This window comes from Orbicella faveolata, unplaced genomic scaffold (assembly GCF_042242905.1).
Source record: "Orbicella faveolata isolate gen_17 unplaced genomic scaffold, um_ofav_v1 contig_14, whole genome shotgun sequence".
Lineage (NCBI taxonomy): Eukaryota > Metazoa > Cnidaria > Anthozoa > Scleractinia > Merulinidae > Orbicella > Orbicella faveolata.
In genome coordinates this window covers 4,983,986-5,052,500 of record NW_028301541.1, presented here as the reverse complement: position 1 = coordinate 5,052,500, position 68,515 = coordinate 4,983,986, and the positions used below count along the sequence as shown (strand labels likewise).

At 38.3% G+C, this 68,515-nt stretch overlaps 5 protein-coding genes, 1 long non-coding RNA gene and 1 other non-coding gene across 13 annotated transcripts in view; 5 read left to right on the top strand and 2 right to left on the bottom strand.

The window, feature by feature from the left end:
• LOC149113709 (uncharacterized) overlaps nt 1-1,415 on the bottom strand; it is an 18,988-nt gene extending 17,573 nt beyond the window's left edge. For both annotated transcript variants that reach the window (XR_016206328.1, XR_016206327.1), the window contains exon 1: nt 1,165-1,415. This is a non-coding gene — a long non-coding RNA (uncharacterized LOC149113709). The remainder of the gene's footprint in view (nt 1-1,164) is intronic.
• Nucleotides 1,416-9,129: 7,714 nt separating this feature from the next.
• LOC110068360 (nuclear receptor subfamily 2 group F member 5-like) lies at nt 9,130-12,193 on the top strand. Its single transcript, XM_020775730.2, has 3 exons — nt 9,130-9,397; nt 10,982-11,467; nt 11,892-12,193. Exons 1-3 carry the CDS (start codon nt 9,130-9,132, stop codon nt 12,182-12,184), a joined length of 1,047 nt encoding a protein of 348 aa, XP_020631389.1. The 3' UTR covers nt 12,185-12,193.
• Nucleotides 12,194-14,811: 2,618 nt separating this feature from the next.
• LOC110068645 (uncharacterized) lies at nt 14,812-18,224 on the top strand. The gene has a single exon (XM_020776054.2). The coding sequence runs from the start codon at nt 15,165-15,167 to the stop codon at nt 16,083-16,085; it is 921 nt and encodes a 306-aa protein (XP_020631713.1). The 5' UTR covers nt 14,812-15,164; the 3' UTR covers nt 16,086-18,224.
• Nucleotides 18,225-21,834: 3,610 nt separating this feature from the next.
• Nucleotides 21,835-21,920, top strand: Trnam-cau (transfer RNA methionine (anticodon CAU)). Its single transcript is given in 2 exon segments — nt 21,835-21,871; nt 21,885-21,920. It is a non-coding gene; the product is annotated as a tRNA-Met (tRNA).
• Nucleotides 21,921-25,148: 3,228 nt separating this feature from the next.
• LOC110068506 (mas-related G protein-coupled receptor member B4-like) lies at nt 25,149-27,193 on the top strand. Its single transcript, XM_020775884.2, has one exon. The coding sequence runs from the start codon at nt 25,477-25,479 to the stop codon at nt 26,425-26,427; it is 951 nt and encodes a 316-aa protein (XP_020631543.1). The 5' UTR covers nt 25,149-25,476; the 3' UTR covers nt 26,428-27,193.
• A 4,591-nt stretch (nt 27,194-31,784) lies between these two features.
• LOC110068490 (leucine-rich repeat-containing protein 42-like) lies at nt 31,785-38,459 on the top strand. The gene is made up of 4 exons (XM_020775870.2): nt 31,785-32,086; nt 33,433-33,808; nt 34,544-34,808; nt 36,262-38,459. The coding sequence occupies exons 1-4, from the start codon at nt 31,933-31,935 to the stop codon at nt 36,751-36,753; spliced, it is 1,287 nt and encodes a 428-aa protein (XP_020631529.1). The 5' UTR covers nt 31,785-31,932; the 3' UTR covers nt 36,754-38,459.
• A 710-nt stretch (nt 38,460-39,169) lies between these two features.
• LOC110068572 (uncharacterized) lies at nt 39,170-60,926 on the bottom strand. Of its 6 annotated transcripts, none has more exons than XM_020775965.2 (7): nt 60,757-60,926; nt 57,789-57,869; nt 54,173-54,370; nt 47,272-48,801; nt 42,976-43,137; nt 41,995-42,114; nt 39,170-41,354 (listed from the first exon to the last, which is right to left on the bottom strand). In XM_020775965.2, the coding sequence occupies exons 3-7, from the start codon at nt 54,224-54,226 to the stop codon at nt 40,971-40,973; spliced, it is 2,250 nt and encodes a 749-aa protein (XP_020631624.2). In that variant the 5' UTR covers nt 54,227-54,370; nt 57,789-57,869; nt 60,757-60,926; the 3' UTR covers nt 39,170-40,970. The 6 variants fall into 6 exon arrangements, with proteins under 6 accessions (XP_020631624.2, XP_020631622.2, XP_089142418.1 ...); XM_020775963.2 differs by lacking the exon at nt 60,757-60,926 and adding an exon at nt 58,165-58,332; XM_089286292.1 differs by lacking the exon at nt 60,757-60,926 and having other exon boundaries at nt 57,789-58,003.
• Between the last annotated feature and the right edge of the window lie 7,589 nt (nt 60,927-68,515).

The window sequence follows — 68,515 nt, the reverse complement described above, 5'->3', positions numbered from 1 at the left end:
GCACCGAATATAATGAAGACAGCACCGCATATAAAGACATAAGCACCGAGTATAATGGAATAAGCACCGAGTATAATGAGTTAATCACCGAATATAATAACATAACTACTCAATATAATGACATAACCACCCAATATAATAAAAAAAAGTATCATAAGACAGTCCTGGCGTTCCATAGTCTTCCTGTCTTGGTTTATACACAAAGCCATCTCCCAGTCAAGATTGACTTTTTGCAAAGCTAAGAAAGTCTTGAAATACTGATTTGTTTGTTTACTTCAATTCTTAGATTGTGCAACGTTAAGTAACTTTAATTGAACTCCTCGAAGACATCTTGATAGCAACCAAGATTGGATGCAACTGGCACATGCATAAATTACAGATGACTTAAATATATATGTACAATCGGGTACACACCACACAGAGTATGCACATGCACCAAATGTTAATTAACTATGCTAATAAATATTGACACAGATTGCAAAGAAGAATGCTAATCTCGCCTTCTCGTAGTCTTTGCATTCATTATTCGCAACCCCTAACCCCACACAGGATGTTGGGAGAACATGAAAAATAAAAAAGAATTCAGAAATCATGTTTGTCCTTTAGTTTTATAATACTTTTCATGTGTCACACATAAATCCTTTGCTACTATCAAAAATAAGCACTTTTTGAGAAAAAATGCTATTTTACAAAAACAGGCAGATAACAATAATAATTTAGAGCAGTTAGTTTGTATGGCATATTTGAAATTCGTAAAGGAATCCAAGAGTTTTACAAAACTTCAAGATACCACGTGCAAAAATGCAAATTAGATGGAAACCCTTTGTGTTTAAATCAAGAATTTTAGCACCTTTTATCCTTTTAGCATCTTTTAACACCTTAAGTATTGTGTGAGAGGATTTCTAAGAGGTTGGAATTTCGTTTTGTAAGCTATAAGCTCCAACAAAGATCAGTCTCGTAAATGTTTTGCACGGAACAACGGCTAGCACGTGCCAGGTGTAAGAACCGAAGAATTTGAATTCACCGCTGTATAAATTATAAAAGCGCAACACTTCTAACTGATGTAATTCAACCAACTTGAAAGCTTTCTCAGGCAATAACAAGAGCGAAACACTAGTAGAAAAACATATTTTCGTAAACAGCAGCTTTTGTGCCTAAACTTACCTTTGGTAGGAGTTTTGCGGAATTGCCAAGCTGTTGTCAGCGATCGCAATACGAAACGTGGTCTTCATTTCAGTGTTCTGTAGCCGCCAAAGCCATTTTCCTTGCCCTCAAAACCAACCAGACGAGGAAAAATATGTTTAAAAAGGCAACTCATACCACAGATGGCGGATTCGTCGTATCTTTGGCACCAAAATAAGTTTATAATCCTCTCAAAACTGCGAGTTTCCACGGCCATGTTGGAATTCTCTTTCGTTCCCAGTCTCTTTCGTGTCACGTCACGGATAGTTTTCGCGTGGGAGACGGTTTTACGCGGGAGTTTACGCGGGATCACGTTATTCATGTCCATTTCGCGTAAGGCCCTGTGTTTTATTTCTTTTTCCAGTTTAAATGCATTTTTCTTTTTCATTCCTTACAGAATGCTTGTGTCAGCAAACAATATTACAGGGATTGAACCAGCCCAAAGGCAAGAGTTGTGAACAGAACTCAGAAAGAGCGGGAAATTGAGACCAACAACAGGTTCGAACGTTCGTTATATGAATCCGCCGTGCCCGCACTTACATTACTCAGCGCATTCTTCCCACCCGAAAAACCTTAGAGCCCCTGCGGAGGAGAGAGGACGCCAACAAGATACAAGATAATGAGCACACTGCCGCCAAAAAGACTTATAACACTCAGGAAAACCTTATTCTCGAATGCGCTTAATGACGTCTCACCCAAGGAAGACAGTACAGAGCAACCGGCCTGAGTACAGACCTGCAAGGGCGGAAGTCGGAGTCACATTGCCGTATCATATCGCTAAAGGATGGCAGAAACTGTGATATACCGGTAAAAGACACAGTCAGGGACAAGTCAGAGACAACTCCTGACTCGTCCTTGGTCGCCTCAAAGTATCGTCTATTCAAAAGACCTCAAGAGACAACTAGGGAAGGGTCAAGGAGAGCTCTGTAAATGAGTTTTATACTAAGTAAGAAGACTAAAGAAAGAAAGTAACTGCCGGATAAATATTGAGAAAGTTACAAAGACGAAGACCTTTCAATTTTCAACATGTTTAACAAACTTCAAAGAGATCGCGATCTCCTGGGTTAACTGAATGTTCTGCAGAGCACGTTGAATTTAAAATGAAAACAGTTTGTCGAACAGATGCATAAATTTTACTCATAAACGTTATCGATCAAGAGAGCTGTTACTCAACAGTATCAATCAAGTAATTTATTTTATTGAAGCCTAATTAGAGGTGCAGCCGCTTGATTACAATATCGTCGATATTGTAACAAATTCAGCCATAAATCCAGTGGCGGATCCAGGATTTTTCAAGGGGAGTGGCTGGTACTTTGAGGTCGCAGAAATCAATGGGGCATGTTCTTAGAATGCTGAAATTTGATAACCGGAACTTGACTGAAAACCGTTTCAATAGAAATCCTAGCAATGCCACAAAGTAGAAACTACAATGAGGTACCTTTCCAGAGAGTTTGCCTTTACTTCTTCCATAATATTCACAACCTTTTCCAACTTTGTTATTTTTTGCTTCTCCAAAAGGGAGGTGGCTAGCCACCCAATCCACCCTTCCCCTCTTAATCCGCTCCTGAAATTTTAAATGTGACACAGCTTATGACCGTTTCCATAAAAACGGTCCGTTTGGTAGAGACAAAACATCAAATCTGCTCGTCATTATTTTATCTCATTAACTTTGACAAGAAAAGTGTACCAGTTGTTTTATAGGCACGCGTAAAGGCCGGGAACCGAGCCACGCTGCGCAACAATCAGTTCGATCAACTGTGAGAGGCTCGATGGCCTCGTGGTTATATGTGCCGGATCGAGCGGTCAGGTTTCGAGGACTGGCTGCGGACAATTGTGTCATGTTCTTGGGCAAGACACCTGCCTCTCTTCATCCAGGTTTATCAAAGCGTACCGACGAATTTAATGCTGGTGGTAACCCTACGATAGACTAGCATCCCATCCAGGGAGGGAAGTAGAAATACCCTACTCGATTTTGGCTTTCTACCTCTTAACATTTTTAAGTCTTCAGAAGACCAGTAAAGGTGCTGGTCGATTCAGCCGGAAGTTTAAAGCCACGTCCACTGATTACGCCGGAGGAATTTGAAAACGCAGCTTTTTTCTACGGTTAGGCCTATCCTTCACACTAATCCGTCACGATAACGGAACTTTTCGAAAACGCTCTTCAAATCGGAGAAATTTGAAAACGCCGGCTTTGCGTTTAAGTGTGGGCGGAAAACGTTTTGAAAACTGGGCTTTTCGAAAACTATGACGTCACGATAATCAAGTGATTTCCCTGTGCGATTGAGTTTTCCTCAAATGCAAATCCAAATTGACCGGTGATTGCTGCGTTTTTAAATTCCTCCGGCGTAGTGTGGACGGAAAACATTTGATGCGTTTTCAGAGTGAAACCTCCGTTTTCAAATTCCTCCAGCGTAGTGTGGACGGGGCCTAAAAGTTACAAGGAACAGAAGTAAGCACTGGTTGACAGCGCCTGCTAACGCAGATTGCCACAAGTACTTAGTTTGTTCATTGTGTTATTGCAAAACAGAAAAGACGGTCTTTATTTAGAACAATGAGTACTTCTGGTGGTGAATTAAAGATATGGTTACGTCTTGTATCCAGTAAGTAATATCTGGACAAAGCCTCTTTAGTGTTAGAAGCCGCACAAAACAATAAAAACCATTGTTTTACCCCAGTGAAACTGTAAAAATGCAAATAGCATAAAATACTCTGTTTAGGCGCGTGGCAAAGCTTCTAACTAGAAAACAAATCACATAAAGGAAAATTAAGCTTCCTTTCATTTCCGAAATAAAATGCCCTTCAAACTCGCTATCTGCTATCGTAAGAGATCATTAACTCTCCAGTTTTCAATACTAAATTGTTCAGTCAGCATCGATTTCAAGCGTCACGCAGGTTTACATATTAGCCGCATGTTTGTCAACACTTGTGCTAATAAGCCGCAGAGTAGCTTAGGAGCTGACATTTCCAACGGAAGCAAATTAGTCACTCGCAGATCGGAAAAGCAGGGAGTTAAGCTACAATAAAGCAACTTGCGATAATAAAGGTAAGAGTGGACATTTTTTGATTGCGTACTTTGATGAGTATCTCAAAATCGCCCGAAGACTTCGCTAGACAAGAATCTAAGTTGGGTAAAGTGAACTGTATTTCATATTTTGTGTGAAACGATTGTCTTCCTCCAGTTTGCTTTCCACGACTTGCAATTTTTTCTGAAAACAAGTTAATTTCCTAGCCAGCCAAAAATTCAAAAATTCTTGTTATCCGATTTCAACGCTAAGCTTACAGTGCTATTTGATGTTCCGATCATCGACAACCTCTCCCCAAGATGTCCGATGCAGAAGAGTAGACGATCATTTCTCTCTTCATTGTTCAAATCCGTTTATCTGTGTTAAAAAATGCTTAATAATCATTTATCATGAGATGACAGTGCAAAAAATGTAATTCTCCTGTAGCTTATCAGTCGCATGTGCCTTGTTTAAGCAAGAGGAATGGGAAAGGGCCTCGAAACTATTAAGACTTGAGTTAATAAGCGTAGCGCAAGTACCTGCAATTTTTCAGTTAGTCTTTCCTACAAAATATAATTAGCCGTGAAGTGAAAAGTTGTGTCAACTTGCTCAAAATTGCGTTAATTCCGTTTTTTAAACTTAAGTTCATATAGTTTAATTGATTTAACATATATATGTAAGTTATCCATACAAAGCGTTCATATTCTCCTTGTGAACAGCTCGGTTTTAAAAGCGACCACCTGTTCATTGCGAACAAAAGGTTAAATGTTCTAGCAGAGCGTAATAAACAAACTAAGTAATGCATGCAGTGGCAAGGAATTAAGCGACTCAAAATAGCCACGGCTTCAAAGAGCAACACAGATATAGAATCTTTGAGGACGACCCGTAGAATATCTACCGATATCTACTGACCTACGTGAATTGTGCTTCCAACAATTTATCTGGAATATTCTTTACGTCCCTTCGATTCAATAGGAATAACTTTAAAAACAATTGCACAGCATTATTCGAGAAAGGTCTGGTTGTTCTGACAATCAGAAAACCTTGCAAGTTCCGCATTGTTTTTAATAGTTACGATAAAAATGAAAACCTGAGGAAGTGGAAACTTCTGAATAGAAGGGTATGGTTCGTCATTAAGACAGAAGTTTAGCGAAAAATTGGCATGCATCCATTTGTTTTCGCCTCGACTGTCGTTGGCTTTGAGTGATTACCTCCATTGGGATAATTATAACGAAATTCAATGCTTTCACCCTGCACAAGTCTATTTCTGCTCCTTAACGAACAGACAGGTGTGAAGGCGTTAATTTTTCGTCCCACAAGAAAATTTGTACCTTTAGGAATGAATTTAAAAAACGATGAAAAAGGAACGGTCTCGAAGAGGGGTTTTTCAAGTCCTGTGTGCTAAAGATTTTAGCTCAGTAAAATTGAGCTCTATTGTTATCGGCACATGGCACTTGTAACAGTCAGAACACTTCTTGATTTTTGTATTCTACGACGGCAAATATGCGGTTTAGTTCTTCCTCACGTTAGAGTTCAGTTTAGGGCGTATGGCTTAAAACCTCTGTTGTGCTATTTGCTTGATATTTCCTAGCTTTGCCAAAGCAGAGTTGGTCTTGTCCAGGCCTGTGAGGAAACTTCTTTGAAAGTTTCCAAAGAGCTGTTACCATGTAAATGTGTGATTCATAAAAATTAATTAAAGCATTTATCCCTGCTTTCTTGTTTTACTCAATTGTTCTTCGTGTACCTTATTTTCTTCGAACCATTTTGATGCTATTTGGCAATAACATGTTTATCAGAATTATCCAGGAAATTTTTCTCCATGTTTCGGCGTTTTTGATCACTCAATTGCTTACCTGTTAAAAGTGGTGTAGCTTGCTGTTTGGTAAGGAATGTACAAGGTTTAATAATTAACCGGTTGGTTGTTCTTTCTAAAAGATCTCTTTGTAAAAGGACGTATAACGGTATGTATTTACTTCTTTTTCGTCCTGGGCGTTGTATTTTCATACCATATTTCCCTGTCGTGTGCCTTATCTCACTGATTAGTGAGGCCGTAATTTACTTCGCTTTTGAACGAATTCATTTTATGTTCGAGCAAATTAGCATTTTATTATAAATTATTAAACAGGAGTGTCGTAACAGGTTGAAAACTTGAGTACTCCTTACTCAGACTGCCTTAACTTTGAAGAAGCTTAAAGATAGATGATAGAATAAGCTAAAAAAACACACTCGACTAACGTACCGAATTTCCATACTTATTATAAGCTGAGCCATTAGTACAACTATGGCTCCCGGCTTGTTGAGGTAAGAAGAAAAATAGATTGAAACCTTAAAAGACAATGATAGAAAATTGTCTAACAGGCAATTTGGAAGAATGCCATCGTTAAACCTCATGTCCGCAGGGCTAATTGCCTTTTTTTCTATTTTGGGGGAACGAACATGCAAACCGAAAGCAAAGTGACTTTTCTTATCTTTGTATAACAATTTCTGTCACTCTTAATCCATTCCATGAAGCAAGTTTCTGTAAAGAGTTGAAGGAGCTTTAGTTCTTATCAAACGCTTACACTCTTGATCATCTGAGAGAAAAGACTGCACCAAAAGCTTATTTCTCCTTGGGTGGTTTATAGAAAATACATGAAAACTTAAAGGGAATTCTAATACTGTGGAGCACAAAGTAGTGTTCGATATAGGTAAGGAGAAGTTAGACCGAATCACTTAAACTGTTTTCAACTATAAGTGACTTTAGAAAGTGAACCACCTTAGTTGAAAGCCAAGATAGTTGACTTTTCAAGTGTCAGCGCTCCCTCAGAGCTTCAGTTAGTTGACTGATACGCCAAATACATTTTTGTTACTAACTAGGTTCTGAAGGCGCTGTGGTAAAAACTTCTAGCGAAACGACCAGACATTTTCATGCAACACGGTGTTTCGATGCTTCATCAAAATTTTTCAAGAAAGAACGGTGTCTGATAATTTAGGCGATACATTTAATTAAATTGTTTCACTTATCAGAAGCTAAAAGTCCTTCTACTATGGTTTTAAAGGGCGAATCTATTAGGTAATTTCGTTGCGTAGTGTTGTTGGGTAAGGCCTTAAGAGTGCGCCTCTCTGCACCCAGGTGTAAAAATAGTTACCAGCGTATTGTCGAGGTAGGCGAGGAAAGTTCTGGTGACAACCTGTCGTGGACTAGAATTCCGCCTAAAATAGAAACCAGCGCTAAATGCAGACCAATAACAGTGAAGCCGTTAGGTTTGGAAACTAGCAAGGAAACTATCTAGAAATGGACAGATGTTTTAGTGCACAATTTACAAAGTGCCTTGAAATGAAAGCTTATTGTTGTCGTTATAATCTCCTGATTGTTTAACTATTGTTGCATGTGATTTCTCTTTACTTGTTAAGACCTGTTCACATTAAGCCGTTTGTCAAAAGGATTTGGAAACACTTCAGCGGTTCAGTTACCTCCGAGCAGTGTTTTCGTCTTAAAACAAATACTGTAAATGAGAAAACAAACAACACTTTTAAAAAAACAGAAGTGCTAAGTTGTTAGCTTTTCTTACCCATCTAGCTGACTGATAAAAGAGAACATTTTCGACTATTTTCGCTAGAAGCACATCGATCCAATGTACTTTCGGCCAGTCAATCTTGAATGTATAGTTCACTCGCATGTTTCAATTAACAACGAGGGTACAGAAAGATTTACTTATGGCTTGTTAGTTTGACATTCAATGGTACTGTTTGGATAACAACCAATATTTCCCTCAACAACATTAAATATTAAACATATTTTGTGTAGGTTGACCTCGGCACCCGCACAAGAGTAGTAATAGACCTGACCAAAAGGCAGTAATTCTCATCGAAATAGCACACGTGTGATCGTTATCAGTTAAAAACAAAATTAGGCCACTTTTCTGGCAAACTTTTCTTGTGTATTTCTCCTTTAAAATGTCAGGAAAATTGGTTTAAACGTCGAGCACGTGTCTGGATGGACTACAAGTAGCACGTTCTTTGTTTAATGATTCTTCATTTAGAACAATGGATCTCCCTGGTGGTGAATAAGCTTGTGATACCCCCTTGTATGGCCCGTCACCAGTTGCTTAAGTGTTAAGCGGGCCTATTCTTTTCCATACAGCCGTTTAACAGCCTTTTATCGTAAAGAAACTGGACAAATGTTAATAGTGGTATCATTATCACCAAGACACGTGGACGATAATGAAAAGCTGCGTGGAAATTAGAAATCCAAAGACTTTGTCCAACGCTAATCCTTTCGTGCGTTTTACTTTTAAGCCTTAAGACAACAGCGCAATCTCTTACCGAACGTTACTGAAAATTCACGGCATGAGTTGCATCATACTGGAAGATAGTTGTTGCCAAATCATTACTTGACGTAGTCTTACGTGGGTTATCTAACAGAATCTTGTAGGTTAGTAAGTTACGATATTAACCACCGGGTTGATATTTATTCATATTTTACCTCTGCCCTTCCCAAACAAGAGAGGCCAGACAATGATTTTGTTTTGAAAGGCCGTTGCCGACCTTATGGATAGTGTCATTCACAAATTACATGAATTAATAATGTTCGATAGGTCACTTAGAATTACGTGTATTGAACGTTTGGGAAATAAGTAATTTACAAGCACGAAAAGCAAATAAATAACGAAAGTATCATCTGTGGAACGTGTCTTTAAGCTAAGTTTAACGGAATGCGAAGAACAATCGAGATTTTGTCGGAACAATGCCATATTTCACCTTTGAAAGCTCGGCAACCTTTGTCCTATACAGGTTAATTCCACACTCGAACTTCCAATAAAAACGCACAGAAGAAACACATTAAGAATTTATTAAGGTTTATGTCACACTTAACTCGCCTCCAGAATCAGGGTGGGTTATTCTAAACGGTCGTGCACTGAGAGAAATAGTTCTCAAACCTAGTTCTTAAACCTAGAAAATAAGAATGTCCTGGTCACAGCTTCATGAGGTTTATTGGTACGATAACCCAGAAAAGACGATCGATTGCGCCGTGTGTAACGCGCCGTCCTCTGGCCGTCACTATGGTGTTTTTACATGTGAGGGGTGTAAATGTTTCTTCAACCGTACGGTCCGCTACAAGTTGTCTTATACTTGTGAGTCCTCTGGAAACTGTCGGATCGACCGCCAGAACAGAACACAATGTCAGCACTGCAGGTTCGAGAAATGCGTCAAGGTTGGGATGAGAAGAGATGGTAAGCTATGTTTTTACTGCTGTGTATGAATTTCCTTATATCCTCTCAGTTAGGGAAACGACCCTTAATTTTTTCATTACGTATCAACGTAACATAGGCGCGACCGTTAGATGTCTTTGTTATATACCTTTATCTGTAAGCTGCTATTCTTTAACCCAGTTATAAAGACATAGCCGTTTATTAACAAATGTCAATGAGACTTAGAGCATTTTCCGGCGGTATGGGAATTTATCTTTTACTTGTCAGCATATAGCACAACAAGTTCATATCTCATGACCGCGGCGGGTATTTTTTTCTCTCTATAAGCTATGGTATCACCCTAGTTGTAATAGCGACCTTACTCTAATGCCACGTTTATTAGTTTAATTGAATTGGACAGTTTTTTTCCTCCAGCGCAAGAAATTAGATCTTTCTTTTCTTTCTTTGAAAACGCCAATGGATTCATCTATTAGATGTCGTCATGACATGTTAAGCACGACCGTTTGATATCATTGAGATATCTTTTTCTCTTCAACCTGTGAAACTTATCTACAATAGCGACCTAACTTTTTTAAAAGTAGGGTTTATTTTTACTGTGAAGTTTACTTTCGAGTTGGCTTTTTCTCAGTCTCGTTTTTTCATCACACAGGGAAAAAAACTACTGCGTGACCGTCATGCTTTCCTCTCAGCACATTCTTTCCTACAGAAGACGTTTTGAAGCTTATTTTGTTCCTTTTTCAAATAATGACTTCTCGTACTTGAACTGAAAGTCAAAAATTATATCTTATAACTTTCTATTTTTTTTGCGTTTGGATATTTACGTGAACCGTGAATAAATGTATCGCAAGTTTTCCCCGAACGTTTTGAAAGCGTAATGATTTTTCTGGTTTACTTTGTGTTAAGGATATTCAAGAATTTACCAAGTATTATCGCTAGTCAAACTACAAACTCTTTAAAGGAATAGAACCGGCCATTCGTTGCCCATGAACATGTTTCTTTTCGAACGGAATCAGACCAAATGATTCCTTATACAGACTGATTTTGACGAAGAAACGGTTGTAGTCGATATAACCATTATAACTGACTTAGCCTGTATATATACAATTTAAATTACTGGACAGAAATTTGATAAATACGATGCACAATTTATTGCCAGGATTGAATAAATACTAGTGAATAGCCTTTTCAGAAACCAATTAACTCGATCCCAACTCTTAAAATATTTAATGGCCAAAACTTGGAGTGAAGTGTACTCATAAATTTTTAATGTCATTAATTTCAATGGACAAAATACCACGGAATATAACTCAGTTTCTTTCAGTAGAATATCTTTATTTTAAACTGCAACTATTACCCAAAAGCTTGGCTGTGTTCAACTGTTAAGGTAAATTTTTGTGGAATTTTCTTAACAGATTATCTTGGCAGTCAGAAGTTTACCTTATTTTGCCCTTTCCACTTTCCTTGCACTGCACTTATTTTTAACAACACTGTATTCTTATCATCAAGAGGAGAAATAAAAAAAAAGGCAAAATACAAATTTTAAAAGTAAGTTTCTGTTATTTTTTGTCAAGCAAACACGTTCACGAATTTTCGTATTTATTTCAGCAATCAGAAGAGGACGACCCACAAAGTACTCATATCTGTCAAGGTCCTCCAAGTCGTTCACCTCTCAGTACGACCTTATAACGCTCCTGACCCAGTTAGAAAGAAGTGCCAGAGCGTCCATAACTGATGCTCTAAGCTCCACGACCTTGAAGTCTAGTCCATGCCATAAAGTCTGGACCTTATTTTCGGCCACCTTGGAATGGGCTAAGCAGGTGCCTATGTTTTCTAACCTTGATATCTGCGAAAAGTACGCCATGTTACGATGTTGTTGGAGTGATTTATTCATTCTAGTCGCAGCCCAGTATGATCTACAAATTGATTCGGTGGCCCTCGCGTACGAGATCGAGACATGCGCAGGAATGTGCAACGAACGAAAGCTTCGATTGAAGCAGACGCTGGCCAATTTTCATGAGTGCTTGCTGCGCCTGCGTGGTTTAGAGGAAGCTGAATACGCATGTCTGAAAGTTATGGTACTATTTTCTTCAGGTGAGACAAAATATATTAATTGTATACCAGTGTAATAAAGTAAAATACTCAGCTTGGTAGGACGCTTAAAGGAGCTTACGGTATATTGAGTTATTTTGGCTAAGTACAAAATTACCTTTAAATTGAAGGAAACCTGAAAACAATACTTCAGTAAGATGGAAAAACACCAAAGAGATAATAATAAACCATAAAGAAACAAGGATGTTAAGGATGGAGAAGATTAACATGCATTAAAAACGACGAAATTGAGAAATTTATGCTAAACTTTTCAAGACGCGAAAATTGTGACGCAGCTCTTTAAATTAAAGCACAGAACGAGCCGCATTAGGAGTTTTGCTAAACGTTCGTTGATTCAGGTTTACGTTATCTGTGATAAAAGTAAACTCAATTACATGTAAACACTGTTTTTCGTTTTGTTTCCTAGACAGCGTCGAAGCTCGTTGTCTGCAAGACGCTGAAACAAGTCAAGAGGTTGTTTTATCTGCCATGGAACGCTACTGCAAGAACCGTTTTCCCACGGAAACGTTCAGATTTGGCAAAATACTCCTCAAGCTGATGGGACTTCGAGCAGTGAACGCGACCGATTTGGAATTCTTGTTCTTCTCCAAAATCCTACATCACACATCTATCGCTGGCGTCATTGGAAACCAGCTTGTTAGCGAATTACCCTCTCCTGACTCGTCTTTTAAAGAGACAAGCTTCAAAAGCCACAAGTAAAAAACAAAACCAGCAAACAGAAAAGCAAACTACATAAGTTATTAAAATCTTACTTATATAGCGGCTTTCAATCGGGTGTCGTAAAGCCTAAACTACAGAAATCAGTCTAGCCAATCACAAAGGACACAGACAATCCAGTGAACCAATCAAAACTCGAAGTAATTACATGTAGCTGACGCAAAGCGCGGGAAAACGTGTGCGAGCGAGTAGTGATTGGTTTTGGTTTAACATCTGATTGGATAAGAAAGTGGCGCGAGTTTTTCCAGTCGTGTAGCGTGCATGATAATGCAAAACCAATTGCTTTTCGACACTCAAGTGAAAAACCGCTCTACAAATAGCATTGAGTCGCATCGAAAAGCAATTCTAGTAACAAAAATTTCGTTTATATTACTCAGTTCGATTGTACTGCAATAAACCAAGTTGCAGGTTAACAAATTGCAAGTTGATTAGTTAATTTGAGGCATCAAATGAAAAAGGTTTGATGTTAGAAATAATGAAGGGCATCTTGAAAAGATAACTGTGCAAAACTGAAAATAAAAATAATACCACATGTCTAGTACTACGTTATAATATCGATAAGAACTAATTACTTCTACCTCAGTTGTATTTGTGTGGTAGTTGCACTGATTTAAACTGATATTAGCAAGTTTTCTGCGGGTGGAAATACCCCCGCCGCAGCTGAAATGCGACATATGTATATTAAGTCTTGGTCAAATGACTTATTACGATCGTCCTTTGTATAAAAACAGCGTGATATTCAACACAAGTACCCTACCAAGGTATAGTGCATTAAATATAAATATATATTGCAGGGCTCTCAGTAAACAATCAAACCTCAAAACAATGAGACTTTCTTGTTAAAAACACAGTGGAAAAACTATATAGTAAATTGTAAATAGTTTGAAAATTGAAATGATATTCTTCAGTTTAATTTGTTTCACTGAGGTCTCGATGTATTTAGCGTTTCATAAATTAGTATTAAAACACATTTGCTCTCTTCATGAAATGACAAAATAATGATTTTTAGAGGAAGAACTTTGGTGTAAAATAATGTTTCGATAATAAAAAGAAGACGTATCTTAACCGTGAAGTAATATTTTCTGGCTCTCTAACTCTATGTAGTGGTTGACATTAAAAATTCCTCCTTATGAAATCGACACAAAGTAACTCCTTCAGCCAATGAAAATAAAGAAAATTCTCACTGAAGAGAAATGCTATAAATCTTTAAAGAACTGTGGGGAGAATCTGGTGTTCAAACTGATGTTTTTGAAATATGATCTCCGCCAAACATTCGAGCAAGAATAGCAAAAATAAAGTTACCTAAAAATCTCATAGCATGGTAAATATTTGAATACAGTTAATAAGAACTTATCGAGGGAAAATTGAATCTGAAGTTATCCGTATTTTAATTTAAACGGACGTTCCACATCAGTTCAAAACACTAACACATACTGCATTCTTACGAGGTTTGATATTAACTTTCTCGAGAATGCTTGAGAAATTAATTGCGAGGTCACTTAGAAAAATGAATTAAACTGAGATATCTCAAAAAGTCTTCGAAACGTTTCCTTGCTATGAATGGATTTTGAGAAAATAATTTTTGCACTTATATTGAATCCGTCCGTAATCTTCCTGTTCTCAGTATTCAGATTTTTTATAGACTGTGTCGTAATAAAGCGAAAATGTACTTCACAGTTAGGTAGGCCGCTAAAAACCCTGTTGTTTCTTCAAAAAGTAAGGTTGAAACAATTAATAAAAGTCGTCTACAAAGATCATGACCCAGGTTTAATTACAGCCTGTTTCAATCTGAAACCAGGTAATGCCCGTTTAAATTTCTGAAGAACGTTGTTCCTAATATTAAGAATCAGTTTTAGACTCATAACTTTTCTTTTCGTTCTCTTGGTTTGTCTGCTTCGGGATCACCTATTCAGATCACCAGTAAACTAGCTGGGAGTGGGAACAGGGGTCTATGACCTTTCTACTTCCTTTATCTGTTACTCCGTCGGTTTTCCCCCTTCCTCCGTCCCCTCCCCCGCCCCTCCCCCCCCCCCCCCCATCACTCCCCTCTTCTCCTTTTCCTAACAATCTAGCACTAAGACAGGTAGCCTGGATTACAGCCATTTCTTTTGGTAGTTTACTCCCGAGAGAGTGCGACCGAGGGAAGACGGCTGAAATTCAAACTTGTTCCCAGGTCTTTTTTTCACATCTTACGAGAAATGAAAAGCGCCGTGAGGACTACGGACTAGAGGACTAGGCTGGGTTGAAATTTATGCAAACAGAACTCGAAGACAAAATGAATAAGTAAAATATCCTGCCGTTTAAGCGTTACAAGATCGAAAAGTAAAGAGATAGCAAATGACACCAATTTAAAATTGTAAAATCTCAGCGGCCACTTATATTAACTGCTCTCTGTTTTAATATACTTTGTTCTAAATTGAAACGCCGCATAAATAACTAAAATAACGCGCACCTCATTTAAAGCGACTAATTTTCTCTGTAGATGGCCAGCAAAGATATTTTCCTTCAATATCTTGTCAGCTGTCAGCTTGTATTTAATAGACCTTGACAGACCGCGGCAGATGGTACAAACCTAGGCCGGATCACCCATTGTCCCAGAAAACAATTTCCTCGCAGAGGATAAAAATTAATTATCGTGGAGCAGTAATCTTTTCGACTGAGAAAATCGTTTAGTTTCAAGCTCATACTGTGAACTATTGTCTGCGATTGTTTCCTCAGATTTTCAATAGATTTCCACTCCTGACAACCAAAGAAAAATTCTCATTTTACACTATTTGGCGTTCTTATTCCACTTTATTTGCATAAAGCTGACAGCGTTAAAATAGCCTGTAGTTCACAGCAATAGGCAGAGAAAAGTAAGCTGGAAAAACAATACTGAGTACCTTATTGACTTGACATATCTTTTTCATCTATTTCCCAGTCATCCGTGAGTTGAAACTGAGCAAAATGACCGTCGTGTGAGATGGCCGATCCAAGTGGCAACTTAGCAGATACGACCAGGGGTATTCGCACGACATTTGGAATTATTTTTCTAGTGATTGGACTCGTTGCCTCGGCAGGAAATACTTTTATACTTTACGTTGTCAAAAGAGATCCCTTAAAATGCTTCAACAAACCTACAAATGTTTTCAACATCGCATTAACCGTGGCGCACCTCTTCGCTGGAGTGGTCGTCCTGCCATTTACTGGCGTTTTAAATATTCTCAGAGGACAACGCTCGACAGAGAGGTCGCTTTCATCAGCAGTGATTGACCTAGACGCGTTTTTGGTGAATTTCATTATAGCTACTGCGACGGTGTTATTGTTTACTATATCAACTGAAAGATGTGTCGCTGTTCTTCACCCGCGATTTAGCACAAAATGGTTGACGCTTAAGCGGGCAAAAGTCGTGAGCATTACAGCCGCTGTTACGTGTTTCTTGTTTTGCGCTGTTATGTTTCTTCCCATCTCAAAGACTTCCTTTTACATGGTTTACCTTCATATATTTATTTTGCTTCCAGTTTGTGGCATCCTCGCATCATGTGCGGCGAGATTAAGAAATTTTAAGAAGCACGCTCGCGTCTCGGCAATCAACAGTGGTCTGCCAATCGCTCAGTTGTTTGCCCGTGAAACAAGGAAAAGAAATTCTCAGCTGGTTTACAAACTGTTGGTCACTTTATTTAGCATTCTACTGCCAGTGTTGCTCTCCCTGTTTCTGTTTTACGCCATAAGACTCGTGGAAATAACGTGCGATGATGGCTGTGTCAACGAAAGATGGTTCGTGGTTCTTAGCAACGTCGTTTTAATGCTGTTGTTTTTGAGTGCTGCTCTTAACCCTCATGTACTTGTTTTAAGAATTCCTGAATACTCGCGATCGATAAAGCACATCCTTAGGTTACGGTAATTTACTAACTTTGAAGATTTCTGTATTGCATGCTCTCGACAAACCGCGTTTTGTAGCCATTTTAAAAATTTCTTTCCATGGTTTGTACATAGTTTTATCCGGCTAGTACTTAAAGTTCACTGAAACGTTCATTTTTCAAGATAAATACATAGCACTTTCATTAATTTACAAAAAGAACGCGTAATGAAAGATAAAGAAAGAAAGAATACAAGAGTACGCGGTAATGTTTATCATACAGGTCTACATTACTCAGTAGCTTAATTTGTAGCATTTCATAAAAAATTAATAATGATTTCAAACTTTGCTGTGCATCAGTCTGATTGGCTTCGACCCACCTTCAGGATTATGCCCTGATAGTAAAACGCTCACGCGCGCATTTTTGTCAAAAAGTAAAATTACATTTTGTTTTCGGTACAGTAAATACGCCAGTCTGAAAGTAATAGTTGCTGTCATTATTTTTCGCTGCTTGAGCAAACCGTTCAGTTTGTATTCACAGAGTAAGCACCGGGCGTGAGGTGGGGGGGGGGGAGGGGGGGAGGGGGGCACTCCCATATAAAAAGGACGAGGGTGAACGTCGGAAGTTGTGAAAGCTCCCGCTGTGGACATTATGAGGCTAAACACGCTAAGAAGTACCAAATCGCTTTTTTAACCCCTAAAAGGTACGATGAGCACCCCCGTCCTTTTTAAAACGGAGTCCTCCTCTCCCCCCCCCCCCCCCTCCCCACGGGAGTAAGCAGTCAGATCGTGGGATTTCAAGGAGTGGGTGTGACAAGTTGTTTTAGCCATAGCAGCTCTTCTAACATTTTATTTAACTATTTACTATCTAAAATTTTATATTATGCGATTAAAAAACATATTCCTGTGTACGAATGCTTAAATTTTGGTAATGGAGGAAAAATTTGCTAAAATATCACTTTGTATTTTTTGCCGTAAATATTAGTTAGCCATTTTCCGAAGTTTTGTTTTTTTTTTTAGTCCTCCGAGAAATTATTTAATGATGTATGGTAAATTTAGTATGGCCTCTGCCATTTGTTCTGTTAGAGAGACTAGTGACCCAGATGCCTTATAAACGCTGGAAATGTCCACTTAACCCCCGTCTTAATCAAGCCAGGGAAGCCTTGCAAACAATGATAGTAAGATGTAGGCCGCCTGTAATTTGTTTACATCTTTCTATCATTTTTCAGTATTCTTGATACAGAATAATGGTACGATAATAATGACGTTGTAAGAATAAATTTACTACAGTTCAACCCTATTAAACAGCCACCCTCGAGGAAATGGATAGTGGTCGCTTAAAGGACCCTAGTCAGCTTCTGCCATTTTCGATGCCATCGAAATTAGTGATATTGCATGGTGAACTGAAATCTTATTACTTTACAGACCTTTACAGTAAGTTGTGTTCCTAAAAGTATGTTTAATTATCTTCAGTAGTTTCATAGTGATTTCCTTCGTTTCGACACGCTCCGAATAAAATATAATAGATTAAGGTAGTAATAATAGATTAAGTTTGGTGTTCAATCAAGATGACATTCGTTCATACAATGTTAGTCTGTCCTAAGTACCGTGGTACCAATACTGTTACACGTTGTTCTTGTTACCTTTTTTTCTTTTTTTTTTTTTGAATTTCTTTTCTTTTGGTTTTTATGATTATTTATATTGGGGTTCTAGGGAATGAGTTACAGCGTTTTTAAGGGGATGGGGGTGGGTTTACCTAGTAGGGGACCTAGCGTTCGTTTGTATGCTCACCTGCCTCATGGCGAATCTGTAACATAATAGCCAAACTCTCGCAAAAAACCAAAACAAAAGTGTGGCTGACAAGAGCCCTTTAAGCGGGCTGACTGCTTAATTTCGGTAAACAACATTAGAAAGCCCTCATCGGGACTTAGATTACTGGCCGCCTTATAGGGGTGGCCGTTTAATACGTGGCCACTTAATTCGACTGTATTGCAGTCGCCCTAGGGTGGTTTTTCGCCTGGGAAACTATATCTGCTATAACGAGTTAAAAGTTATAATTAGTAAGACTTAAAATACAATGGAAGGACTAATAAAAACTTAAAGGAGCAGGCAATAGAGTGAAATAATAAAATTGATCATAAAACAGAAGTGAAAAATAAAATAAAATAAATAAAGTACAAATCAGCAACATTGACCCACGCCGCTGGCGTAAACCTGACATAGTTCGAGAGCGCATTTTTATGCGAGATAGATAGATAGATAGATAGCTTTATTAAGTAAAATCATTGCAGCCCCCGAAGCGGCCGAATTGTGACATACTTTACAACTCGTTAAAATTACAAATATATAGGATAAAACCTAAGAACATAATACTATGAAAACTGATACACGAGTAAATAAAACACTTCTTTTCGTTTGGAAAGAGAAGTCGACGGTAGCAATTAAATTCTCGCGCGCCTCAGTGAATTACAATAGGCCATTTCGGAGTTGTCTTTTGCTTCTGTGTGAAAACGAGTCTTCGGGTGAAAGCATTCATATGAAAATGCGCTCCGCCTTCATGTTCATACTCATGCAAATCAAACTTATTTTCATGATAAGAAAGGTTTTGGACGAAGATTCGTCTTGAAACAGAGTCACAAAGTAACTCGGAAATGGCCTATTGAATCCTAATTTCTCGAAATCTCGATTCCTCTAGCCTTCCGATAACTTGAACCAAAAGTCGTTTCTCTTCGATGTGTTTCACTGTAGTTTTATCCCAGATACCTCGAACTCACAATTTCTACGACTAATTTATCGTTTCCCTTAGAGATTCGAGAAATCGCGATTCGGCTGTATTATACAGCTGGGCTGTCCACAGACCCTCTATTTTGTCTTGAGTTCGTCGAGATCCCAAGCTAAGCGAATTAACTCGATGGGGCTGGGGAAAGATCAAATTAATTTTTTTGTGCACGCTTGGCGGCCGCCCTCGCGCACTCGAAGAAAAATAACTCTTAGCAAAAAAAGACTAGAATATATATGGGTTATTGACCAAGTGTGAGGTCAAGATGGCTGGATATTGGCCAAGTTCTTTTTTTGCGTGTTTATGGACCGAGACGGAGTCAAGGTCCATAAACACGCAAAAAAAGAACGAGGCCAATATCCAGCCATCTTGGCCGAACAAGCTTGGTCAATAAAGGATTTATTATATGGCTTTCGGGAAAATTTTTCTTGCGGGACATGGCGGGTAGTCCCGAGCGGGCAAGATAGCTCCATCTTGCCCGCTCGGGTAGCCAATCACAGCGCAGGATTTGATTCATCTTGCCCGCTCACGGAGCTAGCCATATAATAAAGCCACTTCTCATTACTGTGTACTTACCTCTGCTTTCCGCCTGTAAAATCCAAGCGGCCGGCTGGGAGCTGACTTCAAGTGCCCACACAAGAGCCAGGAGAGGTACGGGACCTACAAGTTTATTTGAAATGATAGATCAAACCTTTTCGTACTGGCCGACGGAGAGAGAGGTTAAAGAAGAGAGCGAAAGGCAATTGAAATGCGAAAATTGTGAAGTTATTGTGAGTCTCTTCCAGAAGAAATAGAAACTGAATGAGTCCCGCCCTAGAGTTCAAGCATTTTTGCCTGTGTGGTTTGAATAAGCGCCGCGTTCCTGTCCTGGTTTGCAGTGCGCCGCTATTTGTTCCCTTACACGGCCCCAGGAAAGAATAACAGGTAAGATTACCCTTCACCTTCTCCCGGCAGATCGAAATTACGAACTATCTAATGAAGACAAAAAGCGGTGAGGCCATTTGGAATAAGATTGGATTGAAGGTAGAATTTCAGTTTTAAGTGATAGTAATAGTAATAATATTGCACCGATTAACGGTTGGCTGCCGTTTTGTGGAGTTCTTTTACAACCGAGTATTCGGTGGGGTTGAGTTGATGCCGTGGGTACATTTACAACAACAACAACCATCTATTTTATTTTGCCACATTTACATGTAAAAAACTAGCATAAAAACGATAAACTAAATTCGGCAGAGAAAAAAACCTACTCAGAATAGTAAGAAAACTAAACTAGCTGAGTAGATAGAAAAAATAGTAATATGCTTTATTATATCTCTCAGTTGGTACCCGCGCCGTGTTTGGTCAACTTGGCGGGCCAAATTTTACTGTACGGTCGGCTAAAATTTAAAGCTGTTTTTGTTGCCAAAGTGTTTCGTGATTTATCACCAAGCCGTTTTCAACTCAGTTTATAGCAAGTAAAAGTTTAAAACTTTTTTTTTACTTCTAAATTTGTGTATTTTAATACGCTTACGTCAAGAGTCACTTGACAACAATTTCAAATTGACTCGTTTTGCTTTTGACGTGCGTCATAAATTTGAAGCCGTTCCACGTGAATACAAATCGTTCCCGAACCCGTCAGACACACAGTAAAGGTATAATAAATATCTTACTAACCTCGTCTTCTCGGTCCCTACTGTAAGCTACGGATCCTCGTTTTTTTTCCCGTCGATTTATGGCCGCCCGCTCGCTTTGCGCCTAGGCCATTGGGGTAAAAAGCTCGGTCCGTAGCTTACAGTACGGCTCTCGAACTTGGTTAGTAAGAGGTATTTACCTTGGTTGCAACATGCATAATAAAGTAGGTGTTCTGAGGACATGCTAGCCCACGAAAACTTAATAAATTTTCAGAACCTCACGAACACTATTTTAGACATTCTGGTAGAGCTTTTTGCCACTTTTATAGATTCCATTCAATACACTTAAATGGTAATCATTATGAGTAAAACTCCTTTACACACCATATTCTCTCCGGCCCCCACCCCGCTTGAAGCCTTGTTTTGCTATGATCCCCTAAATCTCACCCCTCCCCCACTAATTTCACAAAATATGAAAACGGTCCCTCACTTCGGTTACAATGTTTGTTCAGCCGGATGCTCGGAGGACAATAACTGACAATACGTTAACCGATGAAATCGCCTGGAATATCCCCTATATAGATTTGTCGACTAATTAATTCATTTTTTGGTTGAATGATTGATTGACTGACTGACTGACTGACTGATTGATTGATTGATTGATTGATTGATTGATTGATTGATTGATTGATTGATTGTCATCAAGTGGTTGGACGGAATCTACTCTTCGTCTAACATCTTTCCCAGCGGAGGGACCTCTCATATGACAAGAACGGGCTTGTTCGTCGAAACTTTACAAGGAACTCTTAAGAGGTACCAAGATACCTACCGTTTAGTGGACTTGGCTTGAAATGTTTTCACCCCTGTAAGAGGTATCAATTCTAAAACAACCAAGATCTCCTGTCATATTTTTTTCTGCTCAATACCCTAAAACGTACCGCAACAAAGGTACCAAAACCGCTTTTTTTAACCGACGAGCACCCAGTCCTTTTTATATGGGTGTTATCCCCGGGGGACTGGACACTACTGATCAAATCTTGTATTTGTACCCTGGATCCTCTTTTAATACGTTCATGAAATAGATTCCGTCATCCGTTTTCATGTCATTTTAATTTTTTATTTTAATAAGTCTGAGAGCTCCGAGCAATTAACAATTTTCCGATTTGCAATCTGTTGCCGTTCTTGTCCATATAGGCCATGGTATTGGTTGCACAATGACTTCAACAGAACAAAGGCGTAAAAATGCGACCAAGGGATTTTAATATTTTTTCTTAACTTCACCTACGGTCTGGACGCCTCCTTTTCACGTTCAACTGATAACGCGAGCAATTTTAATCTTGTAATTGGCCTGTGGATTTTACTTCCGTTGTTTAAAACTATAAATTTAGACCAAGGTTCATAGCCGGCCTCGTTAGCGCAGTAGGCAGCGCGTCAGTCTCATAATCCATGTAAGATATCTGAAGGTCGTGAGTTCGATCCTCACACGGGGCACGGGAATTTTTTTTTCTTTCGTTTTCCCTCCTTTTCTGACAATATTTCTTCTTTTACTCTTTTTTATTATCTCTTTCCTCCGAAGAAAATATTTTTTGTTTGGCCTTGCGTATAGCATCAAACGTTTCTCTCCGACACTCATGAAGCTAATTTATGCAAAAACTACAGCGCATATTAAATGTCTCGTAGCTTCTTTATAATCAATATTTTCCCTTTGGTTCAAATACAGGTGGTAACGATGTCAAGAATAATTGAAATGTAGAATTCTACTTCTTAGATGTCAATTAAGTTTTTTTCAATTTCAGCCGACGAGTTCGCCTCGATTAGTCGATCACCGATCTCAAAAATTTCAAGTGTCGGCCTGGTATTAATCTCCAGCTTTTATGTTTTAACACAGTGTTGATACTTGGTTGGAATTTTCCTTCAAGATATAGCCTTATTTTAGTATCCTTGAACAATGGTGGAAGAGTAATATTTAACAATAATTATTATTCACTGAAGTGGAGATAAAATATCTATCACTTTCACCGACACTGAGGTGAATAATTGTTTTAGTATATACCATACACTGCTGAAAAATTAGCGGACCAAAACGTTATTTTATGTGTGACAAGCGGTCGGAAATTTTAAAATCTCTCACGCCGGCTGCTCGGAGGTGAATAGTACTTGCTAATCACCTCCGAGCTAACCAATCAGAGGGCGCGAAAAGCACTATTCACTTGTGCTGTATATACTAATTAAATTTACTGCTTAAGTTAAGTTTTATCATTTTTATTTTGAGACTCATTAATAATTCATCAAGTATCATGTCGACCTTGACTTTGTTTATTGAGCCGCGTACGCGTACCTCGGATCTTTATAAAGATATATTTTACGATTTTATTTCTCCGTTTTCTACTAAATTTTAGCTTCCATTTAGAAGATTCATCAAACACTCAAAAACTGTGTTTCACCGCATTTTCAAACAAACGTTTGTCAAAAATACTCCACTACACGTCGTTTGTTTCAACCTGGTTTCAACTCTTTTCTTGGTGTTTGGAAATGTGGCAACGGGGTCTGATTGATGTTACCTCAGGGCTCGGAAAAAATACTACGCAATTCGCAAGATATCCGCAGTTATTATATAGGTTAATTGATAAACCATCGAATAAAGTGTATGTATTTTTCAGCGCTTCTTCTTTGATGAATCAATGCTACATTTATTCAGTTGATGCCGGTATAATGGTGTCGAAAGGTATTAGACAAATGCTGCTAAATGCTCAATTACTATTGCGGTCTATGACATTTGCAGACGGCAAATGCAGATATGGTATTCCCATCTCCATTACCGGAAGCTAACCGTAAACAGGCTAACCTCGAGCGCTATTCAGGCCAGGCTAACCGGAGCGCTGTTTAAAGCCTAAATGTAGTCCACAGTCTGCAAATGTCACACACCGTAATCCGCCGTAAGTAAAAAGATGGCGGCTGTACATTTTACCACAATACCATGCGAACCTTACACAGCCCATAAAAAACCAGGAAAGCCATATTTTCGCGATATTTGCCTCCGTGCTAACATTGTCTATGCTAGGTTTGAAGATTTCAGAACTTTTCTGTACGTTTTTATGAGCATTGTTACAGTTTTCGTGGGCTAAGAATTATGGGTAAATGTACCAGTCGCCATCTTTTTTCTTACGGAGGATTGGCCACAATTTGTTTTATAAACTTTGCCAAACGTTGCGTCTTGTCCTGCTTATGAAAATTCGATGATAAAAAATGCGCTTTGCCGGGCCCTTTTTAAATTATAAGCACTTAAAACTAAAATTAAGGGTGTTTTTGGCAGGGCAGACTGTTGCTATGGTAACATAATGTGTCACGAAAATGATAACAGCGTGTTCACCAACGATTGGGCAGTGTTTTAATCTCATAATTGTAGTATCATATGATAAAGAGTAGTTATAATGGTCCATCAAAATCTAAGCCTTGGAAAGTGTTGGAAACTGTTTTGAGCCACCTTAACCCTTAATTACATACTTCTCAAACCTTGCATTAGTAAGTTATCGTGCTTATAATGAACAACTTTTCAAAACTAAGCTTACATTAGCAAGTTATCGTGCTTATAACGAACAACTTTCCAAAACTTAGGGAGAAGTTATTTATTAACTATTGTGTCATGTGACATCGAAAAGCTCATTTTTGAAGTCAGACTGCGAAGTTCCGTGGTGAGTAACTGTCCCACAGAGTTGTTTTATTAATAAAAATCATTTGGGAGGGGGGTGGGGGGTATACTGAGACCACCAACAAAGTTTTACACAATTAGTGGAAGCTGCAGGTGGTGGGATCGGAATCAGAACCAACTTGAAGTTTCTCTGAACCCCTTCCCACAAATTTTTATTTTATTCTTGGTAAAAAGATGTATTTCAATATGCTAACCACAATTGCTAAAAAGATTCGGATCTCTGGACTCGCATTTGAGTTATGAACTTGTAAAGCAGTTAAATTAATCAAGGCTGTTCTTAATGGTTATGCTGTTGCTATGGTCACCTTTTTGCCTCACGCAAATGAACATAACATGTTTACCAATCGTTGGGTATACTGTGATATCCTATTTATAACATCAATTGAAATTAAAAAAAAAAGTGTTAGAATTGATTCATCAAGAAAAGCAGTGCTGTAAACGTTTTTAACTGCTTTACTACCTGATTGACGTTTATTTTGCTAGAATTGATTCATCAAACGGAGAAGCGCTAAACTGGAAATGATTTAAAAGCTTTGCTAATTGGGTTCCAAAGGATAACTCTTTATACGAGAAAAAGAAAATATTTTAATCTGCAACTAAAGATTTTGCATTTTGATTTAGAATTAAGGATTATGTGATGCGATCTAGCTTATTATTTGCTGGGAGAAAAACCAGTCACTGTTCATGAGGCAAGCAGAACTTGTGGCTCAGTTAAAATATTTAAACCAGTGCACCGGGTCTCCTAATGTTACCTTTATCAGGGTTACAAAATATATCGGCGATTTGCAGATAGCTCCTTGCTGTTCTTTGGCTCTGTTTTTGATGCAAGGCTTTATGTAGAAATAAGTTTCTCAGTGTTCTAAACAGCCGGCGGGCGACAAACAATTGTGCAGCTGATTGTTGGTAATCGTTTTATGCCAAATACTGACGTCCCGGTGACAAGCATTTTCTTTTTTTTGCAATTGTAATGCAAAACTTTGAGTAAATATTAAAATGAAATGTTTAACTAGAGAACAAGAAAATTTCAATTCTCTCGGCGGTATAGTAAGAAGAGGGAGGCAATTGAATTGTGAAATAAAAATCAGTTATCAATTATCAGGTATAATACGAAAATAATAATTGCGCTATTCATGTAGACCCGACCGGCCCTAATCATCGGGTCTGTACTGTTACAGAAAACTTCTATTTAACTTGCAAATACAGGTCGGTGACTCGTTAACACATTTGGCACAATTCCCGAGTTGATTAATTCATTTGTATAAATGAAACTCTAAGCTTCCTGTGGTATCACTTTTTGTCAATGTTTCTGAAAAGTTGGACGACCTATGAGCGACCGTTATGGAAGAAGAGAGCGAAATCCCGGATAAGTTGCGAGTCGGTGTATGTTCTACAGTTGGAGCGCTTTATTTACTCGCCTCGATTATCACACTAACAATAAACGGACTGTTATTGTTCGTGATATTCAAAGATCCTTTGAAATGCTTCAGACGACCGTTCGCGGTTTTAATAACTGGATTGGCCACAACCGACTTTCTTGTTGGAGCTATCGGAGACACAACGTCTGCTAAGAATGAGTTTTACTGCGTTAAAAATGAAGACGGTGAGACTTACTTCGATTGGATTATGGATTATTTTATCGATAACTCCGCTACAGTACTGGTCGTGGCTTTGTCTGTTGACCGGCTAATGGCCGTGGCTTTCCCCATTTACTACCGCTGCTCCGTCAAAAAAACTCATTCTGCCATTGCGGTCCTCGTCATCTGGGTATACTGTTTAGCGTTTAGTTTACTCCAACTTGCTGATATTCCAGAGGAAATCTACGATGCTATCGATGTACATATACACATAACGTTGGCGTTGTCAGCCACTGGAGTCATATATTTCATGATATACTGGATCATCCGAAAAAGAAGAAACCTTTTTCCAGGCGAGGAAGTTTCAGGTCAGAAAGCCGAAAAGCACTTGCGAAATCTAAAACGCGAGAAAGAATTCGCTTACACTGCCTTTCTGATACTTCTAGCGTTAGTTTTTACGCAGATTCCGTTTTTGGTTATGACGAAAATTGAGTCAAACTGTGAAAGTTGTGTCGAAACTTCGTGGTTTTTCGTATGCAAGAAATTTGCTGATTTCCTATTGTGCGTCAGCTCTATTGCCAATCCGTTTTTGTATGGGTGGCGCGTCAAGCAATTTCGAAACTCCTTCATGGCAATTTTCTGTAGGTCTCGTCTTGATCAAGCAGACCTCGAAATATCGCAAACTACTCAACCGGCAAACGAAATCAGAAACTGAAGAAAAGAATGTTCTTAACTTTGTTTTAAAGACCATCAGCGATGGCTCATTTTCAGTAATTTTATGGGCTTGATTTTACTCCGTCATTAAATTGTTTGTACATAACCCCCCGAGTTCAATTTGAGCCATCCTTGTCCCATTTTGATTCAGTTATCGAATATCACCGCTAAGGCTAAATACTTTGACACTAGGGCTTAATACTTAAAGATTCTTAACTTATCTTATCATATATTTAGCGTTTTTCTGCCTCAGCAAATGTTATTCATACGAAGTTTTCTTTTTAATTTTAAGATACGCTATACCTTAGCACCCTTCAGTTGAAAGGTATAGACAATAACAACTCAACCTTATTTGTATCTCTTTAAAAAAACTTGTAATTGAAGAAAAGAGGGTAATATTTTGTTTTCGATTTTTATTTGCGATATATGTTATTTATTTAATAGCCTACTGCTGTTCGGTACGAAATTATTCGCAGCTTTAATCGTGTTAATTAAATTTTAATACCACCAGCTTCCTTAATGTTTTAGCCGTCTAAAGTCACGAGAATATTTACAGATAAAAAATGACTTTAACTTAAATATTGTAAATCGGCTACTTGTTTTCAAATGTTCCAACTCACTTCTCTTAGCAAAGAACTTGAAGAGACTTCTTGAAAGAGAGATTAGATATGTGTTTTGCAGATATAGCATGTCTCTTGCTGAATTATGTATGATAATGCATTGTGATAAATATGTTAATAAAATTGGCTTTCCGCACAAGTAAATTATTTATGGACGCATGTTGTTCTAACAGTTTGTCGTTTCACCGGGCCTGCCTTTTCTCAGTTCCTCTAGCCCACTGCCACTCCTCTGGTAGTCCCAGTATACATAAACATAAGCGTTTTTTTACAACTTGGGATGTCGTTGCGCCATGTTGCTTGTCTTTGCTTTAAGAGCCAGTTGCTCGCCTAGATCGAAGAGGTTCTAGGTGACTCTGTTTGTACTCATCGCGACTCTTAAAAATCTTAAGACTTTTCGAAAATAGCATGAGGTTCATTCTTAGAATCATTCCGGCTCTCATTTTGGTTTCATTAATGTTCAAACCTCTCAGTAAATACGTGCCTATAAAACCCATATAGTTCACAGCTTACGATTTATTCGATCTCAGCTTGGTTTCATCGATGTTCAAATCTCTTTTAAAAGAACGTGTTTATCAAAGCCATATCTTGAATTTATTCAGTTTACTTTGTGAGAACTCGGCCCCTGAGAAATGACTCAATATATCTTGATCCTTGTTAATTTTTTTCACTGTTACTACTACCTCTTTTAAGTGTTTTTCCATCTAAGAAAGCAAAACATCATTTTACGGTGTTCTTTGAGTAAAAGTAATCTTGTCCTTGAAAAAAATTGCTGACTATATCATGACATGTCACAATTAATAATTAAAGTTACAGGTATTAATCGTGCGAAACGGCGCCTCGGGAATCTTAGCGGTTAATTCTTGTAGTTTTATCGCAACGCTGAAATGGATTCCCTTTAAGGTTACCGTATACCTTCAGGGGTGTCTCGCGTCCAAGCGATGTAGCGCGTCCGGTTTAAGCTGTAGATACCTAAGCCCCTATATCAAATTAAAGCTTATAGAGCTGGCTATCAAACCATACCAAAAATTTTGAAATAAAATGAATTGCCAATTTTTTCACGGTCACCAAATGCAAGCGTCCTAATCACCTTTTGGAAGCTACAAGTCAAAGCGAATTTTGTTTTTCGCCAATTTATTTTTTCCTCGGTTTCAGGACAAAAAGCGCTAAAAAAGCGTGTCTGCGTTTTTCCATATTCAATTGTAGTAAAAAGTTACAGAACATTTTCGAAATAGGATTTAAAAAATGTGAAGTGATCGTACAAAAATCGCTCTCGGAGAAGAAATATTTCGAAATAAACAATTCGCAGACACGTTTTTGTTTTTTATATGTTAATCTAGCTACTGTCCAAATTTGAGGGCAAACAAACAAATTCCGTTTGAGTTGTAACTCTTTAAAGTGTCTGCTTCAAGTGAAAAAATTTATCCGAGAAAACAGCGCTAAGAAAAATATCTTACTTCGCAAACAAACTCCGCCCACAAACGCCTTCAACTGGGTTCTCAGATCACTGAGCCAATCAGCGCTTGGAAAATTTACTACCATTAACTCGCGGTGAAATTTACGCGTGAATCTGCAAAAAAAAACCTTGCGTTTCGCAATGCGCTCAAGGCGGAGAGATAATTTTTCTGCAGCTGGGTTTTTCTTGAAGCTGGTTTGGCAAAATGGGGAAGACGAAAAAGGATACGAACGTTAGAGTAGCCGGGCGACGAGAACAAACAAAAGAAAGCGCGGCAGAGCAAATGTGCATGGATAATATTACAATGGATCTCAATGAGTTGGACGATTCATCGGTATCGAACTCAACAAAAGAGTCACTGTAAACATCGCTGTTATCGCTGTCGAGTTCCCAAATTTTACACAACCTTTCTCTTCTCTTGACTCGATCTTTTTGCCTGCTTGATACGTCCGTAGCTTCATCCGCGAGGCCAACTTTCGCTTCTTCACTCATTGATCTATTTTTATTCATTCTTCGCTCTTTCGAACTGGTAAACGGAGTTTTCCGTGGTCCATGTTTACTTATAACTTAATAGAATTACATCTAACACGAAAAATGCTTGGATTAACAATGCTGATTAACTGAGTAGCCAGCCAATTCGTGGTATCAATATCGGTAATATTCCCGCGAAAGTAGTCTCGGTTGATTGCATACACGTTATAGGGCTGTCAATCAGGAGGGAACTTTTACTTCCGGCCATAACGTAAAACATCCATTTCTCCGCCAATATTAGGTTTTTCTCAATTTTGTTTTCAGAAATTAAAGATTACTCTTCGACCATTAATTTGAACCAAAAATCCAAATTTGAAGAAAATTGCCGATCTGAAGGTATACTGTAACCTTAAGTCACGCGGAAAACTGTTCCAAAGAATAGCGCCACTATAGCTAAAGCTATTTTTATAATGGTTTGTAGGCGGTAAGGGAACATTTAGTTTATTCTCAGTCTCTTAGATTATATGCGGTTTCTTACCTCTCGAATTTAGAATTTAGATATTCTGGAGCCAACGCGTGTAGAGACTTATAAACCATAGTAGCTCTTTGAATTTGTTGCTGACTTGTTACTTTTGTAGATTTTTCCACCCGACAAGTTTGAACAGGTGATCAGCAGGTCAAAACACAGGCTGCTCTATTTCTGCGTCTTTTTTCTTGAAGCACCAAGAGGAAAAAAAATGACCAGGAAGGCTATAACGGTGTCTTCTCTTTAATTTTGTCAAAGTGTTTCAAAGTGTTGTCGTTGTTCATTAAGGTTACAGTATACCTTCAGATCGGCAATTTTCTTCAAATTTGGATTTTTGGTTCAAAGTAATGGTCGAAGAGTAATCTCTAATTTCTGAAAACAAAATTGAAAAAAACTCAATATTGGCGGAGAAATGGAGGTTTTACGTTACGGCCGGAAGTAAAAGTTCCCTCTTGATTGACAGCCCTATAACGTGTACGCAATCAACCGAGATTACTTTCGCGGGAATATATGGATACCACGAATTGGCTGGCTACTCAGATCCAAGCATTTTTCGTATTAGATGTAATTCTATTAAGTTATAAGTAAACATGGGCCACGGAAAACATTGTTTACCAGTTCGAAAAAGCGAAGAACGAATGAAAACACATCAATGAGTGAAGAAGCGAAAGTTGGCCTCGCGGATGAAGCTATAGCTATCGTATCAAGCGGGCAAAAAGATCGAGTCAAGAGTAGAGAAAGATTCTGTAAAAATTTGGGAACTCGACAGCTATAACAGCGATGTTTACATTGACTCTTTTGTTGAGTCCGATACTGATGAATCGCCCCACTCATTGAGATCCATTGGAATATTATCCATGCACATTTGCTCCGCCGCGCTTTCTTTTGTTCAGTTTGTTCTCGTCGCCCAGCCACTCTAGCGTTCGTATCCTTTTTCGTCTTCCCCATTTTGCCAGACCAGCTTCCAGAAAAACCGAGCTACAGAAAAATTATCTCTCCGCCTTGAGCGCATTGCGAAACACAAGGGTTTTTTCGAGATTCACGCGTAAATTTCACCGCGAGTTAATGGTAGTAAATTTTCCAAGCGCTGATTGGCTCAGTGATCTGAGAACCCAGTTGAAGGCGTTTGGGGGCGGAGTTTGTTTGCGAAGCAAGAGATTTTTCTTAGCGTTGTTTTCTCGAATAAATTTTTTCGCTTGAAGCAGACACTTTAAAGAGTTACAACTCAAAGGGGATTTGTTTGATTGCCCTCAAATTTGGACAGTAGCTAGATTAACATATAAAAAACAAAAACATGTCTGCAAATTGTTTATTTCGAAATATTTCTTCTCCGAGAGCAATTTTTGTACGATCACTTCACATTTTTTAAATCCTATTTTGAAAATGTTCTGTAACTTTTTACTGCAATTGAATGTGGAAAAACGCAGACACGCTTTTTTAGCGCTTTTTGTCCTGAAACCTAGGAAAAAAATAAATTGGCGAAAAACAAAATTCGCTTTGACTTGTAGCTTCCAAAAGGTGATTAGGACGCTCGCATTTAGTGGCCGTGAAAAAATCGGCACTTCATTTTATTTCAAAATTTTTGGTATGGTTTGATAGCCAGCTCTATAAGCTTTAATTTGATATAGGGGCTTAGGTATCTACATCTTAAACCGGACGCGCTACATCGCTTGGACGTGAGACACCCCTGAAGGTATACGGTAACCTTAATTTGTGAACACCGCGTCACAAACTTTCCCGCCTTTTCAAACCATTACTTCGTTTAGATCACACTGAAATGTCCACGTCATCCAATCGATTGAAGACTTTTAAAACAGTTATTCCATGTGCTCTTCTTGGAAACGAAATGTTTAAGAAATTGTTAGTACTGGGAGAAATATTTTTGTACTGGGATAAAAATTTTTGAACTGGGATAATTGCTTTTGTACTGGGATAAATATTTTTTTTTTATTGGGGTAATTATTTTTGTACTGGGATAATTATTTTTGTACTGGGATAAATGTTTTGTATTGGGAGAAATATTTTTGTACTGCCCCTGTGGGCCACCGTAGTTTTCTTGCGGCTGGTACGCTCTGCTCCAGATCTCCGACAGGAGCCCATGATTGCCCATGATGGGCTCCTGTCTCCGATTATTACTGCCTCTCCCCCCTCCCTCGCCCACCCCCTCCCCCACTCCCCCATAAACTAATTATATCGAGGAAAAAAATTTGAAGAAGTTTCTTCTTTCGCAAATAACTAATTCCCAATCCCCTTTCGACAGGGCAACACGCTTAGCATGGCGGGAAAATACAAATCGCAGCAGAGTTTCTCAGAGGGGTTCAGCTGTTCATTAGCTTTGATTTGATCGTTTCTCTTTTAATTTTGGTTTTTATTGTCAACGTTGCTTTGGAGGAAACCCTTGTTTTACGGATAAATACAACTTGCGTGCTGGATTAAATGTCGTTCGAAGATTTTCCCAGGGAAGCTTGTGAAAGCTGGAACGAAGTTGGTTTGGTTTACACGCGAAACAAATATGGCCGTATGCGTTCGCCTCCAGGATACACATTAAGTCGCAAAAACGATGGTTCTTTCAAAGACAGTCTCTTCAGAGGTATGTCTTAATATTACTAACGATAAGATGTGCTATCAATAGTTGAAAAGCTTTTTAAGTTTATAAGCTCATAAAATTTGAAGTCCTCTCCTAGAGAAGTCTAATATAGGCTTTGATCAAGCTTTATTTGGCCCCGAAAAGAAAATATTGAAATAAAAATTTATACCGAATCAGTCTTGACTACTGACGTGGATGTCAGTGTTTTCATCTTTCTTCTTATGCAATCCTGAGTAATAGCTTGACTGCTATAAAAATATATACTATTTTCCTCCCTGAACACCCTAAATAATGCCAATCTGCAATGGTGACCGCAGCAAGATGTGACATTAGTTTAAGGTGACAAGCATCCCGACCCTCTCACAGGAGAGTTCCCCTCAGTGGGTACTCAATGTGGTTTTGGTGCCCAGGGGATGGATAGGAAGAGGGAGGACGCAGATTTCTTCCTGATTCTCATACCTATTGCTTTCAATTCCTGCTTCCTACTCTGTGGCTTCGGTATTTTTTGTGCATTTATGTCTCAAACTACTGTACATTTGAACCTCCACTAACGGCCACCTCTCGACAACGGCCACTTTGTTTGGTCCCAGTGGACAGTCCATACATTCACTCTCATTTTAACCTGTCTACAATGTCCACCTTTCCACAACAGCAATGGAAAACTCATCTCAACCAGCCAAAAAAACCGCTACTGAGCAGCCAGTTAATCAACGACTGATGAAAGGTGTATACAAAATCCCATTTTTTTATTGTAAATGGACACCAAACTTTATCTGTACCACACATCACTAGTCTCTGTTTCTGTTAAGTGTCTGTCGCATTGACACATTTTTATCTTTATATGCTAAAATGGGCATCTTTTAACAAAACATGTAGCACCCCCCTTAAGAAACAGGTGTCATATTACACCCCTACCTCCTCATGATAGCCATTTCTTTACAGCAGCCACTTTCCTCTGTCACCAAGGTGGTCTTTGTGGAGAGGCTCAACTGTGTTATGTTGTGTTTGAATATTTGTTTTTATTTTTCTCAGTTCCTTCAACCTTTAGAATTCCATTTTCTACTCTGTTGCCTCACCTCCCACAGATGTTTTGCCACATCAACCAGGTTCCCCTTACTCCTCAGCCCCACTTAGGAACCCTCTTATGATTATGAATTGTCAGTTACTGCAGTGTAAAAACCTGGTTATTGAATTTCTAGGTCAGGGTTACAGTATACAGAGGGCAGATTTTTGATGTGGAACCATTGTGACCTATGTGGAAGGCTTTTCCCTCTGACCTTTCTTTATCTGCCAACTAAAAGGTTAAAAAAATTGTTACTTAGCTCTTAATATGTTTTTTTTTTCCACAGGAGCAAACTGTTCAGTCAACACGGATAACAACACCTACAATCCTCAACTCCTCTTTCGTATCTGTCTGGATTATGTTGCTAAGAACATATCTATGGTAGAATCTTTAGATGGATTTCCAGACATTGTTGGAGAGGAGCTTTTCAAAAAAGTCCAACAGAATGGTGGATTTGGATCCGACCCCAAGAATTTGAAGTTGTTCTGTGAAGCGTATGGTATTCTTGTGTTGTCAAAACTGTCCCTTACCTCAGCACACATTCTAACAAGCAATTATTTGGAATATCTTCAACTGTTTGTATATCTGACAGAGCTTGATGTCAGTCAATGTCGTCTTGGAGATAGTCATGAGCTGTTGTCATACATTGCTCATTTACATGGGTAGGGGTTGTACATAATTTTGTATTTTTGTGTTTTGACACACCTTAGGATCTCAGGAAAACACTAACAATGTAGAAATGCTAGGTCATCTCTAGAATGTTTTCTTTTAGGCTGCTTGAGTAGTTGAAGACTCTTGTTGGTCATTTGAAGCAACCTTGAAGCATGTTTACTGTAGGCAGTGTCAATCAACATTATCAACCAATTTATCGGCCAACACTTGATACATCAGCCAAGTATCCGCCTTGTATTGCCTGAGTGTCAACTGATACACGGCTGATATATGGGCCGACAGTCGGTCATGTGTTGGTTGGGTATGCATGTCAGTCAAGTGTCAGTCTAGTAACTGCCGAAATGTTGATCGGCATTTGACCAAAACTGGACCAATGCTCTACCGACACTGCAATGACTGTCAGCCAATATATGAACTATGTATCGCCCAAGTGTCAACTGATACTCTGCCGATGTGTCGACCGAGTGTTGGTCAATATATTGGTCCATAGTGTCGGCTGACACTACCTACAGTAAACATGATCTGTGGCCTTTACACTTCAGTGTCTTCTGAATTGTGGTTAATGTGTTAGGTATTGCAAAACTGTTAAACAAGGTTGATTTGCTGCTTGTCATTGAACATGATTCTAATAACATATTGTACACAAGTCTAGCAACTTGTTGGTCATGTAGAATCTAGCAAACCATTTTTCAATCTCTTTATTCTCTCCCTGATTTTTATTGCAGTTTAACAAAGCTCAGCCTCAAAGAGAACTGCCTTTCTGACACTGGCATAAGAAAACTGACAATACCACAGCGTCTTTTGAGAGGTGGACTTGGGAACCTATCAATTCTGGATTTATCCTTAAATCCTAGTATCACAGATGATAGCATCAAGCATGTCATAAAGCTTAATTCTTTGACTGCCTTAAATCTGTCTGGTACTAAAGTAACTTTTGGATATGGAGTCCCACAGCTTATGAACCACACAAACTTGTGTTTAGCAGTGGATGTAAGTAACAGAAATATACATAGCTTAATGACGAAGGAACTCAGAGATATACAGTACCTTTAGGTCCTTACAAACAAAAAACTGTTGTTTCAGAGACGCTGTTGCAGAGATACCCCTGGATCATGTGTACTAAAGGCATCTGCAGATGAGTGTCGATCAACACCTGGATCAACACTCGATCAACATCTTGATCGATACTCAGTCTACACTTACCAACATCAGTCGACAGTCAGTTGTGAGTCAACTAATTTCCGCAGACACACAATCAAGTGTCAATTGATACATATGAGTCAGTCAACATTTAGCCAGCTTTCAACCCACTGTTGATCAGGTGTTGATTAAGTATCGATCAAGATGTCCATCAAATTTTGATTGAGGGTCCATCAAGGGTAAAATTGATACCCGACCACGGATGCCTTAAGTACATATGATCTGTCATGATCCATTCTACTTTTACATGTAAAACAGCACAAGGGACCAAATGTTTGAAAAAATTAAATTGCATAAACGAGGCCTGGGGGATAGATTTTGAGCATGTGACATGACATCATACAATTACAATCTATTTTTTGCAGAGAACTAAAAATGTGAATCAAGGTGTATAAAATATAATGCACACCTGAGGCATTGCTGGCCTGCAGAGCAAGAGTTCTCCTATGAACAAATAGCTTTTTCCACATTCTGGCCATGCAAAAATTGTGGCAAGAGCAAAACAAATCGACAAAGGGTAAGGTGGCCACACCCCAACTCCTTTGATTTTTTGCTTTCACCCCAATTTTCACATGACCAGACTTTGCTTGTTCAACGTTGAAAACACTTGCTACACAGGCTAAGGCATTGTACTATGTAGTTCATTTCACTCAGTTATATTCTTATTGTTTCTACCATTTCTTTGTGCTTATAATAAGCTCTATGTACTGTATAATATAATGTTCAGTGGGTTTGGTATACACTGTGGGAGGTATAGACTTGGTGGCCTAATAATAATATTAGCATGCTGGACTCTAGATCCAGTGGTCTGGGTTTGAAGCCTGGAAACCGAAATGGGCTGTTTTGGTATGTTCTTCAGCAAGACACTTTATTTTCACACTTCTCTTCATCCAGGTGTAGAAATGGGTAGCAGCAAATTAATGTTAATGTTAGGGGTAACCCTGTGACAGACTAGCATCCCGTCCCATTGGGAACACTCTTTGTTGCTTAATGCTTTTGAAACCAGAGATATACGGGGCTTGCCTGATAGGCCACTGGGCTCAAACTCAGACTTATCCTTAGTATGCACTATTCTAAAATCTGGTATTTATTTTATTTTATTTTATTCATAAAAATGTATGAAAAATGCATGAAATTTATTTCTGAATTTATGAAAATGTATATAAATTTATGATTAATTATTTTATGAAAATGTATGAAAAATCTGGTATTTATTTTATTTTATTTATCTATATTTACACAGATTGATCATTTCAAGTCAGGTCAAGTTTTTACAGTCACTGAAGGATGGGCTGTTGGTGTGATTGATGACTGGACAGAAAAGTCCAAGACTTGCACTGCAAGAGGCAAAGCAAATGCACAACTTGAAAAGAAAAGTGTTAAGTTCTACAAATCATCACGATCAGGCTTAATGCAAAAGACTGCTGACAAAAACAACACCATCAGTGAACTTCCAACAATCATGCTGAGTTCAAAGACAACTAGACTTGCTTGTTCAAGCTCTACAGAAAAGCGGCAACCTGAAAGAAAATGTATGAAAGACAACAAGGAGAATTCTGCAAGGAATGATCAACCCAAAAAGAAGTTAAAGATGAGTGCAGATGCTTTAGTAACATTGAACAATGTGGAAACTTTAGAAGATGACTTCATTGAACAGTATTTAAACTACAACAAGCAGTGGAAGCCTGCGCAGAGAAAATGTTCACTATTAGAGTCATTAGATCAGGTCAGATAGGTAAGTAAAATAGAGATTAGATAGGTTAAGTGAAATAGTTAGTCTATAATGTTCTATAAATAGACCTCCGATGATCAACTGCCTAGTTGATTTAGCCATCTGGTTATTACCAGGGCTATCATTAAGGGCCGTGACCCCTAATCAAGTATGCTTGATTGGCCATTGATGCTACAGGTGAAATTGCCTGTTGGTAATAGAATTCACTGTCCCATAAAATGTGAAGGACAGGGCTACGGGTGACTCAAAACTTAATGACAGCCCTGATTACCAGGGGTTCCATTGACATTTTCAGTAGGAGGACAACTGGTTTTCACAAGTGGACAAAACTTTCTGAACTGTCATCTAGATGGTCAAACTAGGTGGGCAAAATCATCCTTACAGCTAGTAAATTTACCAGGTGCCTGGCCCTTAATGAAACCCCTGTTATACTGTCCTGTTCTGTTGTCCCCAAGGAAACTGATTCATGATCAGATCATGGTGGCCTATTTCTGGTCACATTTATGGAGTGGGTTCTATTGTATACATTTTAGTACCTAGTTACCAATAAGTTCTCCCCTCTGTACTTAAAACCCTGCTTAGCATTGTGCTCCTCAAATCTTCTGTGCGTGGAACTCAGTTAATATCATACAAAGTAGGTCCGCGCTTCTCATGGCTTCACCCTTTGCCGCTCGATCGCAGAAACCTAACTTCTTGCTGGCTAGGAAAAGAAAGAGACTGCTTGCAGTCTTTGGCAAACATATTGTTCATAAGGAAAGATTTGATTGTATTATCAAATGCTGCTAGTCCTCAAACACAGCTCATCTAACACTAAACAGGTACACAAAAATATTGAGCATGAGTTGCAGAAGAAATGAGTGAGGAAAAGTCTCTAAACATGATTTTAAGTGCAAAGAAAGCCTTGTTCAAACTGAACCATGTTATTTATCCAATTTTTAGGGAATAGCCCTCTTTCTCTGCAAAGCATTCACCTCTAAATCCTGACTAAATTGTACAAGCATCGGGCTGCGGGCAGTAAACTGCATTCCACAAAATGATATTGTACACATAATGTACCCATGCAAAAACTATTCTGTGTTTTCTTGATTAAATGTCAGGGGTAGTATGCACTGTGCACAGTATGCTAATACGTCTGAGCATGAGAATAAAGTGAAACCTGTATTAAGCGGGACCCCTTGGGACCCTCACAGTGTAACACTTTGTGAGATCAAAGACCAGCTAAGACTGCTTGTAGTACAATATCCAGTCGATCAATACATCAATCTGGAATAATCACTTAGCTTTAAAACGTTATTGCTGAACAATGTTAAGGAGTCTCAGCTGAACCTTCAGAAGTAAACTGAGCCCTTGAAGTGTCTGCTTATTGCAGGTTTTGTGCAACAAAATGGCTTAATATTGGTGCCTGCATCCATTTAATAGAGGTGTCTGCTGAATGCAGGTTTATTTCACAGTAAATGTGTGAAAAAAAGTTCGTGGCTTAAGCTGGTGTCATACAGGTTTCACTGTAAAATTATATGCTAATCATACGGAAAGGTGTCATTAAACAGGAGTAGATCATCCATGCACATCATAGACCCAGCATTTATTCAGGGGCTGGTGTTTCAGTTTTTTCTTCCCATCAATTTTGTTATCTATTAATCTTGTCATAAATTCCCTGTTTACCTGAATTACAGCAAAGTTTTTCTTAAAATTCCAATAAACACGTAAATGATGTCCCAAACTGCAGTCAATAATATTAAAACATAGAAAACAAAAATTTAGATATAGTTGAATATGAAGTATGAGAGACAACATTCGTTAGTATTCGTAAAGAATGTTTTCAGCCCCTCTAAGTTCATGGAACGATCAGCACACCTTTTGATTTGTATGACAATTGGATACAAAATTTACAGAGACTTTTCTAAAATAATATTTTGTCCACCAAGTTAACATAATTATGCAATGCTTTCAAAAATACCTGGCACCTGGTGGAGTTCTGGAGGTGTTTTGTTGTGAAAAGCCAGTGGTAATGTTAGAAGTTTTCAAAAATTAGCCCTCTAGAGGAACTTGATATAAAGGTTAAGTCTGCATACAAGCTAAGAGGCCCATCAGGCCAGAGTTTATCCCAGTTTCTGTAGGTGCTAGTCCATTGCAGGGTTACCCCCAGCCTTATATTCGCCGGTACCCATTTATAAACCTGGGTGGAGAGAGGCAATGTGAGAGTTAAGTGTCTTGTTCAAGAATACAACACAATGTCCCCAGCCAGGGCTCGAACCCGGACCACTTGATCCGGAGACAATTGCACTAACCATGAGGTGACCGCACCTCCAATAGAGGAAATTGTCATAGTCCACTCTTGTTGCTCTCTGATGGGTACAGCACCCAACTCAGCTACCTAATTGAAATAATTTTTAAAACATGGATTTTATGACACCTAACGTTATTGCCAGTAATAATTGTTTTATTAATTAAAAAAGATAAACCATGCTATCAACAATGCGCATGTTCTTTCACATGAATCCCGTAAGCATAACAAAACTCTTAAGCAAAACAAATACTGTAAATTTTCTATGACACTATGAAAGAAAAAGAGGTGCATGACGTGAAATGTTACAAAACCATGGCAAAATATGATCTATTATTAACACTATATGGAAAGAAGAGTTTGAAATAACAAGATTGAGATTATTGTAACACTTGTGTATTTTATGTGATATGTACATTCGGGAACAGCATATGAATTCTACATTTCCCGATACAAAAGGAACCAATATTAATGCCTAATGTGAACATTTAGGCATAAATATTGTTCTCATACACCTGTTTGTCTAACAACATCTTCGCCCTAAAGAGGGCTGGTCAAAATTTTGCATCTAAAATATTACTAACCCACAAAATTATCAATGATTATGGTTAACACAATGCATGAGTCACTACATACAAATTCAAAACTGTTTCTGATGCTTTGATTTATTAATGGAGCTCGGTCATGGTATTTTTGAGTTGTTTTGGTGATGTTCAAAATCACCTGCAAAATGAAGGAAACCTGAAAAAAGTTGTTCTCATAAAAGAGATAATAAGCCATAAAGGAAAAAGGATGGTTAAGGTTGGCGAAGATTAACACAGATTAAAATGGCAAACTTGAAATATTGAGCCTGAACTTTTCAAGTTGCACAAACCGTGACATAGCTCCTTTAAAGAGTGAAGTTACGTTACCGGTAATTTTACAAATGATGTGGCTGCTACACCTAACAGTTTTTAAGTTCAGACACTGACAATCTATAGAGGTTTAGTCTGTCCTTGTTTGTTAAACATTTTGATCATGCAAGCTAACTAAACTGCACTTACAACAGCAAACCATGTACGGATTGAACTGAAATGTTTATAAATGTGTGATAGCACTGGTGGGTATGGAAGTAACTCACTCTCGAAAAGTCCTTTGATATTGAAACTAGTTCAAATGTATAATACAATAAATTACTATAATTTTCTTCACTTCACAATGCCGCAAGACTACTAGTAATTGTACAAGATACCTAAACTTTTAAACAATAATCTAATTTGGCATTTACCCAATAGAGTTATCATTAATTTTATATCCCGTACGCCCTTGAACATATTTGTGGTAACTTCTCAAAGAATCTGTACCACTCAGATTCTTATTTATCAAAATAGAACTCTTCATCACATCATGCCTTTAATTTAATTTTAACTTTACTTGAATCTTGTTAGCAGCAGCAGCAGCAGCAACATTGCGAAAAATAAATTGAATTTGGCTCTGTAAACTTGAATGTAGTTAAGCTGGAAATTAGCAATGACTTCACCTAACTGTCAAAATGCTTTCTCAAGTTTACTGTTACACTGTATAAACAATTTGAAAATCTATGAACCTGTCTTTCATTCAATAACCACATAATTTTAAAACTCCCTTTGATCCCCTTCAAGATGGTAAATAACTTTTGTCCTACTACTTTGTCCAACTTGTACATAACGTACTAGTTTTGATCTTACAAAAAGTGCATTTTTGTAATTTTAGTAGTGCTTATGTGCAGTTACGCTTCAGCAGAAATACACCACATTTCTACAGAGTAGTAATCTGACAGCACTGAGCAGGGAAAATTCTCCACAAAAAGGAAGCACTGTTTTCTTAATGTTGTGTTGATCTGTAATCCTGGGAAATTTTCCTCAAAATGAAGCTGTATATTATTTAAAGTTCATTGTCTCTCTTCAGACCACATTAGCTATGAATATGCACTTGACAATGGTTTTAGTGTGTCTTCGAATGTGGGTATGTCCATACTGCTTAACATTTGAGTATAACAAAAGGATCCTGCTTCCTCTTCTGGTGTGGGTGTACTAGCCCTTGCAACAGGCTGTAATGGTGGTGGGTTGTAGCCATATAGACTATCTGTGCCATACCATGCCCTCTGAACATCAAGAGCTTGCGTGAAACCATTTTCGAGAGCAATTTTTTTCTCTGTTGTCTGGCGTAAGGTATCCAGTGTTTTTTGACGTTTTCTTGCTTGATACTCATCTACAAAGCTGAAATCGGACAAAGGTCTTGTCACTCCAGCACAGAGTAGGTCCCTTTTTGATGATCGGTTTCCTCTGGGCTTCTGTTTAGACTAAATAGATAAAATAAACATTACAAACTGTCCCAAGACAAAACATTCCTAAGGAATTCAGTCCTCCTTCAGTTTTCTTGCAAAACAACACAAACTAAAATAGAGACTAAAACTATAAATCACACCTCAAATGCTATAACTGTCAATATTAACTCACATGTGAGAGATAAACAGGAAACAACAAACTCCAAAATATATCTTCTAAGATATCATGGACTATATTATAAGCACGTAGTATCTTTTCTCAGGCCACGTCCATGACACTACACCCAAGAAATTTGAAAATGCAGCTTTAGTTATGGCTAGGCCTACCACCCACTTTAATCTGTCAAAAAACAGCTTTTCGAAAATGCTTTTCAAACTGGAGGAATTTAAAAAACACCGACTTTGCAGAAGAACATTTTGAAAATAGAGCTTTTTAAAAGCAATGACATCATGATAACCATATGATTTCCCTGTGTGAGTTTTCCTCAAACATAAATCCAAATTGACCAATGATTGTTGTGTTTTCAAATTTTCTTTCGTGTATTGAGGAGGGACAACATTTGATGCATTTTCAGGGTGAAAATGCTGTTTTACGATCTCTCCAGCATAGTGCAGACGAGGCCTCAGTCATCAGATTTCTTCTTGTGATTCTCACCTTTCCACTTGAGTTCTGTTGAGGCATCTTGCCATTTGCATGTTGTTTGAAGTGTTTCCTCAGTGAACTAGGGTCTGTGTACCTCTTGGGGCAGCCAGGGACTTGACAAGCATATGGTTTCTACAAACAGAACAAAACTAATAAGATTGCTGTTTTCCTTTCACATTGTAACAAGCATGAGAACAGAAATTCAAAATTTGACAGAGTCCTAAATGCTATTACAAGTTCCCATAGATTATTCAAACTCTTCTATTGAAAGGGCAAAGGTTACATGTATTTTAATGTAGCAAACTAGTGATGGCAGTTCTTCTGTTCATTTCTGTTTGCAAAAGTTGAATAAAAGATAATTTAGAGGAATGAAAAAAAAAATAGATTCAACTAAAACAATGATTTGTGTTTCTAAAATCATAGGTCAGCCCAGCTAATCTTGTTGACTGTTTTTTGGTTTTTCACTGGTGCAAACCTTGAATTCCTCTGAAACAATGCATCATTGAAGAAACTTTCACAAGTCATCACAGAAGAAACTCGAGGAAAAAAAAAGAAAAGTGCCAAGAAGGTGTAAATTAATTCCCAGGGACCCCCAAGAGTCCATCAAAAATTCATACCCCCTACCCTGAAAAAACAAATCACTGATTTTACAGCCATGTCATTGTGAAAGGAGATTGGGGAGATATAGATTTTTCACAGCATTATTAGGGCAAGTTGCACTGTAAGAGTAGAATTTTCTAGAAGTGTAAATTAACATCTGAAATTTTTTATGACATTTCAAAGGATGAATTATCTTACGACTGAAAACAATCCATCATGCATATTACTGGTTGGGTAAAATTATGGCTTTGTTATTTTTCTACTCTGTCTCTTTTTTCCCTCATGTTCCCTGCCTTGGTAGGCAATTCTGTCTCTGTGACATGTTTTTACTCTGATAACTTGTACACCGGATATACTAAAACATTAGGAAGAAATTTTTTCCATTAGACATACCGTATCTTGATGTGTTCTTTGATGCTTGGCTCTGTCTGATGAGTTGGAAAATGATTTTGGACAACCAAGATGTTGACACAAGTATGGCTTTTCCCCAGTGTGTGACCGCATGTGTATTTTCAGATTTTCTAGTCTTGAAAATGCTTTATTACATCCTGGAAACTGCAAGACAAAGAAGATCATCTCAAGGTCATTTGATATACTTTTTGTATAAGCTCAGCCTAAGCTAGGAAAGCCCAGGTGCCTGAGTACTAATGCTACTCATTCACCACAAGACTGGATCACATTTGCTTTTTCTGACAATATTACAACTTAAAAATAGGAGACAAAAAGGAATGTTCAGCTGTTTTGAAAGTCAAATCTCTTCTAATATGCCCCACTTGATGCTAAAATATCGACAAGAAATATTGTAGAAGAAGAGGTTTTTTTCACCACATCAGCACAATACAACAGATTTAATGTAACATTATATTATACCTCTTTTTTAACAAAACAAGGATCGACATAAACATATAAGATGTTTACCATTCATTCATAACGCTTATTAGTTGCTACATGTAGCTACATTGGACAGTATATTTTGGGTATTCTTCCACATTCTGCTTTAGCAGAGGTTATTCCAACGAAAGTTGGATAAATTAATAGGGCTGGGTGTTTGAAGACTCTGCATTTATTTGCGAGCCTTTTGTTGTCAACATCCTTTCCCCAAATCTCGGTGCTTTTTTTTTGTCTTTCAAAGTATAAGGTGAAGTTTACTAAGTCAGTATAAATATAGCTTTGAATTAACTGACAAAAAAATAACTGTCGACCAACTGTTAACCGCAACAGTCACCCAAAAGACGGCAGACAAACAGCTCAAGTCTGCTGACAGACGACTGACAATATCTTTTGGGGGCTGTTCCTCTATTCTTGATGTGCATTTCCACTCTGAACTAAGCTACATCATGTAATGACTCTTTGTAACTTGTATTTTTAGTGTTTTACATATTTAATTCTGAGTTTTTGTTAACCTTACAGAAATCATCTTTGCAATCTGATCTGATCTTGTTCAAAGTTTCAAAGCTTCTCGAGCTTGACTTGCTAGCATAGCCTGAATACACGAGAACTTTTTTCCTTGCAATGGGACATGTTTGAGAGACCACGAGATTGAACTTTTACAACACAAGCATTGCCAGGCATATCTTCTGTGTTTGTAATTCTTTATGTGGGGCTGCTTTAAGTACATTTGTGTTTTAATACCACTTCTGTGCATTTGTTTAAGGATTATTTCATCAATTTTAAGATCTGTCTGTAACAGAGATTAAACTTATGTGCTTGTAAATTGACGTTTGCTGACTAAGGTGCAATGACTTCACATTTCACAGAGGGAAAACACAAAATGTGAGCATCTATTGCAACTGAACCCTGCATAATGTTATTAAGGCTTTTAATTTTCTGTTGCTGATTTTAAAGTTCTTAAAAACACCTTTACTCAATGGCATTGTAGTGGATCTAATTTATACAAAGAGAGGTTGGTTAACCTAAAATGTTTAGTTTTGTTAGAAATAATTTTCTTGTCACAATATTGCTTCTATCAAAGATTGTTCACCTTTGCCTTTTTCTACCTATTTTCAAATAACAAAACAATTTAAAGAGGAAATAAACTTTTTATGGACCAGCTAGAGCTTTAACTTAATCCTTGCTTAGTAAAATGTAATTTCAACAATGTTAAGAGTATTGACTCTAAACTTCACAGTTCAAACATATGGTGTAAAATTCTTGGATAAGCAGTAACTTGATCACAACATCACACACCTGTCCTTTGCGTAATATAACTAGCACAAGTAGAATAGAAAAAATCGGTTCTTTACCAGCTGGAGGTTTTTAATAACGAGAGATAAAATCCATTGAAGAGGATTTAATTTTTTTCTTGCTTTTCAGTTAGATTTGATCAAGGAAATTATTTCTAACTGTATGTAGTTTTTTTTTTTCAATTTTCAGATGGACAACCATCGCATGTTATTTATTTATGGATGTCATATGATGTATCAGACAATTTTTTGTCATAAAATAGACATTTGTTGATGTTCTAGAGGACTTTTGGCCTTATACCGATGGGAAATTCATTGTCAGGAAAAATTGGGCAAAGAAGTACTATTTGGTAATTGCTGCAATCAAATTCGCCACTGAGTTTTTCATCAAATGGTTTCTGAAAACAATAGATGAATAGTTTGTTTAGGTAGCTGTGCGTCAATTTGAAATCAAACAGACTGCTGGTTGTCCGAAGTAAATGTTTAAAGTATAATGTCCCCCAAAATTAATTTGTATTTAGGGAAACAATTGAAGACGTCCAATTTCATTTAACTTTGATTGATTTAGGGAAGAAGCTTAATAAATGCTGGAAAAACCACAAAGAATTGAGTAAAAAGCAATTAAAATCCATGTAAGTTAAATTGCCTTCTGCGGCTTTTGAAAGAATTGTAAGAAAACACAGCAAAGTTTATGGTTTGTTGAAGTTCCGTGACTAAACCGACGGTGAATGGCTTGAATTAAATATGCAATTTGAAACAAAATTGCCTTTAACACAACAAACTTAAGACAATCTAGCAAATTTTTTTTTCTATTTTTGTGGCAGCAGGTGCAAGAATTTAACACACAAAAGAAACATATCAATCATATTTTTTGTCTCAAACGCAGACATCACTAGAAAAAGTCGTACACTGAGAAAATATTAAAAATACCCGTGAAAATTTTAATAAAAAAAGACGGCTATTAAATTTGCCGTGTTTACTTAAGACGCACACGTACGTGTACAGGAAAAATCGCACTTCAACAAATTATAAGCGAATTCTTTGAAGTGTTAATAAATCGAAAATAAAAAGGTTGTATGAACAATATAACACTTGATACTCAAAGCCAGCTGGTGAAGCAATACACGAATGTAAAAAAATCCTGGCAAAGTGTTCCGTGACTGAGCGAATCACGCTAACAGCAGGGAACTTGTTTACCAAGGTCAATTACTACTGAGAAACACTCGGTAGAGCTAGGGCGCTCCTAAAACTCACCCGTATTGCTCAGCAACTGAGTTCAAGCTAGATCTATTTTAGTTTACGATAAATTCAATTAAAGCAACACCCTGATTTGAAAGGAGAAACAACACTTTGGGTTCGAAAAGGTTATCTTACAACTTTTCAAAGCCGCATGTCTTTGTACAGTCTTTGTACTGTTCCGAACTCCTCCCCTCTAAGTTAGCCAACAAATGTGTTAAAGAGGCCTCTCTGTTCTTCTACACACGAGAAGCTAATCAAACAAAGAAAATACAAAATCGCGAAGGTATAATGTTACATTTTTTTTTTGTTCTTTAATTTCTTTTCTCGCGCAGAACTCGGACACTTTTCGAACAAGCAAGGTACATTAGTGTAAGAATGATTGGTTGCGAAAACAATTGTGTTTTGACCCCCCGAGTCTCAACCACATGGTGCATCTACAGCGGTCGCGAACATGCCACATTTTTGCGCGAAATTATGAGTGGCAACGTTTCACAAACCAAAGATATAATCTCTTGTGAGGCTTGGATTACCGTCTTGAACACTCATGACCCGCTAGACAGGATTTAAAATGGATTAAACCTTTTCGTGATCTACACCGTCTACTCGATGTCGATCCAAGAAATTTGTTTTTCTTTTCGGACGCCTCGAACCGCAAGTATAACAAATATGCCATTGAATTTTAAGCCCCAGAGGCCGAACTGAAAGACAAACAATGCGATTATTGTGTCTTATGCAAATCACTGCAGAAACCCTGGCGTGAAGGGACGAATGCATGCCGCATTAGAACGTCACCTATAGCTACGACGGAACGGTCTTTGAAAACGGAGAAGAGGTTTTTTCCTGACCGCAAGTTATGAAATTGTGCAACGTATTTCCTGTGCGTTTCACATGTAGCTTTGTATTAGCGGGGCAACAAAAGCCCTCGGCCCGAAGAAAAGATACTCGTGAGACTCGGTCTATGAAAACATGATTAAATTATACCGAAAATGGCATTTGAATATAAACGCTCGTGACTTCGGCTAAGCCGCGCGGTGAATGAATTGAAATTCACTTGCGGGTTTATTTTTAGAAATTCGCGCAAAACAAAAACACTATATGCGCCATGTTCGATGGAAGTGGAAAACCTCGAGGTTTGACGAAACATTTCTCCAGATCAAATTGAGTGTAAAAAATTGAGTGTAAAATAATTGACGCGATGTATTTGATAGAATGTTAAAACAATGCAAAACAAACAAGAGTTCACATAATCAGTTTGCTCTATACTCACCGTACATTTGTTGGGTTTCTCGCCCGAGTGTACTCTCATATGAATCACCAACTTGTACCGTGCGTTAAAACAACGTCGCTGTCTGCTGCAATCCTTCCAGTAACATATGTAAAGATCGTCAGCCTTTCGTTGGTCGATGTGAACTTTCTCAATATGCCGAACCAGGTCATCTTGTTCCGAATAAAGTCCATCACATCCCAGCCATTTGCAAGGGAACACACAGCTCTCCTCGCTAGGAACCGAGTCCTTTATACTGTTTGAAGAGGTCGTAGGAGGCTTCTTTTCTTTAATTGATTCTTCTCCGCTGTTCCAACTTTTCTCGTTCTCAACCTGGGGAGCTTTCTCGTCTTCTTTGTCCCTCGGCGGTGACAAAAACTTTCCAAACGTTTGCAAATGTTCCTTGAGAATCTGCTCGGATTTCGTGCGGCTTCCTGGCTTGAATAACTGCGAAAGCTTGCTTCTCGGGTCGGGAACTACTGTCACGTTGGGAGTGATCGAGTCAGCTTGGTTACTCCAGACCCGGTAATTGGCGAAAGATCTAGGATTGTAGTTCTGGTATGCTCTTGTTCTATCAAAAGCATACCCGGGGATTGATTCTGTAGGTGAAAGGTCCGAATCGGACTCGCTGTAGGGAAAAAATTGACGCGCTCGTGTTGAATGGCACGGACTGCCAAGATCGGATTCTGATGGCGCGGAGCTCCCTGTCGAGAATGACGGCGAGAAGTTATCAGCTTGAAACGGTTGTTGTCGTCCATTGAAGAGGCTACCAGCGCCATCAGAGGTCGAACTTGACCAGCTCCGGCGTTGTGGTGCTTCTGGGTAGTTGTACTGGCGAGCCGGGCCGTTTATTTGGCCGCGAGTTCCTTGAGAGCTAAACCGAGACAGCGAGACGCCATTCCGGGCGAGTTCAGACTCAAAGTTTGCCTTCTCGGCCAGCTCTGATAAGCCAGCTAGAGGGTTAATGTTCACCGATTGCGGGCAATTTTGCAGGGTCGGCGAAAGGCAGCCATTTCCAACACCTTGGGAATAATGCGCGGCAGCTTTTTCGGCCGCAAATCCATTTTGCGTGTTGAGCGCGTTAGGCAAGTTAACACCGCTTGATGTGGACATTCCACCATGTGTATTGTGATGCATGTAATGATAATCAAACATGGCTGTACTTCTCTCCGACGTAATCAGTTTTCTACTCCCGATGTCGGCAGTTAATTCTGCTTGATTAAAAGAATCGTAACTTCCACGGTAATTTCTGACTCTTGCCGCCATAGAAATCTCGTGGGCTTCACTCTGAAATTTCGGCCCTTGCGTACGAGTCGCGTAAAACCCACTTCCAGATCCATACATTATGCCGTTGAAAGGCGCAGGGGACCTCAGAGCCCTGTTGTCCGTGTCTTCAGAAATTTCACCTTCGCTCCCCTCGAGTTCCTCGGAGAAGGTTTTAAGACTGATTTCTTGCAGTTGTTCGAGGTATCTGACTGTATCTGTATAATTCTTCAAGTTGAGATCGGCATTCTCTTCTCTCATCACATTCCCCTATAACATTCAAATAACAAAGTAAACAAGATTAAACAACTGGTGAAATGAGCAAAGAGAGAAAAATGCCCCTAAACTCCCACAGGCCGGTGTCTCGCACTTGGTAAATGAAAAATAAATTCCCGGCTGAGCGATTCTGGTCATTTAAGTTACCTTGGCTTCAAATGATTTTGCTGTGAAGCCCGCGCAAAGCTCCGTTCAAACGCGCCGGGCTGATAATACGCTGTAAAAGCATGTAAATTACTTAAGGGAAAGCTGTCTTTCTCTTATCTTTACACACGAATGGAAATAACAATAGAAATGCTAAACTAGAGCACTAAATCTGCCACCTGACTTGTATGATCGCTCCGCTTTTCTGCAGGAAACCCAGCTTGATTGACACCTATTCATATTTATCACCATGGAGACTAATAAAGACTTATTAAATTTCACCGCCTCACCAATCACTTTTCAGCGCAAGGCCTCGAGAGGCGGAGAAGCTATTTTTTTCGCAGTGTTTTAACTTCATTGGCTTTGCCTTTGAACGGCCGTCATCGTTCCACCCGTAGGCAAAACGACTTTCCCAAGAATCAAAATGCCCTGAGGTGTTCGATAAGGATCTTTCTATTGGCCCATTCAGTCGGATTCATTTAAGGTGTGCATTTGAAGGGTTTCATTAAACCTGACATGAGCTTGACAGTTACTGACAAAAGCTGAGTTACGTATCATTTCCGGTATTTGTTTGTCATAAACGCGCAATTTTCGCACCAAATTGAGGTTTATTAGTTTAATATTTTACCCATCTCCACGTCACAAGCCGCTTTGAGTTGAGAAGAAACTTCTTTACCACCAGACTAAACACACCATCTTTCGCTTTGTCAATAGTTTATCGTAAAACATTTCTCAAATATGTGATAACCTCTATTCTCTTTTTATATCCAAACGCTTTTTCCTCATTTCTCGATCTCTACTTCATTCATCATTTCATGCAGCATGTCAAAATATATCAGACCGACCGGTAGATAAGTTTATTATTCAACATCCCCGTGGCTATTCTGAAATGACCACTCCTCTGCTTTCGGCGAAGCCAGATAGCGAGCCATTAAAGTAAACCGCCTTACAACAGATCCGCTTCGCTAATAGTTGTTTTATTTCCAATGAAAATTCTGCATCCGCCAGGCGGATCGTTATAAAACGCGCACGAGGGAAACATGGATTGCTGCTCGCGCCGAACGCAAATAAACATATTTGCTTCGCCACTAAAACTCTCCTTCTTTAACAAACAGATGGAAACAGATGGGTGTCATGATAAGCCTATCGAAAATCGAGCTTTGTTTCGGTTATTTTAAAGTTCCGGGCTTTCTTTTCGCCTCGAATTAACTAGGCATTACTTTATGGTTGCCGAAGGATGTAAAATTAAGCTTTGTTATTGGCCCGACCATGCGAATATCCAAAGGAAGTAAGCGGTTGGAATCAAAATAGGAGCGGAATACCTTTCAGAAGTCCTTGAGAAAATGCTGAGAACTGCGTACGCTGTCATCCGTTGTTGTGTAATTGTTGCACGGGTCTTGAGTCAGTTCGTGACACAATTACACTTTACTACTTGGCAAATTACAACAAAATGAGAAAAGTAAACTCTGCGCTCTGACAGGAAGCCTCAAATATTTCAAGCATCTGCAAGTCGAGGTTATACCTTTTTAAAACGTGTTGAACTTCTCTTCAGTCGCCAAGTGTACAGAACTGTACGGCTCTCGAGTCGACTTGTAACTAGCCCGTGTGGCAGCTTACAGTTGCCCGTTTGATAACATCACTTATAAACCCCGTAAACTAATTGACTTAGCACTTTATAAAATCAGACTAATGTGATAGGAATCTTACCTAAAGTATTAGAAAATTCCCTCTTTGTTTTTTCGCCGTGTTACAACGATTTAAAAGCCCTCCGAGAAATACGATGTTACAGTTCGATGCTTATTTTTCCTGCCAGACGATACGAGGTCGTATTTGCCCGGCATATGGTTTATATCTCATGCCAACGACGGAAACCTTGAACTAACAAGAAGTATCAATTCGCAAAAAACGTTTCCGGTGCATGCGGTAAGGTTCGGATATGCGTGACAAGATTCGCTTTTAAAAGATAAAAGCATTGGCTAGCCACATTATGACCTTAATAATCTCTCTTTTGATAATTTTTTGTGTATCAATAGGGCCGTGATATTTGCCGTTGAAACTCACAAAAGCTGAAAGACGTAAATTTGTTTAGACTGCCTTGGATCGGGCCTTTTGGGTATTTTTTTTTTCTTTTCACGCGCTTGCCGTAGCAGCGAAACTAAATCAATTTGTTTTCCTCGACAGCAAAAACGTTGCACAATGCACCTACACATGAAGCTAGCTAACCAACTGAAAAGCCAGTAAGTAAACTGTTACATACCGCCTTAGCTGACATGGCGAAGTCCGACTTCGTTTTGCTCCGACTAAAAATTTTTATTAGAATCTACAGTCCAGTTCAGTTGTTTTGAGTTTTGGAGTTAAAATTCCTTCTATTTTCGGTTCTGTTTTTCAAAACACTGCCTTCTTGAATAATAAACACTGAAGTAGGTTCTCTGTTTTCGACGGTCGTGATTGGCTCAATTCTGAAAACCCACTCAAAAGCAAAAGTGAGTCAAATCATGATCATTGCTTCGAGAACATGAAATCATTGAACCGAGTGGTGTTTGGCTGTATTCCGGATTCTTGTTAATAATCCGCCGGAACTTGTTCTGAGCCTTGCCTGAAGTAAGCCTGGAGCTATTTTGTGGAGAAATAACTCTGTGAGTCATACAACGCCACGACACAGCTAGGATCGATCGAAAAAGTCTTTTTAACGAAGAGAAGAAAATCGCACATGTTCCAGTGCTGCTCTCCGGTTATTTGAAAGTCTGTAATAAAGGCTTCGCCGCGAGCATAACAAGCCTGCCTAACTGGTGAATATTCGTTTAGCTCTTTTTTTTTTTTTTTTTTTTTCAGGAGTATTGTGTTGAGAGTACTTTGGGGGAATGAATTCACTGCAAGAGTTCCGATTGAATCAAGCCGGCTTCTTAAAAGCTTCCGCTCTTGAAGAGTGCTAGATAAGCTTATGTTCCTCGAGCAGCCTCGTCGAACTCTCTTGCTGTTATGTTCATTCTTTTGCATAGTAACACTGATTTCTCGTCAAATTGAAATTATTTTGAATATTTTAAGACTAAAACCATGACTTGGCATATGGTTTGAATTTTCTGTTATTGGCTCATCCTTTACGCTTTGGTGCGCGCTCTGTCGAAACATTGCCTTCAAACAAAGCGCCTTAGTCCAGTCTGAGGGAGCGCAGTCACAGTCTGTCTCTAAAACTATCCTGGCTGTTTTCCGCAGCTTCAGCTGTAACATCTAAACAATCTTTCTTATCAGGGTTATCATCCAGGCCTTACACAACGTGGGAGACTTTATTATCCAATTGTAACACAGCGCGATTTTACTCTTCAGTGTTCTTTGCTTCTCTGCTGCACTTTCGTGAGGCGTCGCAGACCGTAATTGGTCCCGGATGTACTTTAAGAGCGTAGTTTACGTCAGAGCAGGGAACTGACAGCCATTCGTCGAAATTTGCATAGTCACGATTTAGGTCAAACTTGATAAAACCTTAATCAGAGGGGAGGCCTCAGGTTTTTTTTGGTGGGAGATTTTAAAGGGGTTCCTTGACTCGGTGTGGACGAAGAACTGTAATATAAAAACGCGGGCATGTGCCGGTTTACGCTATTACGCAACTTGTCGGCAATGAAGTTTTTAAAATCCTCCCCAAAAGCAAAGAGCGTAAAGGTGAACCTAAGATCAACCTTATATTGATCACTCAGTTAAAAGTCAGGCAAGCCTCTTTTGCCCTTAGTCATTCGTGACTTAAAGTTTACAACTAAATTTGTGTGTTCTTGAAAAGTTCATCTTATCTTTTATAAGAAAATCAAAGTTATATGATACACTTTTTGATTATTTTATCACATTTTGCTAGACTTTCAATATTTATCGAAAATCAAAGTTTTCCCTTCGGCTGACCCCACTTGATTCACTTTCCTTTGTGTAGTTTACGCAGGAAAACTTTCCCTGGGGAACACTTATTTTAGGCGTCGGTTCGACAAACTCAAGCGTTATAGTTTCGCTTATCATGGTAGCAGACGTTTTCTTGTAGTGGCTGCCGAGTATTGGGTATGAGTAAAGATTTAAAGTTCACTTTCTGGCTCTAATTAGCGAGTACCTCTGATATTGGTGCTTCGGGAAGTTAATCCCATTGAAATTTCCGCTGCAAAGCGGTTTATCTGTTGATTCTACAATTTCAGCCTTCTTGTGTAAATAAATTTTAAAGTTACAAGAAGTCCAAACTAGTGATTCGCATGACTTTGGCAATGTTTCTGACTCAGCACTTCTATGATCCTTAGTCACTGCTAATGGCTTTCTTCAAAGTCTTTTGAAATTGTATTGATGTAACTTTGTCAATTCTGTTGTTGAGAAAAGTGGAACCAAAATGCTATCGAAAACTTGTTGGAACAAGAACTTCAAATCAAGTTTTCCCACAAATTCTCAGTACGTTTCACTGAGTTTCTTATTGTATTTTTGAGTTGCTTGCAAGCCGAAGTGTATCAAAACTGGCCTTGTGCACCTGCAGAATCCATTGGTAAAAGGTAGCAATGAAAGCTTGCTAAAATCACAGTCTTGTATAAATTAATAAACCGAAGGAGGCATATCCTTAGATTAAATGCTGTTTAGCTACTCCAGTAAATCAAGTCAGAAGAGAGCAAGGTTTTCTCTTTACCTCATCACGCGGCTCCGGACTTGGAAGAAGTTGCATGTTCCTAGACTAGGTTCGCTGTCTACACTAAGCGCTGGTCGCAAAGGCCACTCATTATGTAGTAATTAAAAAAGCCGGCTATTTGCATTAGAATCGTGGGCTCGCGTGCCCAAACTTTCCTATGTAATTTTTAGAGCCAATAACTCTTTCTATTTGACAAGTCATTAAGTATCCAAAAATAAAACACGCTGCTAAGGGTCTGACTCGACCAAGCGTAAAAATGAATGCTTCTCTAGTTCATTGGTTCATTCTAGAGTGTTGAAATTGTTAAATTGTTCGGCGGTTGTTGCGTCATCTTTGGCTGTACTCAGCCTAACCGCGCTCACCTTTAGGTTGCGTGCAGACAATTGTAAGAGCGTTTATGTAATTACTTTCCGCGCACGAAAAGTTTTTTTACTTTTGCATAGTCACCGATCAAAGATTCCATAGCCAAAAAACACACCATTACTAAGAAATCGTCCAGTATTTCCACAAAAGCCTTGTGATACAATTACAACTTAACTCGAAGAGTACTTAGTGAAGTGCGTTCTTTTTTTAAGTTCTTACCGTTGGGAATATAGATTCCAAAACCTCCTCCATGTCAGTTATTTCCACCTTCATTGCTTACCGTTCTCTCTGTTGCTCCAGTGATATTTCGGCAGTGTTCTTTGAATTAAGGACTTTTTCTTTTTCTTACCAGGCAGGGAAAGCACTTGAGAGATTTTTTTTCTCAGGCGTAGCCTTCAGATAAAACGTGCTCGATATCTGCAAGATATTAGCACAAGAAACACACTTGATGAGCATTTTGCACATTTTTTGGGATTTTCCTCAAGTTTTCTTGAGGGAACTATATTTCTCTACTGAACAAAATCTTGAAAGGTTTAACAAACAAGTTTATTAACTGTTAGCTATTTATTACGCGCCTCGTCCGGTTTAAATCACCGTAGTTCTTTAAGAAGAAGGGTAATTTTTCTCTTAGTGAGTGTCTCTAACTGAGTACCAACAAATTTCTTAATCATCATAGGTGTATCACTCTTTTGTTTAAATGGATTTTAACTTTTATTCTTTTCTCCTAGGAAACAATACCATCGTTATGACTAGTTCCTTTTCGAGTTTAAAAATAGTCTTGTACTCTGATTGCTTGTGTAAGTACTTAGACGCATTTGAAAATACAAGATTCTTATACTTCTAAACTTTGTTCGCTTTCCAATAATGGCCATGGCATTTCAATTTTGCGTCGATTCTTGACGATTAAGGCATCTTGAAGCCCTTCAAGCCCGAGTGACAGATAACTACGTAATTATACGTCATTTAACTCCTCATTGATCGTTCATGTCACGTGATTTTGCACGTGCTTTGAAGCATAGCCGTCCAGTATACGCATGCGTGTCCGACCTCTAGCATGAGTCAGCTAGCAACGGTCAAACGTTTACCTGATTTTTTAACGTTAACCTCGATCGTCAATAGCCTTAGGCCTTACTAATGACTGACTAATTAATTGATTAATTAGCGAATTAACTAGCATGCGTTTCAAAAAGTTACGCAATCGTCTTAGCGAAGTCTTGCAGCCTTTAAGGTTTCATCAAAACCTTTAGTTTTACAATGTCTCAAGTCTCAACAAAATCATCTTCTTTCGGTCCCAATCTTCACTTAAACGACTTTACTTAACATATGAGTCCCGCTTTAGTGTTTCAGTTCGTGGTAGAATGTATCTTATAAATTCGACCTTGTTCCCAATTTAGTTAGGGTTTCATGCTTTAATTGTGGTTAAGGAATGGGACTTTGCGATCAAAGACCCTTTGTCACCAAAGTACATGCGCAGTAGTGTCTATCCCTCGAACGTGACAGTTGTGTGGGAAAGTGAAAATATAACTTCAATTTGTGGTTGTTTCCACTGTGTGAACTCCACTTTCGCGTCTTGTGACATGGCAGTTTCTTTATCACATGACTGAGCAACCCCGCGGTTGAAAATCTTTCTGTATAACGCACTGACAACCTCTCTTTTCCGACCACCCAAATTGTCGAGCGTGGTTGTTATAAGATGTTTCACTGATATACTTAAGTGTTATTTGGCTCTAGGAGAAAAATTTCGTCTTTGGTATATTTTAATTACTCTGAAATAATAGGTAGTTTAGCCGTATTTACTGCTAATTTTGAATATAAATAATGCTACACTTTTCTAACTTATTAAAGAATGTTTAGTATAGTGTTCGTATTTTTAACCATATTAGTGAGTACTCTCCTCTCCTCATCTCTCAGTCTCCTGGCTCACCCTACATAGATAGTTCCTTTAGGCTCCATTGTAGTTGCGAATACCAAGGTGATCTCCCTAACATATGTTTCTTGTGTTTAATTTATTTTGTTCTTTACGTTCATACTATTCAAATATTCCAGTGACCCACTGGAAAGGCTTTTATCTTTAACACTTTACTTTCATGTTGTTGAGGTACTGCGTTTTGAAATATTTCTTGGCATCAATGTGTTTGAGAAATATTTATTCGATTTCTGAAAATTTAGTAATCACTAATCCGCATCCTTCTGTCTTAAAAGTTGATCAGCAGCTAATTTCTCATCACGATACCAAAACAAAATCAGCCGTGCTGGTCATGAGAGTAAATGAAACGATCACAGAGAGAAAACTGTCTTGATAAATAAATCAACCCTCCCAGCAAGCATTATAAGAAATGTAAGAGGGCCAGTTGGGAGAACTTAGAATCCCGTCAGTAAACGCGTTATCAGCGAGAAGTACGCGTTATAGGGTTGGCGTTAGAAGTTTTTTTTGTGTGTGCTTCTGTTAATTGTTTCGCAGCGTTGCAGGTTATATGATTAACTTCAATGGTTCTCTGTTCCTTTGATTTTTAGAAAAAAGGGAACAACCAAACATTTTATCGATTAAGAGCAACTAAATAAGTCTAAGAAACTGATAACCTACGACTGAATAAAATTGCCATATTAATTTCATATTGCTCATTATTGTTCGTAGCTGTTAGAAGAAAACACTCCACACATGGACTGAAATGTCAAGTATCTCACACCAAGGTTAGTGTCTTTCAAGATAACAACACTTTGGCTTATTCTGTCTGCATTTGTTGGAAACTGATCTTGATTGCAAAAAGCAGATTAAGTAGCTTTGTAACAGTCTGAATCGTTCAAGACACCCAATGGAACGGTTCGGTACATTATCTGCTCGGAAGGCCTTAAAATGAACAAAAAAGGCCCAACAATGTCGAGAAGACTCGCGTCCCCCTAGAATGGCCCGACACTGAGATACAAATTATATAGTGTAGCCTAAAATTAAGATACAGGGCTTTAAAACACTCCAGATGGCTTAAAACAGCGTTTTGAAGCATTTGAGAGGGTGCCCGGTAGAAAGTCATGTAGTTCAGGTGTGGGTCATCATGTTCTTCGACTTGTGTTGTGTTGTATTCTTGAGCAAGACACTTCACTATCACAGAGCCTCTTATAAGCTTCTCATCCCAGGATTATAATAGGGGAACAGTGAATTCTTAAGACAACTCGACAAAATGTTATGGTGTAACCTGCAATGCTCTACCAACTCTTGTAGTACTGGCAGTCGCTTTATGTAGCTACATAAGCTGGAACCAGTCGAACATTTCCGGATACGAACAATACCTCCATACTTATGGACACTTCTATTTTACGAAAACGTCATTATCTCTCAGAAAAACCAGAAGTTCTATCATCTTAACCTCTTTAAACCTCAAAACCTCCATAATACTGACCTTTCTAAGTTACGGATAGCTCATTTTGTCGTGGAGAAACCAAAATTAGCATTATCTCTACCTTCATACAATATGTTCTTCTCCATAATACAGACACTCAACCCTGGACCTCTGGTGTTCGTATTAAAAAGATTTCGCTGCGTCAGCTGTATGAACTATCATATAGGCTCTATAAAGCTGATTTTTGTTATGTTTTGTTTTTAGTAAGGCAATTTGAAAGTCGAAACGCTGTGATATCTAACTGAAAAAAAAACCAAAAGAACAAACTGCAGCTCAACAGTCATAACGTATATTACTACTTCGTTAACTCTTAGTCATTGTGAGATGACAATTCATTAGATTAATTAGTTCAGGAATGTTTTTATGGGTCAGTTTGGGACTGTTTAGTTTAATTTCATTACCAGTCTTACGTACACTTTCACTTCCATATTCTCACTTACCAAAATCTTCCCAATTGTTCAGTACAGTTCATTGAGCTGCGGCTGTTTTCTGTTTAGTCTTATGTCGTCTTTCTTCGTGCCCTGTGTTGAAAACAAAATGAATATTCGGCTCTAAGCAACGTTAAATACGCTTGCAAGTGTTTCCTGTGAGCTGAGGGCCTCAACTTTTACGCGACGGTTTGAGAGTATCAAGTGTCTTTTGTATAAAACCCCTTTGTCCAAAAAAGTCAGCCAAGTCGCAGCTTAGGAATTTAAGTGGATAATCCAAAGAATAGACTAGTGCAATCATATTTGCTTTGAAAACATTACCACAAAAATGATAAAAAGGATATCTTTTCCATGATAAGTTTGTTTTTCTTTTTTTCATTCCACGTACCTCATACTAAAGTCACCTTCGGCTGTATATCTAGAGCATCAAACTAAGTCGTAGTGAGCACAGCTAGACTAAGGAATCGTAAAGTTTTTAAACGCATAAGCTCCAATAAAGCGAGTAAAGTTCTGCTATTGTTTGTGGTGTACTATTGATGGTTATTAAATTGGTTTTTTGGGCAGATATCTTTCTTTTCTCTCTCCCATTGTTAACAACAACGGGCAGATATCTGTCTATATCACACGCAAAGAACCCTGCATAATTTACAAACGAGAACACCAGTCTTGACACGATGCTGAACAACTCTCTTACAAAAGCTACGTGTGGAGTCTAAACAAAAACTGGCAAACGTTTTACCTGAAGGAACGTGTAAAATGCTTCGGAACTCCACCTAGTTAATGGACGATTAATAGTTGGTTCATTCTAATCCACTTGAGTGGTTACCACCCATTTCCGTTTTCGCTCGAAATTTTCTTTCGTTTTGTCAAGGGAGTTTCTCAAGGCAGTGGTATTCGCATGTTTCATCGATGTTGTTGGTAGTTTGTTAGAGCATACAGGTCAACGCTTCCAACTTCCTGTGAGGTGATTTTTATCGATCTACAACTGTTTTATTCATGATATTCCACACGAAATGCACGCAAGATTACTGAGTATAGTGAACAGATTATCGAGACAATTATATAATCATTCTTCTTTCAACTCAAGTTTCAAGTACGTAGATGCTAAAACCCGATGCAGACGCAAGGATTATAAACTAATAGCGTTTAGATTTGTTCAGTTCTCACGAAAATAACTACTGAAAAATCTACTCTAAAGCAATATCTGTACAAACAATACCATCAGAGATCCGACCCAAGTGTCACGTACCTTAGTCAAGAACGTGACTTAGAACTGAAGTGGACGGCAGCGATCTAATCAGTGCCTTAACTTCAAAATATATATTAATAGACCTCAGGCTTTTAAAACACTTCAGTGGTTGGTTTGGTTAATTCCTTTTCCGGTATATTTTCTGATTAAGATGTTGGTATCGCCTATCCATACGTTTTCAGACATGGAACCGCAAAAGTTATTTTAAAAAACCCTTTAGGTACAGAACAAAGTGCAATATGTACCTTGCTCGATTACGTCTTCTCAAAAATACCTCACACTAGGATGGCATTTCTTTACTTAACGCGTATTTAACTATTCGAAATTTATAAAGGTTAAATTTTTAATCTTTTGCTATACGATTGTTTTAGTTTTGCTTGCGTTTCTGAGCAGCAAATTCTTTAGAAAGGTTTATACTAGGCTTAAGGGTCGCTAATGGAGTGAGTATCGAGTGAAAAATTCACAGATATGGTCGTACGTCGAGTTTCAATGTGCTCCCGTTGTATATCTCGTCCATGGTGTCATTTTTCGTGATCTAAACAAAACCGTCTGAATGATATATCAAGACAGTGGACGAAAACCCTAAACTTCTTAATTCCGTTGTTTCTTTAATTTCCTTATATTGCTTTGTTTTTAATCAATTTTATCAGTGATCCAAACCGAACTCAACACAACACAGTGCGGTCCAGTATGTAGCCCAATTGAAGTTTTTTTTTTCTTTGCCCCACTCACTGCTCATATCAAACGCTATATACCGAAATAAACATTCTAGGACCTTCCAGTGCTTGACTTATAACAAGTATATTTCTTGTGCTTCAGACAAAGTTTGTTCCGTTACCCCAAGACTTGATATCAACGTTTATATGGGTCTTGTCAGTGTTTCTAGAAAGCTCGTAAGCTGCTTGGTTAAGGTCAAGTTCCGTTTAGTTAAGAACTCCTTAAGTATTAACGCGACTTCCTTATGAAAAATGCCTTTTCTCTGTAGTGGCCCTTGTGGTGTGAGGTTAGTTTGTGTATGTTTCTAGAAAGATCCGCCAAAATGACCTTGTATTAGCCTGGATCAGTTCTATTCGTAGTAAAAGTCAAATTATGGCTAGTGCGTTTTTAATTCTTGGACAGTTTCACGCTATTGATCAATGAGGGGTGAGGGGTACCCACCCTCATCTACAAAACAAAAACAGCTCATCTAAGAGCTTTGCTAAATTCACTCCTAGTTTAGTGACTAAACTCCTGGTGGTCTGAAAAGCACTGAAGGTTGCTCATCAGAAGTGCCCTCGGCTTTACAGCTAAAAGCCACTTTCTCAAACAAGAAAGATAGTTCGAGAGTACTAGCGCTTGTAACAGCCCGTAGTAAGTGCCTCGATGAAAAATTACATGCAAGGAAAATCATGTGGTTTGAGTACGAGATAGTGTGGTTCAACTGTAAAGTTTCTGTAGCAAGAAGCAACTTGGTGCATTGGTACACTCCATGGATGGGATGCTAGTCCATCGCAGGGTTACCGTCAAGCATTCTATCAGGTTTTCTAACAGATTACCAGCACCCATTTATACAATTGGATGGAGAGGGGCATTGTGAGAGTTAAGTGTCTTGCCCAAGAACAAGGATCCATTCCGGGCCTGCTCAAACCTGCATGGACCTCTTGTTCTGGAGTACAGCTCACTAAGTAGTCTATATAGTACCTCTTCTTTTGGCCAACGGCTTATGCTTTATAAATGTGCAACGTTTTTTACCTGCGTGGGTGCTCAATTCATCTGTGTTTGCGGGTCAGACCTCTTTGTAAACTGATACACAGGCAGTCTATACCGAACACGTTTGTAGCAAGCTTGATACTAATTCAAAACCCTGTTAGAACTGGCTTTTTGCCCACAAGGCCGCTATTGCATGGATGCTAATACAGTGGACTCCAGTAGCTGTTATTTTTTATTGCATATTAAGTGCCAGAGGATCTTGTATATTAAACTAGTATTGTCAAAAGTTCTTGCCTTTTAAATCAGACTGGAGATTTTACTTGTTTTTTTCCAATTAACCTTTGTCCAGTTTCTAAAACCGGACCTAATAATAACTCTCTGCAACGGGCTCAGTTACGCAGAATGTTAAACAAACTGAGATGACCTGGAAATATCAAAGCTCCTTCTTAGCTAAAACAGAACACAGTTGCAGAGTAGGCAGTAGCTATAGCCGACTATATATGCCAAGCAGACCGGTAGAAAAAATGAAGATTGATGAACTAGCAAATTCTCAAAGGTGATTTTGAAAGATTCATATGAAAATCATTAAGGAGAAATTATATTTTATTCTAGGGATGGTTTCAATACCAAGTTTGTGGGCAGCGATTTCTAAACATGTACAACTGCATGCTAGACGCATTCTCTCAGAAGCTGTGTTCGTATGGGTTCGCAAATAATAGGTACTTTTATGTAGTTTAAGCGGTTAGATTGTCTCTAGTTCGTCTTGTGTGATCGTCCGGGTGAGGGTAGTTCTGAAGAGAACTGTTGTTGTGACTTCCGCTCACGTTGTCGAAACGTCAGTCACCATCAACAGTTCTTTTCAGAACTACCCTCACCCAGACAATCACAAAACTTGACGAACTACTGATACTCCTGGGTTCAAACCGTTTGCTATAGATTGCCTCAGGGTAAGATTGTGCTTCTCTGGTTCTTTAGAAATGTTTATTGTTACATAACAGCGATGATCATTCAAATCTTTAGAACTATTTTATTGTTATTTAAATAAAGCTGAGAGCACTACATTTGAAACAGACGCCGTGAGCTGTCGTTCACTCCTTTGTGAAATTTAAAGTCCATTGTGGTGGTCAGCGCAAAACGGAAATTTCCCAAGAGTTACACCAAACAATAGCTATATCGTGTGAGTGTTCGTGTAAGTAAGCAAAGCTACAACCATAACCTTATTTGGTCCTTATTGAACTGCTTGCTAGATTGTTTTCAGTAGATTTTACAAAGTTATCGCTAATAAAGTGCTTGCGGTTCCAATCAGGAGCATTATCTAATGATTGACCGTGCCTGCTTAAAGCTTTTATGGCATGCGAGCTAATATGTGTGTGTACGGGAAGAGTAGGTTCGATTCACGCTTTGATAAGCGGCGAATGCGTGGGTTAAAAACAAACGTTTTTGTGGTGAAAATTAACGAGCGAGCCACCGATTTCGACACACCCACAGATTTCCATCCCAAACACATCCCTGTCAAAGTTCGTTGGACACGAATCACACATTAGCATAATTAGTGTCCTAATGAGCTATAGCTTTCGTTGTAATTAAAATTTTACACTTAACGATTTTAAAGAGGCCCTTGAAGACTAGAAAACACTGTCAATATGAGTGAAGTTTTAATCTCAACTCAAAAGTTTCTTTCAAATTATATTGATCACCAACGGTGAAAGTTTCAACCCTGGTTCTAAAATTACCTCCGGGTATCAAAAGCCAAGTGTTCTGCAAGTGACTCAGTATTACGTCAGTTGTCATAGAAACCAATGATTGACAGTTAATGTGTCTCATTATTTTCACCGTTTTAGGGTTTCTTTTCACGTGATATTGCATCTTTTATTATAATGTTGGAAACGCAGGAGTCAAATTCACACGAAATGTGTCCTGCAGATGTTATCTGCAAGGTCAAGTCGTAATTGCAGTCTGGAAGATTCCAAATAGTTTTAAATAAGGCCTTCTAAGAGAAACCCTTAATTCTAAGAGTGTGCTCAACTTTCTCGTGCAGGCTGTTAAATGCTTTGCAGTGTAATGGAGCAGATAGAAATGCTCAAGAGACGTTGGCCAAAAACGTTACTCGTGTTGCCTTTAACTCCAATATCGTCACGTGAAAGAAACACTTTGAACTTTGAAGCTGGGTCCTCTACCGAGGAGGGGGGTACTCCCTTAAATTGGCTATATAGGTATGTGCGGTCCAAAAGGGTAGGGTTTTGCAGCCTTTTTGGTCATAAATAGAGTATCGATTTTGGCCATTTTGGTCATAAATAGGGTATGGTTTTTGCACTCTAGTCTTGAATAAGGTATGTTTTTAAGAAGCTACTTTTTCATCATTATCAATAAGACCATCAGCAAAAACCCTTTACAAATTATGTTTACAGCAATTTAAAATTGGTCTGAACTAGGGAACTAATTATATGGCAGGTCTGAAACAAGCTACTGATTCATTAAGGGTTAGGTCATAAATGGGGTATCGAATATTTGGTCAGGTCATAAATAGGGTAGGAAAAATCGCAGATTTTGGTCATAAATAGGGTAAGGGTTTTGGGAAGCGGGCCGCACACCCCACCCAATTTTTCTGGGAGTACCTCCCCCCGGGTCTTCTAAAGTATCGGAAACCGTGAAAGATAAATACTGCAACTTAATTATGCAGATATTGGACTTACTTTCTGCTCAATCTGACCGTGTGTAGTTTTGCATATTGCCACTGTGAAACTTTACTGATAAGGTAGTTTTCAACAGTTATCAATAAGATTGTGACCTCTTTACTTTAATTATTTTTCAAGTTTGTCGGTTTGGCTTACAGGAAGAAGGATGATATGTCTAAACCAAACCTTAAATGCAAGAACTGTTCCTAAACCCGCATAAAAGCATCAGTAAAAATAGCAAGGCACTATTTCGCAATAACGTATATTTTTTTTTTTTGCAAAACTTGAGCCTTGTTTTCAAGTTAGTCCATATTGAAATCTATTTCCATCCTCGCTGTTGTCAGCCATTCTCTCTCGCTAAAGAGTTTTACAAAACGAAACCATGATTGTTGATTTTTCTATGATCTACGTGGTTTTTCGCTCGGTTCTTTACTGAAACTGTGTTAAAGATAAAAAAGCTTTGGATCTTTGTACACCAACGGTTAGCTATCCTCGATTACTCTTTTTAAAGCACGGAAAATGATCAATGCTGATTTTTGGGTGTGTGAACAGGTTATTAAAACCGGTGTTGCGCAGTTTTGACTAAACCAAAACGGCAATTAGCCCTTTGTAGAAAATTCCACCCTCTTGAAAATACCGCAACCGTAGAATGAAATTAAGCCAGTTTGGGAAAATTCGATTTCTAATAACTGCTGCCATATTTGATTTCTTATTTCGAAGTCGTAAGTATTCTTTAAACTTATTTAAACTTAAGAAAGCTGACAAAGAATATTAACGATCAATTTAGACTATTTAGAGTAGTGAAGTTGTCCTTTGTGTTTGCTATAATGCTTTCGCATTTCCGTATATTAATTCCACGCAATTAATTTTGTAATTAACTCTTTTGCTTATGTAACTCTGCCGCCGAAAGCGTGCAGGCCATCATGCACGTTTTCTATGTCACTGACGGAAAAAGAACCATCTTATAAATTTTTTCAAACTCATTAATAATTCATCAAGTTCAAACAAAGGAAACCATAACCGTGACGGTGTTTGGATATCTGATCTTAATAAGCATAGATTTTTACGACTTTATTTCTCCGTTTTCTCCTCAGTTTTAGTTTCGAGATATATCAAACACTCAAGACGGTGTTTGACCACGTATCCAAACACCTCGACGTTCGTCAAAAATACTCCGCAGCGCGTCGCATTTTCAATTCTCTTCTCGGTGTTTGGAAATGTGGTCAAACACGGTCTTTCCTGTTTGATATACTAATTACCGCACTAAAAGCCCACCATCTCTTTTATTACTATATGACTGGAAAAATGCCAGTTATGGATCGATATTCCATTCCTAGCAGTATGTCGGATGAGTATCACATGACCTTAGTGCATCCACACTATACATCAGGAGGACTTAGGTTTGAATCCTAGCTGGAGAACTCGGAACTCCTTTTCCGAGCATGCCTGTGTCACTGGTAGAAAAAAAAAAATCGCCTTCTCATACACGTTTTTACTTTTTAATTGATTTTTCAGATTTGTTTCTGACTTTTAAAGGACGATACACAAATTTACCATAAAAACGAGGAAGACTGCAAAGTGAAACATTACTATGGCAGAGATAGTACCACAAACTGATTAAAAGCAAAAAGAAACAAGATGGTTAAGACTGGGCAAGATTGAGCCTACATCACGCTTTGCACATCTTGAAAAGCTTAACCTAAATGTGTCAAATTCGTCGTTTGAAATCCGCGTTAATCTTCTCCATCCTTAACCAGTCTTGTTCATTTATTGTTTATTATCTCTTTGGTGTTTTCCTATCTTATTAAACTTCTATTCTCACGTTTCCTTCAATTTAAAGGTAATTTTCTAAGTGGCCAAAATAACTCAAAATATCGTGACTGACGCTCCTTTCAAAATTAACGACGATCTTTTGAATATTCTCGGTTAAAGTTTTCAAGATACACCATCTGTGACATATCTCCTTTGAAATTACTGCCATAAAATTTTACTGTTAATTTTGTGACATTGTACTGATAAACATGATTACTATCACGATTTCACTTCACCACAACTTGGCATAATGAATCATTAATGTCATTAGTTAGTGGTTTTTTTTTTTTTTGGTTACTTTTTTAAGCAACCGCAAATAACTTTGGAAATTTGTAAACATCATTATAGGTCAGGTGTCAGAGTACTTCAAACGGACTCGGATTTTAATGGCTGGCCCCCTTAAAGCCCTTTTCGGCGCACAAAACAGTGTTTTTTTTGTTGTTTTTTTTCGTGGTGTAGTGAATATTTATCATAAGGCAGCTTTTACTGTACAGACTCTGTACATAGCAAGCGCTAATTGAGGTACCGTGGTGAGACAGAGAAGAGAGTGAGTTAAGCCTGCAGTTTGACCTTAAATAAAACATAGTAATAATTACAACAATGTATTTCTTAGACTAATAAAACAAATATATACAGTCAACTAGGTTATAAAAAGGGAAAGCTGAGATATATGACAACTAATAAATAACAAGCTCTTGTTCTTCTTGGGGCATCCTTTTCCTTTCGACCCGTTTCTATCAAAATTAGCGGCTTGAGTTATGAATCAAGGGTTACTCGTAACATGATTGATTTTTCTTGGACATAGATTGACCAAGTTTTCCTTTTTTACCATTTGACTAAATTTTCTTTCCTCTTACCTATAATACTATTTTATAAAATAAACAAAACAGTATGCTCTCAGTAATTGGCTGAAAGCCATTTACATAACTAAAACTTTATGATAACAGGAAACTATATGAAGTGTTGTTATTTCACAATAGAAATAGATATTAAATTTTTTCCTTGTTTCTTCTAAGTTGTAGAAGCTCTGGTGGAGGCTTAGGAGAACTCGAAAGAGCTGTGAAAATACCCGCCTCTGGCTCGTCATTACTCCACTGAGTAACTCGTGTTACAACCATGACAATGTAAAACTCTGAATGTGCTTTCTGTTTTTTTATTGGTAGATATCTACTATTCTATCACGTATGCTCTTCTCTGATTGGCTACGCAACTCACGATCTATTCTGCTGTATCTAGTAGGTAGCTTAGCAGTTTGCGGTTAACAAAATGGTGGCCGCTTCTTTGCGTTTTCGAAGTGTCTTTGAAGAGGATTTGGAGACTAGTGACATTTGAACTAAAACAATCAGATTATTCACCTACGATTTCTATGCGTGATAGAAATCTCGAGCTCACAATGTAACTGTTTAATAGAAAGTGCAAAAAGTATGTTTTTATTTCTCGGATTATGCTAAAGGAACATACCTCCCACTGCTCACTCATTTCCATCCGATGATGGCTTCCTGTGCGCTCTTAAAAACCAATGTGACACTATACGGATGTCTCTGGTTCTTCGTCGTCAAATTGGAAAGAATTTTCTGCTCAAGTCTTATTCGTTTGTTTTGAAGCTTAAAGAGGTCTAGTCAGTCGTTTTACAGGCTTGATTGAAAAAGCCTACAGCAAGGACTTTCTTTTGTCCTAAACTATTTTTATATAAACTTTACATAACAAATTATTTTTCTTGACTGTTTATTATTGACAAATGTTATCCTAAGAGCATTTGGCACTCATAAACACTTGTCATAGCTCGGTTTATTTTTAATCTGGGATCATTTCCTTTCAAAATCAAAGTAATTACTCGAAGAGACCTGTAGAGCTATAAATCATCCAGAATATTTTTTTTTGTTTCTTACTATGCCGGCCATCAAATTATTTAACTTGAGTGTTTATTATTGACAAATTTTCTCTTAAGTGCATTTGGCACTCATAAACACTTCATAGTTCGGTTTATTTTTAATCCGGGAACGTTTGCTATCAAAATCAAAGTGATTACTGGAAGAGACCTATAGAGCTATAAATCACACATATTTTTTTGTTCTTTTTCTTACTCGGTCAACATAAGCCAATTAAGAAAAACACGATCACGTGGAAACACAAGTGTTGTTTTTGTTCAGCCAGGTAACGGTTTATCAGTCAACTTATTATTTCTTTTCTGTTCTCTCAAATTAAGAACCTCTTGTGTAGCGATCGCGAGGCTTGAGAAAGTGTAAAACTTGACAACATAATGGCTGCATGTGATTTCGTTTGAAGAATAAAAATACCTGGTCCGTCATGACGTTATAATTGTGATATTAAATTTCAGGCGTCCAATCAGAAGGAGCGTTATACAATCACCGTAATGTATAAAATGTATTAGAAAATAGTCCAAAGAAGATACACGCACTGCATGATCATTGGTTAAAAACGCTTTTTTTACAACCATGATAACTCGACAGAAAACGCAGAAGTAACATGAGCTGTTGACGTAATGATGGCGCGAGCAAAGAGAATTTACATTTTGATGATCAAAGTAATCAAGTTGTTTTTCTTTCTTTCGTCGCGGAATTTTCTAAAAGAAGTAGAAAACATGTTCTCTTTGTTTCTATAGAGTTTTAGAAACACCCGTGGAAGTTTGGGAGAACTCGTAAAAACTTCCTTCTTTGGGATGTTTTCCAAAAAAGATAGAAAACATTTTTTTCGTGTTTCTATCGATTTAAAATATAAACACTCGTGGAAGTTTGGGAGAACTCGAAAAAACTGTGGAAACACTCGCTTATCGGCTCGTGTTCCCACAGCATTTGTCGTTCTCCCAATCTTCCAGTCGTGTTTCTATTTAACAATTAGATTATGAGCTCGAGATTGCTTTGGGGTGATAGTTCGGCTGAAGGCCGAATCAGCTATCGCCTCGTAGAAATCGAGGGTGAATAACCTAATTGTTTTTGTATACTTCTAACTGAAATTTCCTTCAACTAACGATTCCAGTTATTTCTGGTCTTCTATCAGTACTAAATTTTACGTTTTAGAGAATTCGTGCGGACTGAATTGCCAATTTGACATTTGCAGTTGTGTACTCGCGCTAATCAGTTTCATTTAAAAATTTCGAGCTTTTTTTAATTCAAGAAACCGTAAATGTCCTCCTTTTAGTCTTCTCAGTATTATCCATTTCTTTCTAAATGTTCTTTCAAAATTTCGGAGAAACGAGGAAACGTTGCAATTTTGTCGACCACACCAAGTAACTGCACACCAATGGCCGATAGTATGCAATGGCTCAGCCAATCAGATTACAGCATTTGCATTAT

What these genes read in the sequence shown, in the direction of transcription:
- LOC110068360 (XM_020775730.2), top strand. Translation starts at nt 9,130, where the DNA reads ATGTCCTGGTCACAGCTTCATGAGGTTTATTGGTACGATAACCCAGAA. An exon ending in GGTTGGGATGAGAAGAGATG is followed by an intron (nt 9,398 to 10,981) that starts GTAAGCTATGTT and finishes TATTTATTTCAG; the next exon opens with CAATCAGAAGAGGACGACCC. An exon ending in TATGGTACTATTTTCTTCAG is followed by an intron (nt 11,468 to 11,891) that starts GTGAGACAAAAT and finishes TTTGTTTCCTAG; the next exon opens with ACAGCGTCGAAGCTCGTTGT.
- LOC110068645 (XM_020776054.2), top strand. Translation starts at nt 15,165, where the DNA reads ATGGCCGATCCAAGTGGCAACTTAGCAGATACGACCAGGGGTATTCGC.
- LOC110068506 (XM_020775884.2), top strand. Translation starts at nt 25,477, where the DNA reads ATGGAAGAAGAGAGCGAAATCCCGGATAAGTTGCGAGTCGGTGTATGT.
- LOC110068490 (XM_020775870.2), top strand. Translation starts at nt 31,933, where the DNA reads ATGTCGTTCGAAGATTTTCCCAGGGAAGCTTGTGAAAGCTGGAACGAA. An exon ending in TACATTGCTCATTTACATGG is followed by an intron (nt 33,809 to 34,543) that starts GTAGGGGTTGTA and finishes TTTTTATTGCAG; the next exon opens with TTTAACAAAGCTCAGCCTCA. An exon ending in ACTTGTGTTTAGCAGTGGAT is followed by an intron (nt 34,809 to 36,261) that starts GTAAGTAACAGA and finishes ATATTTACACAG; the next exon opens with ATTGATCATTTCAAGTCAGG.
- LOC110068572 (XM_020775965.2), bottom strand. Translation starts at nt 54,226, where the DNA reads ATGAAGGTGGAAATAACTGACATGGAGGAGGTTTTGGAATCTATATTC. An exon ending in TGGAATCTATATTCCCAACG is followed by an intron (nt 48,802 to 54,172) that starts GTAAGAACTTAA and finishes TGAATGTTATAG; the next exon opens with GGGAATGTGATGAGAGAAGA. An exon ending in AAAGAACACATCAAGATACG is followed by an intron (nt 42,115 to 42,975) that starts GTATGTCTAATG and finishes TTCTGTTTGTAG; the next exon opens with AAACCATATGCTTGTCAAGT.